Source organism: Mangifera indica, chromosome 1 (genome assembly GCF_011075055.1).
Source record: "Mangifera indica cultivar Alphonso chromosome 1, CATAS_Mindica_2.1, whole genome shotgun sequence".
Lineage (NCBI taxonomy): Eukaryota > Viridiplantae > Streptophyta > Magnoliopsida > Sapindales > Anacardiaceae > Mangifera > Mangifera indica.
Window position 1 is genome coordinate 9,567,738 of NC_058137.1, and position 72,089 is coordinate 9,639,826.

Here is a 72,089-nt window from a genome sequence, read left to right on the forward strand (position 1 = left end):
AACAGTTTCACCCTAGGGCTTCATTTTAAAATCTCCAGCGTCATCTCTGGCTCTATTATCGGTGGCCTCTCCCTCCCGAAGTTTTCTCTCCCTCTGACAATCTCTTTTCTCCTATTTGGACATCCGATTGGCATCGGAGGAGTGGTGAAAGATAAAGAACTTTCCTCCCAGACGAAGACGAAGTTAGGAAGACGATCGTCTTCCCAGAAGAAGACCTCGTCTTCCCAGACGAAGACGACAACTTCGTCTTCGTCTTCCACCGCTTATCCGAAGTTGATCAGACGTCCAAATGGGAGAAGAGAGAGCATTGGAGGGAGATAAAGCTTTGGGAGAGAGAGGCTGCCGGCAATGGAGTCAGAGATCTTGAAACGAAACTCTAGGATGAAATTGTCATTTTTTAAAACTTAGACTGGAAGAAACTTTTAGTTTTTAAAGTTTAGAAGGACAATAAGAGATTATATTTTAGTTTATTTTTAATATTATAAAAAAATAACTATTTTACCTTTATTATTATTAATTTTAACTATTTATGAGTGAATATTTGAGATTATCAAAATTAAAGGAGAGAAACTAGGAATAAAACACACCTTGGGTGGGAAATAGTCCTTTGGCGAAAAATAAATAATTTAAACACATGTAATCATGAATACATTGCATGTACAATCGCTGCACAGAAGTTTTACCCAACTTATAAGCCTAATCCAAACAAAATGTATTCTATTTAATTGATTATATCGCAGCTAGCGTGATTAAATGGTCATGGAAACCAATAAACAAGCCCTCAAAGTTTCACGCATGGCACTATTCTTAGTCACACTTCGGGGCCCGCTACTTTAATTATTTCCCACCAACCTAGTGGCAGGCATGATGGGCGGCGGGATGGAGTCACTAAATATTAATTAATTAATTTGCTTGGCCGAATGACTATTTCCATCCCAAACCTTATTTAATTTTAATATATATTATTAGTTTAATTTTATTAACAAAAATAGTCGATGGATGGATGGATAAATATATTTTTATAGTAGTGAAATTAGAAATTACCCTAAATAAAATTCGACATTTTGGTTTCTGGTTTGGTAGTTGTTAAGATGAGGAGAGTGTCATATTGCACTCTCTTATTATGTTTCATAATTTTGAATAAAATGAAATTTTTTCCTTTCACATAACTGTTTTCACCAACAAAAATAAATGAAATGTGGATAAAATAATTTTTTCAAACTTAAAAAGTAAACAATCATTATTTCATCAAAATTCCGGTGGAAAATAGTCATTTGGCCTACTTGGCTTTCTATAATGGGGCAATTGATGAAACTCTCCTTATCCTAATGAATCAATAAATTTTTGATGACCTGCAGATGGGCAGAGATAGAGACTAATTACATTCTTTAATAAGCAATATGTCGATGGCCCCTCCCTCAAATTGCCTTGTGAATGTGACATTTCCAACTTTTAATTCGTATTGCATAATGGTACGATCTACATGGTTATTCATTGAGATAGACATCCCCAAAAGTTTTATTCTGCGGTTCCCCAGGATAGGACTAAATTCTTTACTAAATGTTTAATCACCCGTGGTGTGTTTCTCTTTGAAACCCACACAATAATTGACTAAACTTTTACTGTTAAATCACATGCTCGTTTCATTCAAAAAAAAAAAACTTTTTCGTTTGAATAATAATATTTTATCACCAAAATCAATTTTTTTAATTAAAAAATAAGCAAATACCATGCACCCATATACCTTTAAGTTTCCATAGTTAAATGGATATTTGATTCACATCTCCATGAATGTTCTGAAATTAATGTTAGCAGATGGAGTCTTGTGTTTACCAAATAAGTTGCTGTATGACTTACCTCTGCCCAGAAATGGCTACACAGTTTTGCATTGGATTGCATACATACTATGAAATCCTCATTCTCTCTACAAACAATATTGAAATCCAATTTTCCGTCCGTGAGTGCGATTTTATTCAACCTGTATATTGTCGTTGTCCCACTTAAGCTAGAATAAATATCTAGAAAGTGGCTGTCACTTGGAGAACATTCATAAAGATAAGGCTTAATTCTTTAGTAACTAGTGGGGGAAGCAAAACCCAAGCCAGTCGCTTCAATTGGATATAAAACAACTCTCACTTGATAATGGACTTCACTTATCAAATTTTAAAATGATGATGCCATTAAATGAACAATTAATCAAATACCATAAGATCGATTTTTATTTATATTGGGTTTTCCAAAAATATATGATTAAATATGGCCTTTCTGGGCATACTAGTGCTCATGATGAGGAAGCTCGAATTCCATACGTTTCAAGAACAAACCACAAGTCGCCGGCGACATCCTTTCCATTGAAAATATTGTACCAGTGAACAACCGGCATTTCAAGTCTTGGCATATTATTCAAGTCATGGTTTCCGAAAAATAACGTCAAATGTCTTAAAAAAGTAACTTTTACTGGTAATTTTTTAAACAAATAAATTGTATAAATTTAATTGTATGAACTCAGATGATGACATTTAATTGAATTATTTTAGAATAATAAAAAATAAATAATCACATAATTTAATTATAAATTATTATTTTATTTTATATTAATAAATTTATATAATTTATTTATATACATAGTATTACTCTATTTCAAATTTCATATATAGATAATGACTAATAAATTTTCTCAAATATATTTCTCCATTGCAAGCAACTAAAAATTAATTTATATAAATAAATAATCCTCATTATCTTATTTTATACAAATAAGTTTGCATTAAATATATATATATATATATATATATATATATATATATATATATATATATATTTTGTATTACTCTATTTCAAATGTCATATATGGATGATGGTTACAAATTTTCTCAAATGTATTTCCCCGTGGCAAGTTTTTTTTTTTTTTTTTTTTTTTCTGAGCAATTTGGCCCTTTAATTGCTTTCAAGTTTTAGGGACTTCGTCAGTTACTATGTAACATGGATTTCCCCTATTTTAGCTAAGGCCTAAAGACTTGTACCCACCCAAAGTATAGTGAAATTCTAAAATCTCACCTTTCGAACTTTCAAAAATTTAAATACTCATTTATAGATAATTTATATTGAAAATCTTATTTAGAGTTAGAGATAAAATCGTTATTTATAAAAAAAAAATTTAAAAATTAAAGTTTTATCATAGTTTTAAAAATCTCATAATTTCTCTCCAATCCAAAGTTTGAAAAATAACCATTTTTTTCTAAGGTTTTTTCCTTTTCTTTTTTATAACGATGAGTCTTCATGATAAAAATGACAAATTTTCATATTTGTCTTAGTTGAAGACGTTCGGAAAGGGAAGGGAGAGAGACCGAGAAGGAGAGATAAGGAGGGAGAGAAGATGGTTGATGGTTAGAGATGGTGAATTGTTGCTGAAGAGAAGACGAAAAAGCCCTAGGGGGAAAATGGTCATTTTTCAAACTTTGGGTGGGAGAAATTATGAGTTTTTAAAACTAGGAAGAAAAATGTGATGGTGAATTGTTATTGAAGAGAAGACAAAAAAGCCTTAGGGGGGGAATGGTCATTTTTCAAACTTTGGGTGGGAGAAATTGTGAGTTTTTAAAACTAGGAAGAAAAATATTATAAAATTTTAGTTTTTAAAATTTTTTTAGTAAATAACTGTTTTATCTTTAATTCTTACTGAGATTTTTAACAAAAATTAACTCATAGATAGATATTTAGATTTTTGAAAATTGAAAAGTGAGAACAAGATTTCACAATCCCTTTAGGGGGCGTTTGATTTGGGTAATGTTTGATTACTAAAATAGAAAGATTACCTTGAAGATAGATTACTTATAAGATTACTAGATATAAATGATTACTATATTTGATAAAATTTGATAGATATAAATAATTATTGTGTTTGGTTAAAGGTAATAAAAGATTACTAGTAAATTATTTTATTTAAATGCCATTGAATATAATTATTTTTAAATATTTTTTATATTATTTGCCATATTAATTAAAAATAAATTTATTTTTATCTCAAAAAATTAATAAATAATAATTTTTTTATAATAAACTCAAGATTACCCTAGTAATCTTTAAATACCTAAAGTGAAGGTGGTAATCAGATTACCACCTATATTACCTGTCAAGTCAGCATTGGTAATAGAAGATTACTGTAATATTTTATTACTGACAAACCAAATAAGGGAATAAAAGATAGATTACCAAAGTAATAATAAATACCCCCAACCAAACGCACCCTTAGTGGAAACAAGTCTTTCAACCTTTTGCTAATAATGTTAGATAATTAATTTTCAAATAATGAATAATAGATTGAATGATAAGTTTGTAGCATATATCAAAGAGAAAGAAAATCCTTTTGTGGGTTACATAGTGAATAGTATAACAAAAATGTTTCTCTCAATATTGTTTATAAATTTAGGCAAACGGAGTTACTTCCCACCCAAAGTTTATTGAAATAATATGCCACCCTTTAAATTTGAAAAAGTTCAATTTTCACATGTTATCTATTTCAATTAGTTAATTATATTAAGTAAAAGAGAAAGAAAATCATTTTACATAAATTTTTCTATTTTCTTTTTCTCTTCTCTTGCTTCTCTTCTTTTCCTAACTTTTCTATTTTTTATTCCCCCCATGTTTTTTCTAATTTCCCTTTTCAAAACTTTAAAAGGCACACTATAATTTTAAAAAAATATTAGGAGATTTAATGAAATTTAGGGGGTTTGGAAATTGAAAAAAGTTCAAGGGAGTTGTTGAAAACTATAAATTCTTCTATGCCCCTCAATAATTTAAAAAATGTCATTATACCCTAAAAAATTGACTAAACTGTAACATTTTAAAGTTTGTTTGAATGTTGAAATTTTTTAGGAGTTAAAGTGATAAATTTATATATTAGTGAAAATATATTAATAATTTGCCATTTATATTAACTCTTAATAACAATTTTGTAATTTTAATAAAATGATAAAATAATTAATTTTAAAAAAATAACAAATTCACTAATAGATTTAGAGAATGGATGAAAATTTGATTTCTTAAAATTTTAAAAAATAAGTCTTTTCGTTTCTTCCAACCTTGGGTGTGAAATAGTCAGTCGGCCTTATCTTGTGCTATTTCTTGGTGCATCAACCAACTGTGATGCCGTGGGGGGCGCCATATCAGGGTAGGCCCAGCCCACCCCGATATTAGAAATTATAGAATATTTTTTGTTTAGGCCATTCTCAATTTAGGAAAATATGAGGATAAATTTACTAAACCCACTCTTAATTTTAAACCGATTTGGAAAAAAAATAAAAATATGTTAATAAGCCTACTCTCAAATTGGCCAAAATTAGAATTATTAGAAAATTTGTCTTGATATAAAATCAAACTCTAAATTTAATGTAAATTTAAATTAGGTTATCACTCAAACACTACATTTATAAAAAAAACTCAAAGCCCATGTCAATTGGAATTAGGAAAACTAATTTTAGAAACTAAATTTCTTCCTCTAGATCTATAACTTGATATTGACAACTATACTTGACGATTTTGTCTCCAAAGACATGATTTCACTCTTTTCAAAAATAGTGTTAAACTAAATAATTAATATTTAAATATATTATTCTAACTTGATTTTTTTATTAGTATCTAACGAGATATATGAATCTTTAATCTAGATGATTAAACATTGATTTAATGACTGGATTCAAAGTTATAAAATCTAAAAATTGATTACTTATCTAGTAAATTTTATCAATATTTTTGTAAACCATTATGTATTTTATTTATATTAGAATTGTGATTAGGCTCTAAATTTTGTGTAAAATATTTTTTATGGATTGTGACTGATCGTTAGATTCTGTAGTCTGTTTTTCCTTTTTGATCTGTCTTGCATTTCTTTTATATTATTTCCCTTATTCAAGAATTGGTGCTTTTTTTTAATTAAGTTTTCACTGTTTGATTAATAAAAAATAGTAGAGTTGTTAAGATAGGGTTGGATCCAAATCGAACTGGATTAGTAACGAAAGCTAGGTCAACTCGGTTTAGTCTGATTTGTATTTATTTAATTTGATTGGAGTAGAAAGATTTGATTTGTTTTTTAAATCAAGCTAAACTTAAACTGGGAGGTGTTTGACTCGATTCAATTTGAGTTTGACTCAAATCGGTGATTTGAATTTGTGGTTTGATCAAATTTGAATTTATAGCTCGAATCCGTTGTTCAAATTCGTAACTTGGTTTGTCTCGAATTCATAGCTCAAATTGGTGATTTTGTTTATTATTTTTGATAAAACGTGTTGTTTTGTCATGAGACATAAATTTGCATCATCGATTCAAATCGAATTCAAATTAAATCGAACTGAATCATTTTTTATTTGAGCCACCACTAATATTGGTTTGGAAAACTTGAGTTAAACTCAAACCGAACTATATTTTATTTAAATCAAATGCAAACTAATGGGGTGTTCAACCTTGATTTGATTCATATGCACCTTGACGTAGAGGGTCCCCCTCAACAAAAATCCTAATTCGCCATTGGATGCCACACATATATATTGATCTTAGCATGGATGATGTAGCAGCATGCGGCTAAATGAAGACATGAAAAATAAAAATTATTAAGTAAGAAAAATGATGGCATTATTTGAAAAATAGCAGAGTTTGTTTTTGTTAAGGAGAACTATATGGAAGGCGCTTGTGTAAATAGATTCAAGTTAAACGGAGAAATGTGGAAGACAAATTATGCAAAGTTGATGACACGGTGCTTATTGAAGACACGAAGATGGAAGGAAGAACAACTGTGTTTTGAGAACAAGGCATATCTGTTATTTAGTTTCTATTTTGTAATGGAATATAAATTGAAAGAGAGTTAAGGTTCTCTTCTTTCTCTAAAAGGATAATCCATTGAAACTTGATCTGAGGGTCATTATATTTTAATTGTGTGCTTGTTGAGAGAGTAATCGAACAATGAGGACTTTTTTTCACCTCGATTGCTAACTTGGAATTCAGTTTTGTATATAAACAAGGATATATTTTTAATTGATTAATGAGATTCAGTTGAAAACTTAAGCCAAAGGTTGTGTAATTTTTTGTCCTAAGTTCAAGATTTTCATAGTATCAAAGTTGTTCAACTAACATCAATAACAGATTAAACTCTTTTTTACAATAGTATGATGAATCCAGAGAATAACTACAAAGCTTGTTCATCTATCAATGCCTCAATAGTTCAACTTGGGAGCTTTTTATCTTCGAGTCTTCAAGTTGTTTTTGTTGGTATATTTTTTTAATTGCAAAAGTCATACTTTTATTCAATCATAAACTTCAATTTATACAACAAAAATATAAACTGAAATGAGCATAAAGTGGGGAATATCATGGCATAACAACTAGTCACAAACTGAAATAACAAGCTCTTGGAAACTAGGTCTTCACCATATTCTGCTAACTGAAAATTATTTGCATCACACATTTCATAAGTTGCCAACAAACCTTCAACCATGTCAACATCCTTGTCAACAACACATCAGTATCAGTAGCTATTTTGTAGCAGCAGCTCCTGAGGTATTGTATTCAACACTCTTCCTTGGCTATGAAGCTGCATACTCCAAGCCTTTGTCTCAAAAACTCATACCTAGCCTTAGGAAGTGCCTTGGTTAAGATGTCAGCATTCTGATTTTCTGTTCTGCAATAGATTAGCTATATTTCACCTTTCTTTTGTACCTTTCTGAGGAAATAGAGTTTCAACTTGAAATGTTTTGTTTTGCCATGAAACACTGGATTTTTTGCAATTGAGATTGCAGCCTGGTTATCCACAAATATTTGTGTACTTTCTCCTTGCTCCATATGCAAATCTGCCATTAATTTCCTAATCTAGAGAGCTTGATTCACAACAGTAGCTACATATTTTGCTTCTGCTGTGGATTGAGCTATGACTTCTTGCTTTTTAGAACACCATGAGAAAATACCAGAGCCAAAGCTAAAACAATAACCTGAAGTACTTCTCATGTCATTAACACAACTAGCCCAATCACTATCAGAATAACCATAGAGACAGAAATTTTTTACTTGACTGAACTTCAAACCATAATCAACTGTCCCCTTGACATATCAACAATTCTTTTTGCTGCTTGAAAATGAATCTCACTAGCACAGTGGATGTATCTTGAAAGAAGACTTACAACATTCGTAATATCTAGTCGAGTTGCAGTCAAGTACATTAAGCAACCTATGAGGCTCTTATAAAGTCCTTCATAAACCTTTTCAGCTTCATCTTCTTTACAAAACTTCTCCTTTTGATTCATTAGAGTTGTAGTTGGCTTGCATTCCATCATGTTGAACTTCTTGAGAATTTCCTTGGCATATTTCTGTTGACATATGAAGATCTCATTTTGTTTTTGTTGTACCTCCATGCCAAGAAAAAAATGTCATTCTCCCAAGATCAGTCATCTCAAAAACATCTTTCATTTTCTTTTTAAACTTTTCAATGTGCTCTACACTACTCCCTATCACAAGTAGGCCATCAACATAAAGAGACACCACAAGTATTTCATCATAAGCCTTTTGAATATACAAAAACTTTTTGTAAAGCCTAAGTCAAGCAAATGAGCATCAATCTTGCTATACTAGGCCCTTGGTCCTGTTTTAGACCATAGAAAGCCTTTTTTAGCAAGTATACCTTCTCTTCTTGTCCTTGAATAGCAAATCCTTCAGGTTGCTTTAAAAAAATTTCTTCCTCTAAGTGTCCATTCAGGAAGGCTAATTTGACATCCATTTGGTGTATAATCTAGCCCTTTTGAGCAGCTAGGGCTAAGAGTATTCGTATAGTATCTAATCTAGCAACTAGGGCAAAAGTCTTAGAGAAATCCACTCCAAACATCTATATATATCCCTTGACAACTAGCCTTGCTTTGTGTTTGTTTACAGAACCATCAGGATTGAGTTTGGTTTTATAAACCCATTTGACACCTATTGCTTTTTTGTGTGTAGGTCTATCCACTAACTCCTAAGTCTGGTTTTTCTCAATCATCATGAGCTCCTCCTTCATTACAACAGTCCATTTCAGATCTTTTGCAGCTTCTTCATATCCTGCAGGCTCCATTACAACAACATTACACCTTTGATAAATATCAAAGAGTGATCTTGTTCCCTGATTGGTTCTTCGTCAACACTATCATTTTCCTCTTGAAATTCTAGCTTCTTGTCATCTTTCCAACTCCAACTTTCTAACTCAAGGAAGTGGACATCCCTATTAACAATTACTTTGTTATTTTGTGGAAAGTAGATCTTGTAAGCTTTTGAAACTAAGCTGTAGCCTACAAAGATCCCGAGTTGTGCCTTTTTATCTAATTTGTCTCTTTTGACCTGAGGAATGTAAGAGAAACAAAGGCAACCAAATGTTTTTAAATTCAGTAGCCTAGGTTTGTAGCCATACCATACTTCAAATGGAGTCTTTTTCTGTAAACTTTTTGTTGGCAATCTGTTCAGCAAAAAAATTGATGTGTTTGCAGCCTTTACCCAGAATTTCTTTGGTAGCCTTTTATCATGTAACAAACATCTTGTCATCTCTATAAGTGTTCTGTTTTTTCTCTCTACAACTCTATTTTGCTGGGGAGTGTAAGAAGCTGTCCACTGGTGTTTAATGCCAACATCTTGACAAAATTTGCTGAATTTTTCTGAGGTGTATTCAGTTCCATTATCAAACCTAATCACTTGTATTCTACATCCACTTTTATTTTCTACCCAGGCCTTAAACTTCTAGAAGATGTCAACAACCTAAAAATTTGAATTTCATGAAATAAATCCAACACATTCTTGTGTAATCATCAATGAAAACAATATAAAACTTACTACCATGGTGTTGTTTGAGGTCCTCCTACATCTGTATGAACTAGTTGTAGTTTTTGTGTAGCCCTCTAGGCTTTGTTTTGTGGAAAAGATAGTTTGGTCTACTTTTCATACTGACAAGCAACACATGCTGGAAGCTCCTCCTCCAATTTAGGCAGTCCTTCCATCAGATTATTCTTCTTCATTAAAAGTAGGGCAACATAGTGAAAATGCCTCAATCTCTTGTGCCAAAGCATTACATTACTTTCTTGTTTATGCACTGCAACCTATTCTTCTTCCAGCAGATTCAAGGCAAAGCATTTGCTTCTCATTTGGACTTTGAACAACTCCTCGCCTTCTGCATCCTTAATTACACAACTTTTGTCTTTAAACAAAACCTTGTAGCCTTTCTCTAACAACTGACCAACACTAAAAAGGTTTTGATCAATTTCAAGAACATATAACACATCTGGGATGAGTTTCAAACTTGAGAGGCCTTCAATAGCAATCATTCCTTTGCCTTTTGCAGCAATATATGACCCATTCCTAATTTTAACTTTGGAAATAATTATTCTATCAAGCTCCCTAAAGAGCTCAAGGTCATAAGTCATATGGTGTGTACAAGCACTATCTATTAGCCAATTTTCTGTAAAGCTATTGGTGGTAAAGCATGATGTTACAAATAATTGCTCCTCATACGACTGATCAGTAGCAGTTTTGGCTTCTTTTTGTTGCTGTTGATTTTTGCAAATCCTCTCCATATGCCCTAACTGTCCACATTTGTTACATCTTGCATCAGGGCTCTACCAGCATCTTTTCTATGGATGATTAGTCTTTTTATAGTGAGGACAAGGTGGATAGGTTTGAGTGTTGTTGTTGTTATTGTTGTTACTGCCTGAGCTTATTCTAGGCTGTTTTTTGTTGTTTTTGTTTTTGTTGTTTTTGCTTCCACTGTTGTTCAATGACTTGGCTTGAAAAACACCCTCCACAAATCCTTCTTGTCTCATAAGCCTTCTTTGTTCTTGTGCTTGTAGTGTATTTAAAAGTTCTGCCAAGGTGATACTTGACAGGTCTTTAGTATTCTCTAGTGATGAAATTGTATCCTCGAACTTTTCAAGAATTGTAACTAGAATTTTCTAAACTATTCTTGAATCAGAAAATTCAGTACCAAACATCCTTACCTTGTTAACTATACTGAGAATTCTGTCAGAGTAGTCTTTGATAGTTTCTGACTCCTTTATCTTTTGCATTTTGAATTCCTTGATCAAATTCAGAACTTGCATGCCTCTGACTTTTTCGTTTCCTTCATACTCCTCTTTCAGGAAGTTCCAGATTTCATTTGCAGTCTTCAGTGTCATTATTTTGGTGAAGATTGTAGAGGAGACAACTGTATATAGATTGGCTCGAGCTTCAGATTTCCTTTGTTTCCTTTCCTTATGATTTTTTATTTGTGCCACAGTTGGATTATTTGGAAGAGGAGGTACTTCGTAATCATCCTTAACAGCTTCCCACAAATCATTTCCATCAGGATAGGCTTCCATTCTGATAGCCCACATTTGATCATTTGTTCCATCAAACATTAGAGGTGCAATTGGATTGAATAAAACTTCTGAATCCATTTTTTTTTGTATGTTATGTAAAGAAAGGGTAAGTGTTTAAACTCCCTCAACCTCACAGATCTCTCAAGATTTTGGCTCTGATACCACTTTGTTGGTATATTTTTTTAATTGTAAAAGTCATACTTTTATTCAATCATAAACTTCAATTTATACAACAAAAATATAAATTGAAATGAGTATAAAGTAGAGAATATCATGGCATAATAGCTAGTCACAAACTGAAATAACAAGCTCCTGGAAACCAGGTCTTCACTATATTGTAATACCCTCAGGTATGTTCTAGGGGTAATTATGTCTTTTGACCTTGTTTGGAGATATTTCCAAGTGTATGTGTGTGTTTTTAGTATATATAGATATATATAAAAGAAAAAAAATATATTGAAAAAGTATGGAGGAGAAAAGTCAATAAAAGGAAAATCTTTACCTTTTGCTTACCTTTTGTTTTTTTCTATCATTCTCTCATCTCTTCCAGCTTTTTCCATCATTCTCTCGTCTTTTCCAGAAGAAGGCAATCTTCTTCCTTTCTTTGCTACATTTTTAAGAATAGTGAGTGATTGTGGGAAAGTTTTGGAAGATAAATAAGGAAAGAAAATAAGAGGAAGCACTTTAGAAGCCTTGGTAACCAAAAGATCTCTTTCTTTTTCCCTTTTCCTATGTTTATATATATATTGGATGTATGTTATATGAATATATTAGTATGTTTTGGTGTTGATTTAAGGTGTGATTTTGGTGATAAAAGAAGTAAAACAAAGATAAGAAAGTCAACTTGTAAAGATTTGACTTGAAATAAGGTCAGGGGAATCATCCTTGATATATTGCATGTTTTAGGCTTTTGGTTCCTTGGATCTATGTTATAAATGAGGATTTTGAAGTTGAGGAATGTTGTTTTGCCATTTGGGATGTCTATGTGTGTTATTTTGTTCATGGCAGAAAATTGCATGATATTTACAGTTTCTACTATTGTGTTCGTCCCATGTTTTAGCTGTCTTATCTGATGAATTATAAGTGCTAATATAACTTGTTGGAAAGATCTTTAAATCTTCTTTTCAATGATATATCTTGTATGAATTAGAAACCGTTTGGGCTATTAAATTGTATGAAAAAAGAAGGCTGCCCTGCTAAATGACTGTTCTATGAATAGTACTTCGTAGTTTTAGGCAAGAAAGAAAGAAAAGAAAAGAAAAGAAAAGAAAGGAAAGGAAAGGAAAGGAAAGAAAGGAGAGAAAAAAAAAAGAAAAGAAGAAAAGAAGAAAAGAAAAAGAAAGAAAAGCAAGAAAATGAATTTGGGGCTCACGATTTAAGGGTCGTCCCAAGAGTAATGTCTAGTGAGTTATGAATAAATTTAGATGGAAACAAAATTAGTAAGATATAAGACCTGCATGCATGCTATAAACTATGAGAGGGCACTTTACACTACACCGCCTATAGTAAGGCACATCCATAGTAGGACATAGACCCACAACAGAGTCCACTCACAGTAGAACATGCTCATAGTAGAATACAATTCAGATCACAATTGGTGTAGTGAGAGAAAGGAAAAGAGCTTGAGCTTAGAAAAGTACCAAATCCCTATAGTTAGCTTCCAAAAAGTATCAAATAGATACCAGATAGGACAAAGTATGACCCTAATAGTAAATAATGAACTAGATTACCCTCTCAATCTCTTATAGAGGTTAGAATGTGAGGTAGAGTCCCGAAAGTGAGTTAGAACAGGAAAAGAGATAGTTTACTTGATTCTTTCCCCTTGTTGAGTGTTCTTATCACTAATTTCCTTTTCTTTTCGGATTGCACATACAGGTGATCAAGGTAGCTGCAAGGCAAGGTCAGGTCAGCGAAGATAGATCCGGCTGAAGCAGGTTATCTTTGGTTTGTATTACATGCATACAGTCGCATGTTCTTGGTACTTTTAGACCTTTTTGTGATGATGATACAGTTATATATAATTACTCCACATTTTCAGATGCTTTTAGATGAGTTTTCATATGAGTATATATATCTTTTGTTTGCTTCTAAACTCTCAATTTTCTTCGAATAATTTCTAAACATTTTTAGTGATGCGTTTATTTTAAAATATTTTAAACGAAAAAAATATAAACATTTTGGATATTAATTCTTAACATTTCTTCTTCGACGGGTAGTACTTCTAGGGAGAGGTGTTACACATATTCTGCTAACTGAAAATTATTTACATCACATGTTTCATAAGTTACCAACAAACCTTCAGCCATGTTAGCATCCTTGTCAACAACACTTCAGCATCAGTAGCTATTTTGTAGCAGCAGCTCTTGAGGTATTGCATTCAACAGTTTTGAAGCTTGCAAAGGAGAATTCCAAGTATTGGCGAGCTTAAGTGCTTTTTAATATTAGTGTATGAGTTAGAGGATAATCTTACAGATTTGGTTCCTTGTCCATTTTTGTTTGTAATAGTGAAACTTGAATCTGACATGCATGAATTTAATTAAACAACAAAATCCATAATATAGTATATGGAAGAAATATGTCAAAGTTGTTGAGGAGTTATTTGTTAGGGTTAATCTCATAATACATGTTTAGTTATATAGCGCACTGTGAAACTTCATAGGAAATTTGGAGTGCCTTACATAACTATTTCATTACTGAGTCAAAAGTAAGAGTAATGATCTTAAAAAATGTTGTGCAAACACAAGAGAGGGAGACTTAAGTGTACCTGATTATATGAAGAAGATGAAGGGAATTTCAGAAACTCTTATAGCCAGTGGTAAGTAATATCTGAGAAGGAAGTGATTAATTTCATAATAGATGGAATATGGCATGAATTTGATCCAATTGTTGTCTTTATTACCTCAAAATTAGATTTTGTGACAGAAAATACTGCTTTAATTGATGTTAAGTTCATACTTCAAACATATAAATAGAGGTTGTGTAGGAATGTAATTCATTTGTTTGAGTTACAAGGAGGTAATGTTAATTTTGTTAAGAAGTTTGGTAGGAGATAGGGTTGGATTCAAACCGAGTCAAGCTCAGTGAGCCAAACATATGGTTACTCTAACTCGAGCTTAATCATTGCTCACTGGAATTGTCAAACCTGATGCATAAGAGGGAAAATACAATTTCTACAAGAGTATTACAATAGTTATACGTGTGTCTATTTAAAAGAAAGAGAGATAAACTGAAAAAAAATGAAGAAGAGATAGAAGAGATGGTTGTCTTCTGCCATTATAAAAGCTTTATACTGATATAAAACAACAAAATATAAATGAATGAAAATGTATGAGAATAAACTAAAGGGAGAGAAAGATGTTATGTGATTGGAACACATTGAATTGCCAAATACCGTCATCGAGAACACGAAATGGATGCACTGAGATAGAGATAAAGATGTAGTGGATGCTGAAAGAAGAAAAAAAGGTCAGAATTAGAAGACTGAAAAAGAAGAGAAGGTCAGCAGATTGAAGAAGAAGCTAAACTGCATGCATTAATTAGAAGAAGGGAAGTCTTTTTTCCTTTAACCAATGTGCATTTATTAGAGGTAGGAAAGTCTGAATTCCTTTGGCCAATATGCGTGAAGACTGAAGAGGGAAAGGAAGACTTTTCCCTAGGGCTAGATTCGAGCCGAGCTTAGCTCAACTCGATCGAGCCCAAAATGAGTTGGGCTTGGCTCAGCTCGATCGAACTTGAGCTCGAGCTGAGCTTGAGTTGACTCAATAGATTTTTTAAAATTTTTTTTTATACAAAATGACGTCATTTTCATTAATATATATTAAAAACAATGTCGTTTTGATAATAAAAAATGAATCGAGCCGAACAGAGTCGAATTAAGCCGAACGCGAGCCCGAAACGAACCGACCTTAGCCGAGCTCGAGTCAAGCTCGAGCTGAACTTAAGCTACCCATATTTGAACCGAGCTGAACTCAAGCTGGCTGCGAGCCGAGCTCGGCTCGATTCGAATCCAACCATACTTTTCCCTTTAATTAAAAATTTTAAAGTGAAACACACTGTACAGCTTAAAATTGTTTTATGACACAAGCGACCTGGCTAGTGAGTCGCTCAGTTACGTAGCTCAAGCTTGGATTTGGGCTTGTTCATATTGACATGTAAAACTCAGGTTTAGGTTTGGACTCGTTTATGTCAAATTCGTTTTAGCCTCATTCGAGTTAAACTCGATCTTGAATAAGTTTAGTTCGAATCTAGTCTTAAGTGAGAGTGATTCAGGAAATATTCAAATAAGATAGAATAAGAAGTGTACTATATAAACTGATATGTTACTATTGGATTATAACCCCGTTTTTACAAACTCACAGTAGTTTAGTTTTTACTAATGGACAAGGAAGAGGTTAGGAAAGAATTTTATGAAACCAAAAACCGTGTGTCAATTGGGTGGGAAGAATGGACATATGGCACTTCAATACTACCATAGGTTTGATTTAACATACATTGGTAATATGCGTACTCAGTTTAGTCTAGTGTATAATAGTTCTAGTTTTGAGTAAGTTCCAATTTTGTGTATAATGAGTATTAACCAGAAAGTGGTCATAACTTTGTGTATTCAAATGAAAGAGATTAGCAAAGCAATCTGACTTCGGCTTAAGTTGCTTATATAGTTCCTGCTAGACATATGATGAGTTCTAAGTGTAATGCAAATAGCTTATGAGGATCCAACTACTGTCATTGCTCAGAGCTTTATAGTGATTCCTAATACAGTCAATGATCGTAGTTGGTACATGGATTATGAGGCAATAGACCATGTTGCTTCAAATGCAAATCAACTAAACAACAAGGTGCATTATGCCAAGAAGTAACAACTTCAAGTAGAAAATGAGGAGTATGTACATATCTCACACACAAGTTTTGTTTCTTACCCTCAACTTTTTCAGAAAAATACTTGCATTTAAAGCATATCCTGTGTATCATATAAATCACAAAAAATTCATTAAGCATCTCTATACTAACAAGTGATGACAATGTGATAGTTAAATTCAATGTTTATTGTTGCTTAGTTAGAGATAGAGATGCAAGAATTATTCTTCTCCAAGCAATATTGAAGGATGGTTTGTATATTTTCATCAATCAGTCCACTAGTTCTAATTTCAATTTACTAGTACTAGACCTCAAAATGTCAATCTACTTTACAATTGACCGATACAAATTCAAGAAAATCAAGACGATGAATCTAAGAAAGCTAAGAATAAAACAATTTTGAATACTTATAAAACAAATTTTTCTATGTGACTCAACATGCATGATCACCCTTATTTTCAAACTCTTAATTTTTTCCTTAAACAATTAGGTTCTTCTGGAAAGCTAGAAAAATTTTTGTTTTGTGATGACTTCCAGTTTAGAAAGAATCACCAAAAATTTTTCCCAAATTTATTTATAGAGTTTCAAATTTTGTAGAATTAATTCATAGTGATGTGTGAGGTCCTTCTCCTTCTCCATCAAAAGTCAAATATAAATTTTACATCCATTTCATAGTGACATGTGATTTCACTTGGAATTTTTCCTTAAAACAAAAATCAGATGCCAAAATAGTCTTTACCTTATTTCGCAAATTAGTGGAGACAAAATTTGAGAGGAAAATTAATTCTATTCAAAATGATTGGAAGGATATTATAGAAATTTTATCTCTTATCTTTAAGAGCATGGTATCAATTTTAGACACCGTTGTCTAGTTTTACTATCTCAAGCTATTATGCCTCTGTATCATTGGTGGTTAACTTTGCAAGCTACAATTTTCCCAATAATTGAATGCCTACTCATGTTTTGACTGGAAACTCACCTTTTTAGGTCCTATCAATCGTAAACCAAATTATTCCTCCTTGAAAACATTTGGTTATGCTTGTTGTACCCATCTGAGACTATATAAGCAGAATAAATTTAATTTCACACTTAAAAATGTGTTTTATAGGGTATAGTTTATCTCATAAAGGATATAAGCATTTGAATTCATTTGGAATATCATTTGCTTTCACATGACATTGATGATGCCAAGTTCAGCTTAGTCATTAGTCATCTAAGATGAATGACACTGTTCATGTTTTTAGGGTAGATGTCCTAAAGTCAATCGAATTTGACATTTGTGGATGTAATTTTATATTAATAATTAATATAAGGATTGATTGTTGTTAAGTCATGTGCTTACTATTTATATGATTGTGTGAATAATAGGCCATTAGAATTGTAGAACTATGACAAGAGGATTAGATGATTGATCATGAGAACCTTATATGCACATTTACTGGTCATTCTAAAAATGTTCGTAGTCTCGACATTACAATGAATAAAGACACATATAATGATGATGAGATTATCATAGTATTGAGTGATTTCACCAAAAATAGTGACAGTTCTCACTTGTTGAAACTGTTATAGACAACTTAGTGTAATACATGGGTACATGTTGCAGATATGTTTATTAAATTGACTCGACCAAAAGATATCCATATAGATAGTTGTTTCACTGTCTATAGAATAAATCCCTTAAACATATCGGTGCATATGAGTTTTTGAGTTGAGGTTGCTAAATCGTCTCGTGTAAGGATCAGTATGGTTTGATGCTATCTAACATGTCATTGTAATTAGGGTAACTATAAAAACAGTAATCAGCCATATTATGAGATACATAGAGACTATGGTTAATCAATAAAAAATTTGTTACTTTTGAGTACAAGAGAAGATATATTACATGAGAATACTGAAAGACATTTATGACTACTTGAATTTGCGACTACAGTGGGATGAAGTTGTAACTTAATCCATGTTAGTCATTGATGTCAGTTCATGCTAAGAAATCATTGAGATAGACACATTTCTATGTTTTAGCCTCGAGAGATATTGGTTGATGAAATGATTGAATTGCATGTAGTTATGATGTTGTATAAGCTTAAAAGATATCTGTTGACACTCTATCGTTTATATGACTATAATGCTTTACTAGAAGCTAATCTTAGTTTATGTTAGAATTCACCATAAATTTGGAGACTATCGATTCAATAAAGAGCTTATAGGTCACACACATAAAGGAATTGAATCGAACTTAAAGGAGTGGATTATTTGTTGACAATTTTGGTGTTCAAGGTTGAAAGAGAAATAGCAAATGGATCGAGTTTGCCCAATAGGTTGAGAGGACTCAATTTGATTATGCTTTGACCAAGTGCCACTTGTGCATTTGGTATGATGGTTTTAGCCATGCAAATGCATGATGCCAACTAGCACCATGAAATAAAGCTTGTCAGTTGGCATACTTAAGTGTGCCAATCATGCAAGTGTTGAAGCTTGCCTATTGACATACTTAAGTATGCTAACTGTGCATGTGAAACATGTTAGCTAGGTCTTCTACATGCCAACTGTGCATATATGTTGAGGGTGTTGCACGTGCTTGGAATTCCAACCATGCTTATACATTTGCACATATAAAATAAAAGGCATAATTTTTTTGTAAAATATACAATATACACAGAGTGAAACTCAACCGTCATTCATCTTTTTTCTCTCTTTCTTGTGAATACTGAAAGTCTAGTTAAAAGCTCTAGTAGCCTCTTAGCTTAGATTTCCTCTACTTGTGTTCGTGCTTAGCATAGATACCAAGACACCACCTTTCAAGGGTTGGACAACATTTGATCTCAAGCCACGTAAAGATTCGAAGGAGCTATAAACGTAGTTATAAATCTAAAATACCTTATGATTGTTTTACATATTCATGAATATATGTTTTAAAATGGGTATCTTGGTTAGGGTTTTTCAGGCTTATTTAATCTTTAAATTTTTAAATTCTACCACATTATTGGTTATCAGTGCCCTGAAAACCATACAGTGGTATCAGAACCACCGTTTAGCATATATTCATGAAAATGATACCTATTGATTATTTTGATTAATTTTATATGTTGATTGCATATAATTGGATTAATTAAAATTGTTAAAATTGATAAAGATGATTTGCAATTGTGTTACTAGATGATTTGTTGAGTATAATGTACAATGTAAACTATGTTAAACTGTTGAGTGATGATTGTTGAATTTTGTTCGAGTTTTGTTAATATTACAGGTTTAATTTTTGGTTGAAAGCTATAAGTTTCATATTATTGCATGAAATCACCTTCTGATCCTATTGATTGCATGATCCAAGGGTTGCCACTAGTGTCAGTATGATTTACGTGTCGTATTTCTTAACTTGGTGATAGGCTTACCAAAAAATAAGAGGATTTTTGGATTTTCTGTCCTTAAAAAACCCAAAAAGTTGAGACAAGAATTTAAAACATGATGCATGACTAAACCAAAAATTGGCCTAATCGTGACTGAAGCACCATGAATGTGGCATGGTTGGACAAAATTTTGTCTAGCCATACTTGTCTCTTGATGTTTTGGCACCATGTGATTTGCATGGCTGGACAAAGTTTTTGTCCAACCATGCCTATTTTTTAGTGCTTTGCATGGCTAAACCAATTTTTGTCCAGCCATGATCTATCTTTGGTGCTAGCCACCTTGATTTTTCTAGCCATGCCCAAGTCGTAACTCTAGCCATGTAATATTATACAATTTTAGTAAATCCCAAATACACGGCTGAATGTTATACTTGCACATGTTGAAAATTATGATGTAGTCCTGTTTTGTCTAATTTGGACTAAATTAAGATTTATTGCAATTTTTTAAAACTCTATGGACTAAAAAAAATTTGTCACTTGAGATAATAATAACTAAAATTTTAAATTTTAATTGATATGTATATGTATGGATGTATATATGCATAATGCGCAATACGCAATTAAAGAACCTTGTGAAGGTTTTATATTTTATTTTATTTTTTATTTTTGGGTTGTAATTCCAAAATAGGGTTTATGTGCCCTGCCTTTATCTACTTTCTTCTTTTAGATTAGGTTCTTTTTATTTTCTTATAATTCTGTAACTAGAAAATAAAACAATGTAATAATTGAAGATCAAAGACGAAAGGACAAGCGTGAAGTCTCAAAGATGAAAATTCACCTAGATTGACTAGTTAAGCTCATCTTCACTCGAAGGGTTTTGATATTAGTTATAGTTGTGTGCTGACACATTTTTATTTTACGTTGTAGAATGTATGTGTAGTTTTTATTTTATAAATGTCATCTAGCATGTGGCTTAAAATCTAATAAGACTAAATAATAAAACTCTTGACTTAAATATTATGTTTAAGATTTAATTGGTGTCTTCCAATATGATGTCTTAATTAAGCCCCTATTCATTGAAATCTTGTTCGTCAAAACAAAAGGTACATTTCTATTAGGTGGAAAATTAGGTGATGCTCTTGTTAGGTTCGACTTAACTAATGTACTTTGCTTGTTTATCAAAGTGAAGGTGAATTATGGTATAGACATAAGTAGAGAATGCATTTGTCGATGCGAGGAGATATGTAGGATACACCCTACTGATACTGAGAGTTATATTTGAGGTCACATGATTTGTTAGGATAACACTTAACTTGAGATCGTGAGCTTTTGGTAATTAATTTGAGATTTACCTAATCAATTAATTTGAACTTATTCACCAAAGCGAAGGGGAGAATTAATACAATGGGATTTCTATCCATTAGGAAGTTCACTAGAACTTCTTAAGTTCAATAGTGAAGGCTATTGACTTAAGGAAAATAATATGAGTATTTTAATTATTACATTTGTAATAAAATGAATGTTAATAATTAAATAAAATTATTGATTATTTTATTTGTAAATTGTAATGCGCATAATCATCATGTCAAATCTAACATATCGATTAATTCTCAAAAAAGAAAATAGACTCACTAGAAGTAATTTCACTTATTGGTATATAAATCTTTAAATTATTCTATGTTAGGAAAAGCGGTTATATATCCTTGAAGGGTCGTTACCCCCGAAACCTGGTCCCAACACCATCTAGAAGGAAAGTGATACATTTAATAAGTATCTTATTAACTTTATGAAAGTTTAGTGTCTCATGTTGACTTCTATGTGCAAATGGATGAGTAATTTATACTTGCACACCTTCAAGAGTGCGTTATTTGATTACAAACTTTCTAAGGGAAGACAAGTTAGCCTTTATGTGGCTAAGATGATTAACTATATTGAGCAATTGGTAAGCTTAAGCTTCATCATGGACAATAAGTTTACCATTGACTTGGTGTTGAAATCCTTCCTTAAATCGTGGGCTAATTTCATTATGAATTTTAATCTAAACGAAAAGGAGAAAACCTTTAAGGGGTTATTCTATATACTCATGTAAGCTGAAAAAAAAGTATAAAAGATAGCTTTGACTAATCTACTTATGGTTGAAGCCTAAGCATAAAAAGTTACGGCCAAGGCTAAGGCTAAGCTTAAGCCCAAAGATAAGAAGCAAATGATATTGCTATTCAACTTATAGGTGATGGAGGGAAGAGAAAAGTTGTCTACTTCTATTGTGGCAAAACATGTCATTGGTAGAGACATTGTAAGACTTTTTTAAAGAACAAAAAGAAGAAGACAATTGAAGCCTCTACTTCAAGTATGTTTATCATTGGGATAAACTATTCTCCTTATTCATCTTGGGTTGTAGACATATAATATGGTTCTCATATTTGTTCTAATATGCAATGAGTGCAGTAAATTAGATTGTTGCCTAAAAAAGAAGTTAACCTACATGTTGTAAATATAACATGTGTTGTTGCATTAGTCATAGTTGTTTATTATCTTAGGTTACCTATTAAGCTAGTTTTAGAATAAAAACATTATTATTATGTAACTTATGTTTCTAGAAATTTAGTTAGTATGTCTATTTTGGACAAAGAAGGATATTCATTTTTTATTATTTGCAGTATTATAACCATTAATTAATAATATTCTTTATGGAACAACTGAATTGAATAATGGTTTATATATTCTAAAATTGGATAATGAAATTCTCAATGTGCAAAATAATAAATGATTGAAATCAAATGATTTCAATAATACATATCTGTGGCATTGTAGGCTAGGTCACATAGGATTGAAATGTATATCAAGACTTCTTGAACAAAGAATCTTACAATCATTTGACTTTTACTCATATGATAAATTTGAATTATGCCTATTAGGTAAGATAGCCAAAGCACCCTTCACTAGTTATAGTGAAATGACCATCGAACTATTAAGGATTATACATAGCGATGTGTGTAGGCCTATGATAGTGCATGGTAGATATAGGAAAACCTACTTCGTCACATTTACTAATAATTTCAATAGATATGATTATATTTTTTTTATGAAACATAAATCTAAATAATTTGATAAATTCAAATAATTTAATAACGAAGGAGAAAAGTAACTTCAGAAACAAATTAAAATCCTCTAAAGTAATCGAGGGGTAAATACCCGAGTGTTGAATTCAGACAATGCCTAAAGAAAAATGAGATAATATCTCAACACACTCCTTCTAGTACTTCAAAATATAATGGTATATCTAAATAGAGGAATAGAACCTTAATGGAAATAGTTAGGTCCATGATGAGTTTTACTAGTCTATTTATGTCTTTTTGGGGGTTATGCCCTAGAAATTATTACCTTTACATTGAATTGTGTCCTATTTATGTCTATGGATAAAACTCTCTATGAATTGTGGATTAGATGAAAGCCAAATCTAGATTACTTGAGGATTTGAGACTGTGAAACTTATGTCAATAACAAGTTAAGGGCTAAGTCTGAAAAGTATGTCTTTGTAGGGTATTTGAAGATTACTAAGGGATACTATTTCTACCACATAGATGAGCAAAAGGACTTTGTTGCTCATACTAACATGTTCTTTGAAAAAAAGTTTATTCTTAATAGAAATAGTGGGAAAAGGGTGAAGCTCGATGAAGTTCTTGTACATAAAATACGATAGATGTTAGACAGGATGATATGTCATCATAAATGGTTGATTATGATGAGGAAGTTCCTCTACTTCAGGTGGAACAACCTTAATGCACACAAAAGCTATATAAGTCTACATGAGTACGTTATAAGCAAGAAAGATTTGGTTTTCTCTTGACTCAGAATGGTGATATACTGGTCATAAATAATGACGAACCTAAGAACACGATGAGGTTATTTCAAGTCCAGATTTTGATAAATAGTTGGATGCAATGAAACCTGAAACAAATTCTATGTACCAGAACTAAGTATGGATTCTGGTCGATACATTTGAAGAGGTAAAACTTGTAGGGTGCAAATAGGTTTTCAAAAAGAAAACTGACTTAAAAGGTAATGTTTATACCTATAAAGCACGGTTGGTTGCCAAAGGTTTCACTCAAAACTATGATATTGACTACGATGAAACCTTTTTGCATGTCATTATACCTAACTCTATTAGGATTATACTTACTATAATTGTACACTATAACTATGAAATCTTTCATATGAATGCCAAAACTACTTTTCTAAATGGTTACCTTAAAAAGGATGTCTCTATGGCATAACATGATGGTTTCGTTCTTACTGGATAAACAAACAAAGTATGCAAGTTAGAAAAATCCATTTATAAACTTAAGCATGCTACAAAAAGCTAGAATATTCGTTTTGTTGAAACTATTCGTGAGTTTAGATGCATACAAAATGAAGATGTGTACAAGAAAATCAGTGGGAGTGTGATTGCATTTTTGGTATTATATGTCAGTAACATTTTGACTATTGGAAATGACATATCGAACTTGCAATCGATAAAGATTTGGTTATCTAAGTGTTTCTACATGAAAGATTTAGGAGAAGTAACCTATATTCTTAAAATTAAAATTTACTGAGATAGAGAGAGTAAATTGTTGGGCCTAAGTAAAAACATGTATATAGACAAGGTTTTGACTAAATTCAATATGGAAGAATCCAAAAAAGGATTTCTACCTATGTCTCATGGTGTAGATCTTTCAAAAGAGATGTGTCTATGTATATAACTAAGAGAGATAAGATAAGTAAGATCTTATATGCTTCGACTATAGGATCAATCATGTATATCATGCTATATATGAGGATTGATGTCTTATACGCTTTGAGCGTTTATAGTATATATCAATTTAATCTAGGTGAAAATAAATGAATAGCTATCAAGAACATTTTGAACTACTTAAGAAGGACTAAAGATGTATTATTGGTTTATGGAAAGTAATCTGAACTCACTGTAAGAGGTTATAATGACACCAGTTCCCAAACTAATCGAAATGATTACAAATCCCAATCAGGGTTTGTGTTTTGTTTAAATGGTAATGCATTTAGCTAGAAAAGCTCCAAACAAAGTATAGTGATTGATTCTACAGTTGAGGCTGAGTACATTGGTTTTTCATAAATGACAAAAAAGAATGTATGGATCAAGAAATTCATGACTAAACTTAGAGTGGTTCTAAGTATCATCGAGCCAATTGAGCACTCTTGTGACAACATTGGAGCTACTACTTAGGCAAAAAAGTGGTTGTCTTATCAAAAGTATAAGCACATACCTAGACAATATCCCTTAATTTGAGATATTATACAACGAGGTGATATACAGATAACAAGAATTGATATAGATGAAAATTTAGCTGACTTTCTGACAAAGCCTTTGTCACAGTAGAAACATGATAGACATATAGTCGAATTTGACATTGGATATATAATGGATTAGTTATAGTGCAAGTAGGAGAGTTTTAAGGTAGGTGCCCTAAAGCCAATAAAATTTGGCATTTGTAGATATAATTTTATATTAATAATTAATAAAATAATTGATTGTTATTCAATTCATATGTTGACTAATTATATAATTATATGAATAACATACTCTTAGAATTGTAGAACTATGACAAGGGGATTTGACAATTGATCATAAAAACCTTATGTGCACATTTGGTAGCCATTTTAGAAATGTCCATAATCTAGACATTGCAATGAATAAGGGAACGTGTAATGATGATGAGAACATCATAGTGTTGAGTGACTCCACCAAAAGTGACGATAGTTCTCACGTGTCAAAACTATTATAGATAGGTTGTTATAACACATAGATGCATGCTATAAATGTATTCATCGGATTAACCTGACTAAAGAATATCCATATAGATGGTTGCTTTGATATCTATGGAATAAATCCTCTGAACACCATGAGCACATGTGATCCTTTGACTTAAGGTTGCCAGACTATCTTGTGTAAAGATCGACATGGTTTGACACTATCTAACATGTTAATGTAATTTGGGTTACTATAAAGGTAGTAATTGACTATATTGTAAGATACATAGAGACTAAGGTTAATTGATAAAGGATTTTGTCACTTTTGAGCACAAGAGAAGATATCACATATGAGAAAATTAAAAAAATTGTATGAGTGCTTACATATGTGGTCATAGTGGAATGAGGTTTGTAGCCTAATCTATATTAGTCATTGATGTGTGTCAATTCATATAAATGAATTACTAAGATCGATACATTTCTATGTTTCAACCTCGAGAGATATTGGTTGATGAAAAGATTGAATTGCATGAAACTATGATGTTGTAAAAGCTTAAGAAATGCCCACTAACACTTTATTGTCCAGGTGGTCTTGATACTTTGCTAGAGGCTAATCTTGGTCTATATTTGAATTCATCCTGAATTTGGACACTCTCGATTTGATAGAGAGCTTATAGGTCACACACATAAAGGAGTTGAATTGAACTTAGAGAAGTGAATTGTTTGTTGACAATCTTAGTGTTCAAAGCTAAGAGAGAGATCACGAATGGACTAGGTTTACCTAATGAGTTGAAAGGGCTTGAGTTTATTTATGCTTTAACCAAGTGCCACTTGTAAACTTGGTATTATGGTATCGGTCGTGCAAATGCATGATGCCAGTCAATACCATGAAATAAAGCTTGTCAGTTGGCATACTTAAGTGTGCCAACTATGCAAGTGTTGAAGCTTACCAGTTAGCAGAAGCAAGTGTGTCAGCCATGCAACTAAAACATGTCAGTTGGGTATTTTGCCTACCACTCATGCATTTGTGTTAAAGGTGTCATGCTAGTCATGCTCAGATACCTACACATATAAAATAAAAGGCATAAATTTTTTGTAAAATATACAATCTACAGAAAGTGAAACCTAGCCACCATTCCTATGTTTTTCTCTTTCCCATGAACACTGATAGTCCAAACAAGAGCCTTAACAACCTGTTCGCTTGGATTTCCTCTACTTGTATTCGTACTCCGCATGGATACTAAGGCATAGCCTATCAAGGGTTAGATAGCGTTAAATCTTAAGCCACGTGAAGATTTAAAAGAGCCATTAACATAGGTATAAATGTAAAACACCTTATGAATGTTTTACATATTCTTAAATATATGTTTTAAAACGGGTATCTTTGTTGCGGTTTTTCGGGCTTGTTTGATTTTTAAAATTTTAAATTTTGATGCACAATCAGTTTTTGGCACCTTGAAAACCTTACAAGTGTATGCCCTATAAACCATATAATCAGTTTCAACTGTTTCATCTTGTATATAATTATAATTTATTAATTAAGAGAAAGTGTTCGATTGTCTATATATGTAAATTTCTTCCTTTATTTGTTTGAATATAAAATATGTATGTAAACTATCCAAATAATTCATTTAAACAGTAAACAAAATTATCAAATTCTTCTTTATAGACATGATATTAGCTAGACAATAATATCATACAGTAAACATATATAATACCTCCATTGAATATCATGAGATGATATTAGTGTGGATAACAATGATGGTCATGTCATTAGAGATGATATTAGTATGGTTTAACAGTTACTGAACAATTCTCGAATGTGACTAATTACAATAAATCAAATGACATTGCAATGTAGTCAATGACTTATCATATAGTTGTACTAGAATAAGGAGTAATCGTTTGATTTAAGATATCATGGTCGTATTTGATACAGATGCATATGGTTCATGTGGTACATAAATACAAAATAGTCATGTCCCATATGGTAAAACCAAGTTGGTTATATGCTGTTTGTATATAGAGACAAATGGTGATAAAAAAAGTATCTATTGACTTGAAGTTATTGGATTTGAAGTATCTGCTAACTTAGTAATTATTTGGTTTTGAGTTTCTCAATGAATGTCAATAAATATTGAAAACAAAATCTTTAGCCAGAGTCTGATATAAGTCATACGAAGGATAATGTGTGATGACACATTTTGAATATTGATCGATGATTCAGTGAAATATCAAGCTTAGGGTTTTGATAAACCATGAATTTGTACTTGATCAGTATATAATAACAGAAGGATCTTACCTGCATAGAGCATATAATTGAAAAATAGGTTCAATAGAATGTGTCTTCATCATAGTTTAAGGACTATGTTACATTATTAAATATTTACCATAGTCATTGAGTCTCTGGACATGTTCTTGGTTCATTCGAAATTGACTCACGGCTATGCTATGATAAACCTAAACGGTCACACTAATAAATTGATTGTTTTAGAGAGACTAATAATTGATTATCCAAGATGGTTAGCACTTTCCAATGGTAATAAAGGAAATATTATATAAAATATTATATGGATGTGACAACAACATTTTAAAGGTTAAGGTGTCAATGAGATAAAACATGGGTGGTTAATCTATATGTTAGATATATAAGCATGAATATTAAGTAAACTTAGTTATTTATGGGTGCCATGAAAAATGATTGAATTACAATTTAGTCCACCATTATATAAAGCAAGTTTGAGCTTAATTTAAGTGTGTGAATTCATTTTTGCTTGAAAATCTCTCTTACCTCTCTTTCTCTCTCAAGTCTTGACAAAAGGGACTAAAAACAAAATGTGGGTGCAACTTTTAATGGTCTTACAAGTGTGTTTCTTCACTCTATCATCTTCATCAAAGAGTAGCTTAGAGAAGATAAAATCCTAACCATTCTTTCATGTGTTTAAAGAACCATTGTTTCTTCCTTTCACCATATAAATTTGGAAGCATGTTTATGAACATGCATTGACATTTCCATCCCCATCTTTATCCATATTTTTCAATTGGTATTAGAGCCATTTTATGCTCCTTGCTTGTTACTTTTAACCAAAAAAACTGTGTTTTTATACATAATGGTATGTATGGCTCACATGGTTGTTCATGCATGTGCTTAGTTTGCATAAAAATGTGTTTTTATCAAACTGTTTCATTCGACGAAGTTTGTTTGGTTGATGATTTCCATTTATTTAAATGTTCTAATGATATTGAGTTGAAGAACATAATATTTGAAGCATTTTTCGATGTTTTAAAGTCATGTACAGATGAATGGTTCATAAACTACATGAGTGGATCCTCCAATACCACATGCATGTGTTTGTTTGGCTTAAAAATTAAATTTTCAAGATGAAATGTCTCATGCATGTCTCGTCAATGATGATGTTTTGATGAAAAGTGCATGAAACATGTGATTTTGAGACATGCATGTGATATTTGTATGAATAACTTCAAGTATCTACGAATATATTGAATTAACATGCATGTAAATTTTGAATTTATTAAAGAATAATAGCATATGTTGTTATGTTGTTACTTGTTAACACGTCATGTTAATGTTTGAAATTGGAAGATTTTGATTTCATGTGGGAAATAGCCCATTTTTCCAATGTATGTATTTTGATACATTATTTTGCTTGAATCATATTTTATAGATGTATGGTTTTACTTGAAAAGGATGAGTTATGTGTGGTGACATATAGATTCAAATGCTTGTTGAAATTGATTTAAAAAAAATTGGTTAAACATGCTAACTTACTACACTTTATTGCTGATTAAAATAAATTTGGACGAAACATAAAGTATATGCAAGTAATGTAATTGCATTTGGATGGAATGTTTGGTTGTATGATGAAATGGGAGTATAAGTCATATGATGAATGGTATGACATGCATATGCGTCATGAAGTATTATGCATAGTTTTTGCTTAATTGTGATTAAATGATCAAATTATGTATGACTAAAGATGCTAATATAATATAAGTTAGAGATGTAAAATGTTACATGTACTCTTATTCAATCATAACTAAATATACGTAATTGTTACTTAAGGTAAATATTATAAATATTTAGACTATATGAATTATAATATTTATTCTTAAGTCATTGGATAAATATTGTCTACATTAGATTTTGTTGCTTATTTCAATTGCATGCCTAATGTTTATTTATATTATGAATGAATGTATAATAGTTTATAAATATTTATTTAGTTGATGGATAGATATTTGTTTAGGATGATCATAAGTGTTATTTGTGATTTTTAAAATTTAAAGTAATTGAAATGTAATATTCTTTTATTAAGTAAAATCGAGTCTGCGTGCCAAAGATCTAGTTGTAATTGCATCGACTGGAAATAGACTCGAGTGACATCTAGATGATGGTTTGTTTGAAGATATAGACCTAGGTGAATAGTTTTCCTTTAGGATGTATATGAGCAATAACTGAACATGTTCTTAGTTCATTTGAAATTGACTTAGCTACGCCATGGTAAACTTAGATGGTCACACCAAAAAATCAAGTGTTTTCAAAAGACAAATAATTGATTATCCAAGATAGTTAGCACCTTCCATGAGTAATAAAGGTAACATTATATAAAAGTGTTATATGAATGTGAAAATAACATTTTAAAAGTTAAGGTGTCAATGAGATAAAACATGGGTGGTTAATGTATATGTTAGATATACAAGCATGGCTATAAAGTAAACTTTGTTATTTATAGGGTGCTATGAAAATTGTTGAATTGCAACTTAGTCCACCATTATATAAAGCAAGTTTGAGCTCATTTTAAGTGTGTGGATTCATTTTTACTCAAAAATCTCTCTGATTTCTTTTTCTTTCTAAAATCTTGGCCAAGGGACTAAAAACGCTAGGTGAGTGCAACTTCTAGAGGTCTCACAAGTTTATTTCTCCACTCCATCATCTTCATCAAAGAATAGCTTTGATAAGGCAAAATTCTAACCATTCTTTCTTGTGTTTAAAGAACCATTGTTTCTATTAATTGTTAATAAAAGACTTATTATTATTCAATTCATGTGTATGCCAATGATATGATTCTATAAATAATATGCCCTTAGAATAATGAAACTGTGATGAGAGGTTCAGACAACTGATCATAAGAACTTTATATACACATTAAGTGATCACTTTAGAAATGTTTGTAATCTTGACATTACTATGACTAAAGACACTAGTAATGATGATAAGATTATTATAGTGTTGAATTATTCCATTGAAAGGTGGCGATGGTTCTCATGCATCGAAACTGCTTGTAATACGTTGTAGACATGTTCACCAAACTAATCCAATCAAAGGATTTTCATATGAATAGTTGTTATAATGTTTATGAAATAAATCATCTAAACACCACTGGTGCATATGATCATTTGACTTGAGGTTATTAGATTGTCTCATGTCAGGATTGATATGGTTTTACATTATCCAACATGCTATTATAACTAGGGTAATTGTAAAGATAGTGATTAGCTATATCTTGAGATACATAGAGGTTATGATTGATCAATAAAGGATTTGCCACTCTCAAGCATTGAAGAAGATATCTCATATAAAAATACTAAAGGGCATCTATAACCACTTAAATATATGGTTATAGTGGGACTAGGTCATAACTTGATTTATGTTAATCATTGATATATATCTGTTTATATCGAGGAGCCACTAAGATAGAAACACCTCTATATCTTAACCATGAGAAATATTGGTTGATGAAAAGATTAAATTGCATGTAATTGTGATGTAAAGGTTTAAAAGATATCTATTGACACTTTGTTGACTGAATGGCCATGATGCATTACTAAAGGCTAATCTTAGTCTATATTTGGAATTGATTTGAATTCAGGCACTACTAATTCAATAAAGAGCTTATAGATTACACACATACAGGAGTTAACTTAAACTCAGAGGCAAGAATTATTTGATAATAATCATGGTGTTTAAGAATAAATGTGAGATTATTAATAGATTGGACTTGTCCAATAGAATTGCAAAGTCTAGTTTGACTTTTCCTTAACCATGCACAGTCAACCGTAAGCCACCATAAGGAAAGGAATGACTGTTCCCTATGATGGAGTCAGCTATTCCAAGTGTCCAAACATTATAAATAGTTGCATGCATTTGCAAGAAAAAAATAGAACAGTTTTTATTTTAAATACCTTAGTTATCCCTTCTTACCTTAAACACAAACATTAAATAACAAAGCCCTTGCAGCCTCTTATGATTAAATTAGCCTCCTTTTGAGTTCATGCTTCATGTAGATACTAAGGCACCTCTTTCTAAAGGTTGGATCATATCGTCTCTAACCATATAAAGAACAAATGAGCTATCTAATGTAGGTATAATCTCATTAACACCCTATGTTTGTTAATGCATGTTCTTAAATCATATGTCCAAAACGGGTATCCTAGTTGACATTTTCAAGATTATTTGTTTTATAAAGTTTTAAATTTTGCTACGTTGTTGGTTATCAATACCTTGAAAACCCAATAGTTTATACCTTTCACCATATAACTTTGGAAGCATGTTTATGAACATGCATTGAAATTTCCATCACCGTCTTTATCCATATTTTTTAGACACCACTTATGGATATAGAGTACAAGGGTACCGAGTTAAAACGAATGGGTGTAAAAAGATGCCAAAAAAATATGATAATAACAACACTAAGAGATAACAATGGAACACTAGATTGTGAGATGTGTAAGGTGTCGCGAGCTATCTTACTTACTTAGTGATTTTAATCTCTTGTTCTTTTTATGGTTTTATAGGAAGACAAGGTGAGTAATCAACATGTGGGGGAGCCAACGATCCAACCCAAGACGTTGTATAAGGTAGAAAGACATTTTAGCCATTTGCTATTTATATTGAGATTATCTATTTTTTTTTATAGTTTTACACTATGTTATAGTTATGCACACTTGTTTACCTTTAAGACACTTGTGATGTTTGGATGGTATTTATTATTTACATGAATGAGGTATTTTTAAGTCAACTATTGTTTACACCTTTTTGCAAGCATTTGTATTAAGACTATTATATCATGTTATATATCTGTTGTAGTTGAGTAAAAGTTCAAGTTTCACACGTCTTTTTGGGTCCATATTTTGTTTAGAGGAATGTTACAATAGACTTGCCTTGTCAACGAGTTCATGAATCACATTCATAATATGTTCCATGTCTTATTACTTTGCAAGTATGTGGGAAACCTGAGTCATGTGCTAAGAACTAATTGAGGAACTTGTGTATAAGGAGCTACCTGTGAAAATTCTAGATAGAAAAGTAAATGTGCTTCGAAAAAAGTAAATTCTCTTAGTCAAAGTCCTTTAGAGGAATCAAAAAGTTAAGGAAGCTACTTAGGAGGTCAAACAGAAAATGAAAGATCACTACCTGAAACTATTTGAGTCAAATTTCGAGGATAAAATTCTGAATAAGGAAGAGAGAAATGTGACACCCTCAAGTACACTCTAAGGGAATTTTTGTCCTTTCCTTTGAATTAGATTCAAATTCACATTGATTAAGGTTAGATTTGGAATTTGAATTCAAATTTTTAGCCGAATGTACGATTGTACATAGGGAGGTGTACACTTTTACATTGGTCATAATGTGGCTAGCACATGCAAACTACCACATTGGAAGAATTAAGTAACGTATGCCTATACATCCTTAGATTATGGATTAATTAATGAGTTTTGATTCTTGTATTGATGCCTATGATTGTTTATGTGAATGCATGGTTTAAAATCATTAAAAATAAAAGGAAATTTGACCAATAATGCATGGAATTCTAGGATGTCATGTATAACAATGTCATGCATGGTCACAAGCGTACATAGGCTAAGATCAAATAAAATTTATAAGGGCATATGCTCATACACATTTGTGTGTATGCCCCTATACTCCTCTTCTAAAAAATATGAATTCTTTGGAAGATGAACATGCAACAACCATACGCAATCATTTGTTGCTTAGATATGATTTATGACGTCACGAAAGCCCATGCACTAATTAGATATAATCATACATGACTGATTAAGGTTACAAAAATCTTAGGATTAGATAAGAAAAAATGACCCTTCGTGCTTATAGGTATGATCATTTGTTGCCTAGATATGATTTATGACATCATGAAAGCCCATGCACTGATTAGCTATGATCATACAGTAATCAAGAGATGGATGCTCGTGCACTTGAATAATACATACCCAAACATCACCCTTCATGCTTAAATGCCTGTGAAGAGTTAGACACGAACATACATGCAAAGATAATATTGTATGTCCATGCCCTAGTTATTTACAAGCAATACACAAATTGAATATTATGGATGTTTGAATATGAATTAAGGCCTATAAAGATGTCAAGATGTGTCTTAGAGATAGATACATAAGTTAAGCATTTAGAGATGAATAATAAACCCAACTATAGATATAATGGATTAGATTGATGTCGGAGAGAGTTTAAGGTGATTAGGTGTCAATAAAGATTCAATTATCTTGAGAAGTACAAGATAAGTCGATACTAATGAGACATAGATTATGAGATTGTAGGTTGACTTGAGAGAGTACCCATGACCGTGGCACACTTGTAGATAGGGTATAGTTCATCAATTAATGTCTTTAGATAGAAAAAGATTACCAAGATCGCATATCTATCAATTGACTAGGACTTATCAAGATATAGGTTTATTTGTTGATACACTAGCATCGCAGGTATACCAATTAGCAAAGAGATAGGACAACTAGGACTAAAGAGCCTTAAAGATTGGTTACTAGAGTTAGTATAGAGATTTCCTTTATTCACTTGAGATTCAAGTAATCTTAGATTGGAATATAGACTACCCAAGTCAAAAAAGGAAAGAGATAAATTTGATTGATAGATTGTAAAATGGATTATTTCTGCTTACTGAGTGTTTTCCACTCACTCCATTCCTTTTGATTTTGTAGGTGAAATGCATAAAGGTGACAACAAAGAGATGGCTACTTAATGATAGAGCGACATGCGACTGATGGACTCATAGGAATTCATAAAGTATGACTTTATTTTGATTGTGTTTTAATTTATGAGATTTTGGATTTCATTTATTACATATTTGATTATTTAATGGATTTAATTAACCTGACAAAATTTGACATAACCCATTAATCTGACAAGACATGACATAAAAAAAATTAAGTTAGAGTTATGATTTTCGATACAAAAAATAATTCAGATCGAGTTAGGATTAACTCTTAAAAAGTTAGATTGTGTCAAAGTTGACACAAAGCTTACTTGAATTGATCAGAACTAACCAGGACATTTTAAATAAAATATTATATAACATTATAACGGTAAAAAATCTCTAATATCATTTATCTTCTTTTTTTGATAGAAAAAGTTTTAATCTACAAAATCTCTCTCTAATTTGAATTAACAAAAAAATCGATATTTTATCACTAAATACCAAATTCGCATCACCCGAGGACATTCATTTTTATTTAATAACTCTTTTTAGCAAAATTATAAAAAATTATTTGTAGTTTTTTTTTGTTAGTGTGTTATAAGCATTATTGATTTAAACTTATTAGATTTGATTTGTCATATATTTGTTAATAGTTTTAATATTTATAATAGTTATTAATTGCATTATTTTAAAGTTGAAGTTATAGAGTTATTTAGGTTCTTAATTATGATATTATATTATTTTATCTCTACTAGAAGTGTTCATAATTCGGTTTAAACCATAAAATCAGACCAAATCATTTAAGAATTATGGTTTGATTTATAAAATGGTTTGGTTTGGTTAATAAATTTTTAAAAAATAGCTTTTAATTTGTGTTATGATATAGAGGATTTTCAAAATCAAATGAAACTGTAAATTTTTTTTAATATGTATGTATAATTATATTTGTTAAAATTTTTTAATAAACAATTAGGTGTATAACTTGTTTTTGTCATATTTATTTTTTCATTTTCTTTATATGTATATTTTATATATATTTCATATTTATTTTACATGTTAATATTATGCTATAAAAATTGTAATTCAATTAATTTTATAAAATAATGTATATGTATAAGTTAATAATTTTAATAAGTTTAAATTATACTCTAGATCGGATTAAACCATATTTTTTCTAGTTTGGTTCAAAAAATTTTCAAATTGTTTTTTCAGTTTGGTTTGAAAAAGCTCTCAAACTATACTAAATCGGATTGAGCACACTTTGAATTCTATAATTCATCATATAAAATAATAATAAGTAAACTATTACTATTAACTTTAACTAAAACAATTTTGTTTTGACAAAATGTCGTTTTGTGTCAAAATATTTTTTGTGTATTTTAATTTAGTAAGTATGTGTTTTAGTGTATTGTCTTGTAACAGATTGTGTTATTTTTTTATATTTGACAAAATGTGTTACTTCACTATAAATTATATTGTTATTTGTTATGTTTTGACACGACTTTACTTCTTACATAATTTGAGTCATTTTCAGTTTAGTTAGGTCAATACAAAAATATTTTGATTTGGTTTAAGGTTGAAAATTTTTTATATAATTTTATTTCAGTGCGGGTTAGGGTTTAAGATTTTTAATCTAAAATCTGAATTGATACAATATAAATACGATTTAATGACTCGAATTTTCAAATCTAGATTTAATTATAAATGCTTGGGGCTGAACTTTTTAATTGGATATACTTTATTATTTAATAAAGTTTTGAAAATTATTTGATATTTGTACATATTGACTTTAGAAAACCTTCGGTTTATTGATAATTAATTATAAAGAATATGTTATGAATTTAATACACAAGTATAAAAAGATAATGTGATATTTGTGCTTTTCATAGCCGGCTATTGCCTCCTAACTAGGAGAGCAAGAAAGAAGAATACTTCTTTACTGGGAGATAATGGTGAATCTTTAAAAGCTATTTTATTAACAGTTCAAACAATCTTTTACTTCCCATTGTCTGTACATTAATCCTATAGTTGCAATCTTTCATTAAGATTAAATTATTTACTATCTGGCTATGCAGTTGAAAATGATGACATTTCAACTATTGAATCTTTGCAATTTGATTTGGGGACAATTGAAACAGCCACAAACAAATTCTCAACTGATAACAAATTGGGTGAAGGTGGATTTGGTGCTGTTTATAAGGTATTGCAGTACATAGTGACTTCAACCTCTAAGAGTTGTCAAGGTTCAAAAATTTGTCAGTTTAGGGATTAAAAAAGTTTCAATAAATGATATAACAGTTGATTAATGAACATTTTCAGGGCATACTTTCTAATGGGCAAGCAATAGCTGTAAAACGGCTATCAAGAAGTTCCGTGCAGGGTGCAGAAGAATTTAAGAATGAGGTTTTATTGTTAGCCAAGCTTCAACACAGAAATTTGGTTAGACTACTGGGATTTTGCTTTGGAGGGAGAAGAAAAGATTCTTATCTATGAATTTGTGACAAACAAAAGCCTCGACTATTTTCTATATGGTCTGAACTGTCTCCATGAATTTCAATTTTCATAAGTCCGATATTCTTGTTAGGCTTTAGACCAAATGGATTCTTTTATCCATCCTCTGTAGATGGTAGAGTTGCTTCATTATCAATTTGAACTCAGCTCTAGATAGTTTTATTTTAGATTTTGATTTTGACATTTGCAGACCCTGAAAGGCAAGCAAAATTGGATTGGTCAAGACGCTACAATATTATTGGAGGCATTGCTAGAGGAATGCTTTATCTTCATGAGGATTCTCGCCTGAGAATTATACATCGTGATCTTAAGACTTGCAATATACTATTAAATGAAGATCTGAAACCTAAAATTTCTGATTTTGGCATGGCAAGGATGGTTGGAGTTGATCAAACTCAAGTGAATACAAATAGGATCGTTCGGATATAGTAAGTTTTTCTACTAGTTTTAAGGAAAGCAAATAAATGAATTTTGGGTTTTCTTATATCACTAAAATGGTCTTCATTTGGTATTACCAAATCGCTATAGGCATAACATCTGGAGAACCTGTTGAGTTAACCTTAAAAAAAATTAAAGTAATAATATATATACAAATAAATTGTATAAACTTATCAATATAAATTGAAGTGGTAACATTTCTTTAAGTGATTTTGAAATGACTGAAAAAGTAAACAATCATATTAACTAATCATAAATTATCATTTTAGTTTGTATAAACAACTTTGTACAATTTGTTTCTATTCATAGTTTTATCCAAATAATTAATGTATATGTTTTTTTGATTAAATTTTTGGAGGTTCCTTGCTGTCTTTAATATCTAACATAATCTCTATTGTACAGTGGTTACATGTCTCCAGAATATGCTATGCATGGACAATTCTCAGTGAAATCCGATGTGTATAGTTTCGGTGTCCTAGTACTAGAGATCATTACTGGCAAGAAGAACAACAATTTCTATCAAACAGATGATGCTGAGGATCTCGTGAGCTATGTAAGCAAAATATGCGTTGTATTTCCCCTTTGTTTGAATTAGTATCTTTAAATGCAAAGGGAGAGCGGAGAAAAAATGATTTAGTTGAATCTCATTAATTGTGACCAACTTATTATTTCAGGTTTGGAAACATTGGGTGGATGGGACACCATTGCAACTGTTGGATTCAACTTTGACAGATTCTTACTCAAGAAATGAAGTGATTAGATGCATCCATATGGGGTTGTTATGTGTCCAGGAAGATCCGGCTGACAGACCCACAATGGCAACAATAGTTCTCATGCTTAATAGTTATTCGATTACTCTTCCAGCACCTCAACAACCAGCATTTGTTCTTGGTAATAGAAGAAACGCTAGCACAGCTGCAAAGGAGTTGGACTTTGATCAATCTAAAAGCAACTCAATCCCATGCTCTGTTTATGACTCATCAATTACTGAAGTATATCCTCGATAATAGGGTGTTTTAGAACTCACTTGTTCAACCAAAAATGACAAAAATGCATGTTTCTATGTTGTAATTTAGTGAACTGGAGGATCCTTCATTTCCTATAGTGATCGGGCAAATGTAGCTTGAAAGGGAGGAGACGTGCTCAGTATTTTCTTGATGAAGATACAAATTTCATAATGTGGTATCACCAGGTATAATAATATTACTGAGGAAAGAGTTTCAAATTGTTAATTTCTCACTTCTTTCCGTTGATTTTGTTATCTGCTGCATTTTGAGTCTTCGAAACTAAACAAATTGAAAAATGAGTACCCTTTTATTCTACTTTAATTATTCGTCAAATACTTCTTTTGAACAATAAGAATAGGGGTAAAAGTCAAAAGCCGAATTGGCCGTGCCGGAGAAAACGTTATGTATTTTGCATCACTTCTGTCGCCATCCATTAAAGATTGAGATAAAAATTCTTATCTCAATCTTTCATTTAATATCATAAGAGACACGACAAAGTCTCTTTAGATTCGATCTAGGTAGCACGGAAGTAGAAATGTAGAAACGTGAAAACGCAGAAACGAAAACGTGGAAATGAGCATGTGGAAGAGTCAACAATCCAACTCAGAAGGTTGCATGAGGTAGAAAGGCATTTTAGCCATTTGTTATTTTTGTTGAGATTATGTATTTATTTTATGGTTTGACACTATGTTGTAGTTGTGCACACTTGTTTACCTTTAAGACACTTGTGATTTTTGGATGGTATTTATTATTTGAATGGATGAGGTATTTTTAGGTCAACTATTGTTTACACCTTTTTGCAAACATTTGTGTTAAGACTATTATATCATGTTATATATCTATTGTAGTTGAGTAAAAGTTCAAGTTTCACATGTCTCTTTGGGTCCATATTTTGTTTAGGGGCATGTATCTAAAGAGAAATGTTACAATAGACCTGTCTTGTCGATGAGCTCAGGTATCACATTCATAATGTATTCCAAGTCTTATTGCTTTGCAAGTATATGGGAAACCTAAGGCATATGCTAAGAACTAACTGAGGAACTTGCGTATGAAAGCTACCTATGAAGATTCTACATGGAAAAGTAAATATGCGTTGAAAAAAGTAAATTCTCGTAGTAAAAGTCCTCTAAAGGAATCAGTAAGTCAAAGAGGCTACTTAAGAGGTCAAACTAAAAATGAAAGATCACTACCTGAAGCTGTTTGAGTCAAATTTTAAGGATAAAATTCTAAATAAGGAAGAGAGAAATGTAACACCCACAAGTACACTCTAAGGGAATTTTTGTCTTTTCCTTTTAATTAGATTCAAATTCGAATTGATTAAGGTTAGATTTGGAATTTGAATTCAAATTTTAGGCCAAATGTACAATTGTACATAGAGAGGTGTACTCTTTTACATTGGTCATCACGTGGCTAGCATATGACAACTACCACATTAGTAAGAATTAAGTAACGTACGCCTATACATCTTTAGATTATAGATTAATTGATGAGTTTTGATTCTTGTATTGATGCCTATGATTGTTTATGTGAATGCATGGTTTAAAATCATCAAAAATAAAAGGAAATTCGACCAAGAATGGATGGAATTCTGGGATGTCATGTACGACAATGTCATGCATGGTCACAAGAGTGCATGGGCTAAGATCAAATAAAATTTATAAGGGCATATGCTCGTACATGTTTATGTGCATGCCCCTATACTCCTCTTCTAAAAAATATGAATTTTATGACAAACGAACATGCGACAACCATGCACAATTATTTGTTGCTTAGATATGATTTATGATGTCATGAAAGCCTATGCATTGATTAGGTACGATCGTACATGACTAATTAAGGTTACAAAAATCTTAGGATTAGATAAGGAAGAAGATGACCAGTAATCGAGAAATGTACGCTCATACACTTGAAGAATACACACCCAAACATCACCCTTCATGCTTATATGCCCATGAAGAGTTAGACATGAACGTGCATGCAAAGATAATGGTGTATGCCCATGCCTTGGTTATTTACAAGCAATACACAGATTGAATATTATGGATGTTTGAATATGAATTAAGGCCCATAAAGATGTCAAGATGTGTCTTAGATATAGATACATGCGCTAAGCATTTGGAGATGAATAATAAACCCAAGTATAGATTGATGTCTGAGAGAGTTTAAGGTGATTAGGTATTGATAGAGATTCAACCATCTTATGAAATATAGATTATGAGATTGTAGGTTGACTTAAGAGAGTACTCATGACCTTGGCACACTTGTTGATAGGGTATAGTCCATCAATTGATGTCCTTAAATAGAAAAAGATTATCGGGATCGCATATCTTTAGATTGGCTAGGACTTACCTGGACATAGGTTTATTTGTTGATACACTAGAATCGCAGGTATGTCGATTAACAAAGAGATAGGACAATTATAATTAAAGAGCCTTAAAGTTTGGTCACTAGAGTTAGTATAGAGATTTCCTTTATTCACTTGAGATTCGAGTAATCTTGGATTGGAATAGAGATTACTTAGGTCAAAAAAGGAAAGGAATAAATTTGATTGATAAAAGGTAAAATAGATTATTTCTACTTGTTGAGTGTTTTCCACTCACTACATTCATTTTGATTTTGTCGGTAAAATGCATAAAGGTGACAACAAAGAGATGGTTGTTCAATGATAGAGAGACATGCGACTGATGGACTCATAGGAATTCAAAAAAAATGACTTTATTTCGATTGTGCTTTAAAGATTTTGGATTTCATTTAGTTCATATTTGATTATTTAATGGATTTAATTAGACCTGACAAAATTTGACACAATCCATTAACCCGACAAGACACAACATAAAAAAATCAGGTTAGAGTTATGATTTTCAATACGAAAAGTTATTCAGATCAGATCAGGATTAACTTTTAAAAAATTGGATTAGGTTAAAGTTGACATAAAGCTAACTCGAATTGACTTGAACTAACTTAAATATTTTAAACAAAATATTACATAACATCATAATAGTAAAAAAATCTTTAATATTATTTATTTTCTTTTTTTGATAGAAAGAGTTTCAATCTATAAAATCTCTATCCCTAATATGAATTAACAAAAAAATTGACAGTGTATCACTAAATATCAAATTCACATCACCTGAGGATATTCATTTTAATTTAATAACTCTTTTTGGCAAATTGTAAAAAATTATAGATAGTTTTTTTTTTTGTTGGTGTGTTATAAGTACTATTGATTTAAATTTATTATGTTTGATGTGTCATATATTTGTTAATAGTTTTAATATTTATAATAGTTATTAATTGCACTATTTTAAAGTTGAAGTTATAGACTTATTTAGGTTCTTAATTATGATATTCTATTATTTTATCCTCATTAGAAGTGTTCATAATTCTGTTCAAACCGTAAAATTAAATCAAACCATTTAAAAATTATGATTTGATTTGTAAAATTGTTTGACTTTGGTTAATAAATTTTAAAAAAATAATTTTTAGTTTGTGTTATGATATAGACGATTTTCAAAATCACACCAAACTGTAAACTATTTTTTTTAATATGTATATATAATTATATTTTTTAAAATTTTTTAATAAATAATTAGGTGTACAATTTGTTTTTTTATATTTATTTTGTGATTTTCTTTATATGTATCTTTTATATATATTTCATATTTATTTTACATGTTAATATTATGCTATAGAAAATTGTAATTCAATTAATTTTATAAAATAATATATATGTATAAATTAATAATTTTAATAAATTCAAACCGTAATCTAGACCAAACTAAACTATATTTTTTCTAGTTTGGTTTGAAAATTTTTCAAACTGTTTATTCAATTTGATTTGAAGAAACTCTTAAACTACACCAAATTGGATTGTGCACACTTTGAATTCTATAATTGATCATATAAAACAATAATAAGTAAACTATTACTATTAACTTGAAATAAAACAATTTTGTTTTGAAAAAATATCGTTTCATGTCAAAATATTTTTTGTGTATTTGAATTTAGTAAGTATGTGTTTTGATGTATTATTTTATAACAAATTATGTTATTTCTTGATATTTGATAAAATGTGTTATTTCATTATAAATTATATCGTTATCTGTTGTGTTTTGACATGACTTTACTTTTTACATAATTTAAATCATTTCGAGTTTGGTCAGGTTAATACAAAAATATTTCGGTTCAATTTAAGGTTACAATTTTTTTATATAATTTTATTTCAGTTTGGGTTTGGGTTTAAGATTTTTAATCTGAAATCTGAATTGATACAATATAAATACGATTTAATGACACGAATTTTCAAATCTAGATTTAATTATAAATGCTTGGGGCTGAACTTTTTGATTGGATATACTTTATTATTTAATAAAGTTTTGAAAAATTATTTGATATTTGTACATATTGACTTTAGAAAGCCTTCTGTATATTGATAATTAATTATATGTCTTATGAAGAATAGAATTTTTAGAGTGGCTTGTTACAATACGAATTAACCAAGAAAAGTCCTAGGGACAGGTTTGAGAGTTTAATCAACGCTTACTTTTATATGGTCAAATAAATTAATTTTCTTTTCTGACAGGTCGTCAAGCATTTTATATCCACTCACGTCACCATCGAAGACCAAAGTTTCCGGTTCTTTTCCTCCAACAGATGGAAATTAATTAGTTGGCTTGGCCTGACTTTTTTGACTTTGGATATGAAACTTTTAAAATCATTAATAAATTTTATAAATAAAATATAACTTATTATAATATTTAAAAAAAAATTAATGTATATCAATTTAAATACACATCTAAATATAAATTTAAAATATATAATCAAATAATTAAATAATTTTAAATTAAAATTAAAATTATATTTATTTATATGATAAAACTCGTGTGGTCAAAAAGTAGGTTCTGCTCAATGGCTTTTGACTAATCATTTCGAAGTTGGTGGAGATATTTAAACTGCGTTGTTCACAAAGAAAAGCATTTTCAGAGCCCAAGAACTGAGAATCAAAATGCCTTCCTCCAAAATTTTCATGTTCTTTCTTGCTGTCTATCTTGTAAGTTTTGTTATTGGTTTAACAAGTGCAGCCAATCCAAATTACCTTTCCCACGATTGCCCAAACACAACAACTTTTTCAAGAAATAGCACCTATCAATCCAACCTCAATCTTCTACTCTCTTCCCTTGTCTCTAACGCCAGTCGCAGCAATGGATTCTCCAGCGGTTTTTACAACGCCACCGCAGGCGAAGACCCTAACAAGGTCTACGCTCTCTTTCTTTGCCGTGGTGATCTCTCTTCCACAATCTGTCGAGACTGTGTCAATTTTGCTACCTCAGATATTCTTCAACGTTGTCCTGTTCAAAAAGAAGCTATAATATACTACGACGAGTGCCGTTTACGCTACTCAGACGCCTACATCTTTTCTACCGTTGCCGATAACCCATATTTAATTCTGTACAATACTAATAATGTTACAGAACCAGGTTTTAGCCAGCTAGTAGGGAGTACAATGAAGGAAGCAGTAAATCAGGCTGTTGATTCACCTAAAAAATTTTCGACCAGAAAGGCAAATTTTACAGCCTTACAAACATTGTACTGCCTTGTGCAGTGCACACCAGACCTGTCAAATGTTGACTGTAATAGTTGTCTTGAGCAATCTTTTGCTAATTTGCGGACTGCCCAGGCAGGAGCAAGAGTTTATTTTCCGAGTTGTACTAGCCACTTTGAACTCTACTCGTTTTATAATGAAAGCGTCACTGCCGCACCGCCACCGACGCCTATGCTCTCTTCACCAGCTCCTGTTTCTGTTGTGACACGTAGAGGTGAAGTTGAACTAACCCACTCTGAATTCATTCTATTATTTTTATTTAAAATTACTATTTACTAGATATAGTTGCTCTCTTTTTTTTTTTTTTTAAGTTTTTGACTCTTTTAAAATTTTATTGAATATATACAAACATGCATACATATATATTATGTTTTGTTTAAATAATAGACTGACATCATACTGATTCATTTGTTCAAAAATGGAAAAATTTTGTGGCTTTTACCATTTATTATATTAGAACATTTCTAAAGATGTTTTGAGGGCAAAAACAGAGATGGTAATTTTGTGTATTAAAACATTCAGATATTATTTCAGCTTGTATCAAATTGTGAGTTTACACCAAATCTGAGCTTATCAGAACCAAGTGAGTCTGAATACTAGTGTACAAAATGCAAATGTTACTGTTCTTGCAGGAAAAAAGGGAATTTCATCTTCAATAATCATAGCCATCGTTGCTCCAATTGTTGTCGCTGCAGTGCTTTTCGTAGCCGGCTATTGCCTCCTAACTAGGAGAGCAAGAAAGAAGAATACTTCTTTACTGGGAGATAATGGTGAATCTTTAAAAGCTATTTTATTAACAGTTCAAACAATCTTTTACTTCCCATTGTCTGTACATTAATCCTATAGTTGCAATCTTTTATTAAGATTAAATTATTTACTATCTGGCTATGCAGTTGAAAATGATGACATTTCAACTATTGAATCTTTGCAATTTGATTTGGGGGCAATTGAAACAGCCACAAACAAATTCTCAGCTGATAACAAATTGGGTGAAGGTGGATTTGGTGCTGTTTATAAGGTATTGCAGTACATAGTGACATCAACCTCTAAGAGTTGTCAAGGTTCAAAAATTTGTCAGTTTAGGGATTAAAAAAGTTTCAATAAATGATATAACAGTTGATTAATGAACATTTTCAGGGCATACTTTCTAATGGGCAAGCAATAGCTGTAAAACGGCTATCAAGAAGTTCCGTGCAGGGTGCAGAAGAATTTAAGAATGAGGTTTTATTGTTAGCCAAGCTTCAACACAGAAATTTGGTTAGACTACTGGGATTTTGCTTGGAGGGAGAAGAAAAGATTCTTATCTATGAATTTGTGACAAACAAAAGCCTCGACTATTTTCTATATGGTCTGAACTGTCTCCATGAATTTCAATTTTCATAAGTCCGATATCCTTGTTAGGCTTTAGACCGAATGGATTCTTTTATCCATCCTCTGTAGATGGTAGAGTTGCTTCATTATTCATTAAACTCAGCTCTAGATAGTTTTATGTTAGATTTTGATTTTGACATTTGCAGAACCTGAAAGGCAAGCAGAATTGGATTGGTCAAGACGCTACAAGATTATTGGAGGCATTGCTAGAGGAATGCTTTATCTTCATGAGGATTCACGATTGAGAATTATACATCGTGATCTTAAGGCTAGCAATATATTGTTAGATAGAGATCTGAAACCTAAAATTTCTGATTTTGGCATGGCAAAGATAGTTGGAGTTGATCAAACTCAAGGGAATACAAACAGAATCGTTGGGACATAGTAAGTTTTTCTACTAGTTGTAAAGAAAGCAGATAAATGAATTTTGGCTTTTTTTTATATCACTAATGCAGTCTTCATTTGGTCTTATCAAATCGCTATAGGCATAACATCTGGAGAACCTATTTAGTTAACCTTAAAAAAATTAGAGTAATAATACATATTCAAATAAATTGTATAAGTTTATCAATACAAATTGAAGTAATAATATCTCTTTAGATGATATTAAAATGAGTGAAAAAGTAAATAATCATATCAATTAATTTGTACAAACAACTTTGTATAATTTGTTTCTATGCATAGTTTTATCCAAACAATTAATGTATGTGTTTTTTTGATTAAAGTTTCCAAGGTTCCTTGCTGTCTTTAATATCTAACATAATCTCTACTGCACAGTGGTTACATGTCTCCAGAATATGCTATGCATGGACAATTCTCAGTGAAATCCGATGTGTATAGTTTCGGTGTCCTAGTACTAGAGATCATTACTGGCAAGAAGAACAACAATTTCTATCAAACAGATGATGCTGAGGATCTCGTGAGCTATGTAAGCAAAATATGCGTTTTATTTCCCCTTTGTTTGAATTAGTATCTTTAAATGCAAAGGGAGAGCGGAGAAAAAATGAGTTAGTTGAATCTCATTAATTGTGACCAACTTATTATTTCAGGTTTGGAAACATTGGGTGGATGGGACACCGTTGCAACTGTTGGATTCAACTTTGACAGATTCTTACTCTAGAAATGAAGTGATTAGATGCATCCATATGGGGTTGTTATGTGTCCAGGAAGATCCGGCTGACAGACCCACAATGGCAACAATAGTTCTCATGCTTAATAGTTATTCGATTACTCTTCCAGCACCTCAACAACCAGCATTTGTTCTTGGTAATAGAAGAAACGCTAGCACGGCTGCAAAGGATTTGGAATCTGATCAATCTAAAAGCAACTCAATCCCATGCTCTGTTTATGACTCATCAATTACTGAAGTATATCCTCGATAATAGGGTGTTTTAGAACTCACTTGTTCAACCAAAAATGACAAAAATGCATGTCTCTATGTTGTAATTTAGTGAACTGGAGGATCCTTCATTTCCTATAGTGATCGGGCAAATGTAGCTTGAAAGGGAGGAGACGTGCTCAGTATTTTCTTGATGAAGATACAAATTTCATAATGTGGTATCACCAGGTATAATAATATTACTGAGGAAAGAGTTTCAAATTGTTAATTTCTCACTTCTTTCCGTTGATTTTGTTATCTGCTGCATTTTGAGTCTTCGAAACTAAACAAATTGAAAAATGAGTACCCTTTTCTTCTACTTTAATTATTCGTCAAATACTTCTTTTAAAAAATAAGAATAGAAGTAAAAGTCAAAACCCGAATTGGCCGTGCCGGAGAAAACGTTATGCATCTTGCATCACTTCTGTCGCCATCCATTAAATATGTTTTTCGCTCATCCAACCGCGATAAAAATCATGTGTAATAAATTCTTATCTCAATCTTTCATTTAATATCATAAGAGACACGACAAAGCCTCTTTAGATTCTATGAACTGTTGACTTAAATTTTTTTGTGCAAAATTCAAAATTGTATGTATTACTGATGACGAAAAATTACATAAACAGTTTGGCACCAGGATGGGGACCTAAACCTCTACCGTTATCCTTCAACAATCTTTGCAAATTCCAACAATGACTTGTGGCAAATTGTAACACCCTCAAGTTTTCTACAAGTGTCTTTTAATCCTTTCCCTTAAGTTGTATTCATATCTCGATTGAAAATGACTAAGTATAGAATCAAATTTGGATATTGGATTGAGGTAAAATCATGCATGGTAAGTGCACGCCAATAAATAAATCTGCCAGGAGGCAGCTCACATGGATCACCATGTAGGCAGAATAAGAGGATGTACGACAGTGCGTCGTTGAAGCGCATGACCATGCATTGTGTTTTTAGCAATCCTATATAAGAACAAATTGTGAAGGATGGAAAGGGTTTTTCACGGATTTATATTGATTTCACCAGCCAAAAAACCTTAGAAATCAAATAGTCTTTGAGAGAGGACAGTCATCTGGAGTGGCTGGTAGTGAATTTTGGCTAGTGTGAGTTTCCAGCAATCAAGAATCTTGAGAGAGAAAGAGCGGTGACAATCTTCTTGCTTTGCGTCCAAGTAAGTGGGAGTCGTCTCTTCCTCTTTGAAATTGTAGAAATCTGATAATCTTGTTAGAATGATAAGGTGATGGTCAAACCTACATTTTCAATGAATTAACAAAGATTACGTTGTAATCTTGTGCATGATGTGGGGTCAGATTAACGGAAAATATAATTAGTGAATGGATATTCTTGATACGTTTGGGAATTCGCATGAGATTGGGGGATAGACGAACTAATGGATTAAACGGAAACCTTGGTTGTGATTGTTGCTTGATTCTATTTTAATTCTTGTTGATTACTTAAGTTGAGTTGGTGAAGATCCGATGTCAATAGTAGATTGGGATAGGTTAGTTATGACTTATTTTTCGTTGCTTGAATCTTGTGAATGTTTATAATTGGTTTAGAATTTAAATAGTTAGGAGAAATTCAGCTTAGAGGCTTAAAATCTTATTTACAGAACATCATGCATGATAGTGCTAAGGTTAGTCACGCTCATGCATAGGCACAAAATCTTTGATTTTTGAATGGGAATACGCTTGTGCACCATTGCATGTTTGACCATGCATTGATTTTTAGAAAATAGAATTTTCGGTAAACAAACATGTGACAAGAACAGACAACCGTCCATGACCTAAAAAAAACTTTATTGACATCATGTATGCCCATACCCAAGATTATGTATGGTCATACATAGCTTATCAAAATTACAATAATGCCCTTAGGGTTCTATTGAAAAGAGAGAAAGATATCAAAATTACAAAATTACAATATGTAACGGTCTTGTTAAATGCTTCAATTTTTGGCTATAAACGTACAATGGTGATTAGCCTCTCCAGGAATCTAAATCTTTGCATATTTCAACTGACAAAGCAAGGGATAAATAGAGGGAATAAGATTACTTCATTCACGAAACATTTTAAGTTAAAATCTTTTCATATCCTTCCAATAAACAATAGAGTCTCCACCTGTTATTACACTTACGCATGGCAAGAATTTAATAAGCTCCATCAAGCCAAGCTAACAATTGAGCTCAAGTCAGTTTAACTCAAATCCAACTCTAAATATGCTTAAACTAGGGATGGATTTAAACCAACTCAGATTGAATTGATAATCAACTCAATTCAAGCCAAATTCGAATTGGAATTTCAATTTCAAGGGTTTAGCTTGAATCCTTGTATGGAGCTAAAGTTTATCCTATCGGTGACACTATTCATTTCTCCGACTATACCTCTAGTCAATTCAAAGGAGTTCAAACTCAAACTTGAATTAACTATTTAGGATTCGAACCAAATTAGTTAACCCATATTCAGACTCAACTCTAGCCCAAGCCTAAACATAACAATAAAGAAACCACTTTTTTTTCTCATTGAGAAACCGAACAAAAGAAGACAACATCATAATAGATCTTTCAAAAACTCAAAACAGCATCGTTATTTGATGATCTAGATATAACAACTTCATATCATTTGTGATCTAAACATGTACCCATGGAAAGCTCTTCTACCAGTTATTTAATTTTTCTTTTCTTTTTTACTTTCTAATGGAAGAAGCAAATATAAACTATCCATCAAATCACACCTCATCTATTATGGATGTTTGAATATGAATTAAGGCCCACAAAGGTGCCAAGATGTCTCATAGAGATAGATATATGAGTTGGGCATTTGGAGATGATTAATAAACCCAAGTATAGACATAATGGATTAGACTAATGTCTGAGAGAGTTTAGGTGATTACGTATTGATAAGGATTCAACTATCCCAAGAAGTATGAGATAAGTCGATACCAATGATACATAGGTTATTAGATTATTGGTTGACTTGAGAGAGTACTCATAACCTTGGCACACTTATAAATATGGTATATCTATCGATTGATGTCCTTAGATAGAGAAAGATTACCAAGATCGCATGTCTATCGATTGATGGGACTTATCAAGACATAGATAGTCTAATGATTGAGGTCTATTGGTTTATACACTAGAATCGCAAGTATTTCGATTACCAATGAAATAGGACAATTAGGACTAAAAAACCTTAAAGATTAGTCACTAAGGTTAGTATAAAGATTTCCTTTATTCAGTTGAAATTTGAAACCTTAGACTAGAATAAAGATCATCTGGGTTAAAAAAAGGAAAGAGATAACTTTGATTGATATATTGTAAGATAAATTACTCATATTTACTAAGTGTTTTCCACTCACTCCATTCCTTTTGATTTTGTAGGTGAAATGCACAAAGGTGACAACGAAGAGACGGCTGCTAGTAATGGAGCAACATGCGGGTGATGGACTCATAAGGATTCATAGAGTATGACTTTATTTCGATTATGTTTTGATTTATGAGATTTTGGATTTCATTTAATACAATTTGATTATTTAATGGATTTAAATAGACTTGACAAAATTTCATACAACTCATTAACCTGATATGACACGACACAAAAACTCAGGTTAGAGTTATGATTTTTGACACGAAAAGTAGTTCAGATCAGGTTAAAGTTAACCTTTAAAAAATTGGATTGGATTAAGGTTGACATGAAACCAATTTGAATTGACCTGGACTAACTTGAACTAACCTGCACATTTTAAACAAAATATTACATAACATCATAATGGTAAAAAACCTCTAATATTTTTTATTTTCTTTATTTGATAGAAATAGTTTCAATCCACAAAATCTCTATCTCTAATTTGAATTAACAAATAAATCGATATTGTATCACCAAATACCAAATTTATGTCATCCTAAGGACATTAATTTTAATTTAATAACTTTTTTGGCAAAATTGTAAAAAATTATTTGTAATTTATCTTTTTTTTTGTGGGTATATTATAAGTACTATTGATTTAAACTTATTATATTTAATGTGTCATGTGTTTGTTAATAGTTTTAATAATTATGACAATTACATTCATTATATAGATTGGAAATTAAATTTAAATATTTAACAAATGACTATTAATCTCATTAGTTATCAATTACATTATTTTAAAATTAAAGTTATAGACTTATTTGGGTTCTTAATTATAATATTCTATTGCTTTATTCCTACTCGTAAAACCATATCGAACTATTTAAAAAATATGGTTTGGTTTGTAAAATGGTTTTGTTTGGATTAATAAATTTTTGAAAACTAGTTTTCATTTTGTGTTATGGTATAGACAATTTTCAAAATGAAACTAAATTGTAAATTGTATTTTTTTTAAATACATAAATATAGTTATATTTGATAACAATTTTTAATAAACAATTAAGTGTACAACTTGTTTTTTTATATTTATTATCATTTTCTTTATATGTACATTATATATATATTTCATATTTATTTTACATGTTAATATTATACTATAGAAAATTGTAATTTAATTAATTTTATAAAATAATATATATTTATGAATTAATTATTTTAATATGCTCAAACCGTAATCTAGATCAGACCAAACTATATTTTTTTTAGTTTGGTTTAGTTTATAAATTTTTCAAATCGTTTTTTCAGTTTGATTTGAAAAAGCTCTTAGACTACACCAAATTGGACTATGCATACCCCTAATTCTACAATTGATCATATAAAGCGGTAATAAGCAAATTATTATTATTAACTTGAAACAGAGCAATTATGTTTTGACAAAATATCATTTCGTGTCAAAATATTTTTTGTTTATTTTAATTTGGTAAGTATGTGTTTTTGTGTATTATTTTATAACAAATTGTATTATTATTTGACATTTCACAATGTGTGTTGTTTCACTTTAAATTATATTGTTATCCGTTGTATTTTGACATAACTTTACTTATTACATAGTTTGGATTATTTCATATTAGCGTAGGTCAACACAAAAATATTTTGGTTTGGTTTAAGAATGAAAATTTTTTTATATAATTTTATTTTTGGTCAGGTTAGAGTTTAAAGTTTTTAATCTAAAATCTAAATTAATACAATATAAATGTAATCTAATAATATGAATAATCATATCTAGATTTAATTATAGATGCCTGGGATTGAACTTTTTGATTGGATATACTTTATTATTTAATAAAGTTTTTAAAATTATTTGATATTTGTGCATATTGACTTTAGAAAACCTTCTGTATATTGATAATTAATTATATGTCTTATGAAGAATAGAATTTTTAGAGTGGCTTGTTACAATACGAATTAACCAAGAAAAAGTCCTTGGGACGGGCTTGAGGGTTTAATCAAAACTTACTTTTATATGGTCAAACAAACTAATATTCCTTTCGTAAGCGTGGTTACTGGGATCGACTGCCAAGCATTTTATATCCAGTCACGTCACCATCGAAGGCCCAAGTTTCCTGTTCTTTTCCTCCAACAGATGGAAATTAATTGGCTTGGCCTGACTTTATTGACTTTGGATATGAAGCTTTTAAAATCATTATTAAATTTTATAAATAAAATATAACTTATTATAATATTTTTAAATTTTTAATTAAAATAAATTTTTTATTCTGTTTATACATTTTTAACTAACATTATATATATATATATATATATATATATATATATATATATATATATATATATATATATATTATGACCTTATTTTAATCTTAATTTAATATTCATTTTACTCTTATCACTTCAAAATCGAAGAATCATTACATTAAAATTATTATTAATTCAAATAACATTTTATTAGATTATTTATTATATTATTAAATAATTTAAAATTAAAATTTTAAGATTTTATTATGTAATTAATTTACACATTGTTGTTTTTTAAATTTAGTTATATACAAATATTTATTTACATCAAATTTAAATTAAAATAAAAAACTGTTTGGATTTTGGGATAAAATTGATGAAAAACCAATCTAAGAAGACTTGTTTTATTTTTCTGGAAACAATAGTTAGGTTGGGTAGACGGGAGATAGACGAGTAGACAAGATATTTTTAAAATTAGAAATTTTAGATTTTTTTTGAAATATATAAGAATCTATGGTGATTTTACTATAACAAAAAATTTTTAATTTTTAAAAACAGTTAAAATAATATTTATAATTAAGTATGAAGGTTAATAAATATCAGAAGATTACAATATAAGAAGATACATTCGTCAATGGATAATAAAAATTATATTAATTGGCTAAAAGTATTTATATGTATCAGTTTGAATACATATCTGAATATATATTTAAAATATATAATTATATTGATTAAATAATTTTAAATTAAAAATAAAATAATATTTAATATATAATATATAATACAAATAAATGTACGTAGTCTAACTAGGTATTGCTTGATGAATTTTGATTAAACATTATGAAGTTGGTGGAGATATTTAAACCGCGTTGTTCACAAAGAACAGCAAAGAGCCCAAGAACTGAGAATCAAAATGCCTTCCTCCAAAATTTTCATGTTCCTTCTTGTAAGTTTTGTTATTGGTTTAACAAGTGCAGCCAATCCAAAATACCTTAACCACGATTGCACAAACACGACTTTTTCAAGAAATAGCACCTATCAATCCAACCTCAATCTTCTACTCTCTTCCTTTGTCTCTAACGCCAGTCGCAGCAATGGATTCTCCAACAGTTTCTACAACGCCACCGCAGGCGAAGACCCTAACAAGGTCTACGCTCTCTTTCTTTGCCGTGGTGACCTCTCTTCCACAACCTGTCGAGACTGTGTCAATTTTGCTACCTCAGATATTCTTCAAAGTTGTCCTGTTCAAAAAGAAGCTATAATATGGTACGACGAGTGCCGTTTACGCTACTCAGACGCGAACATCTTTTCTACCGTGGCCGATGAACCCAGTTTAATTCTGCACAATACTAATAATGTTACAGAACCAGGTTTTAGCCAGCTAGTAGGGAGTACAGTGAAGGAAGCAGTAAATCAGGCTGTTAATTCATCTAAAAAATTTTCTACGAGAAAGGCAAATTTTACAGCCTCACAAACATTGTACTGTCTTGTACAGTGCACACCAGACCTGTCAAATGCTGACTGTAATAGTTGTCTTGAGCAATCTTTTGCTAGTTTGCCGACTACCCAGGCAGGAGCAAGAGTTTATTTTCCGAGTTGTACTAGCCACTTTGAACTCTACTCGTTTTATAATGAAAACGTCACTGCCGCACCGCCACCGACGCCTGTGCTCTCTTTACCACCTTCTGTTTCTGTTATAACACGTACAGGTGAAGTTGAACTAACCCACTTTGAATTCATTCTATTATTTTATTTAAAATTACTATTTACTAGATATATTTGCTCTCTCTCTTTTTTTTTTTTTTTTTAAGTTTTTGACTTTTTTAAAATTTTATTGAATATATACAAACATGCGTACATATATAATATGTTTTGTTTATATAATAGATTGACATCATACGGATTCATTTTGTTCAAAATTGGAAAAATTTTGCGGCTTTTACCGTTCATTATATTATAACATTTCTAAAGATGTTTTGAGGGCAAAAACAGAGATGGTAATTTTGTGCATCAAAACATTAAGATATTATTTCAGCTTGTATCAAATTTTGAGTTTACACTAAATCTGAGCTTATGAGAACCGAGTGAGTCTGAATACCAGTGGACAAAATGAAAATGTTACTGTTCTTGCAGGAAAAAACGGAATTTCATCTTCATTTATCATAGCCATCGTTGCTCCAATTGTTGCCGCTGCAGTGCTTTTCATAGCCGGCTATTGCCTCCTAATTAGGAGAGCAAGAAAGAAGAATGCTCCTTCACCAGGAGATAATGGTAAATCTTTAAAAGCTATTTTATTAACAATTCAAACAATCTTTTACTTCCCATTGTCTGTACATTAATCCTATAGTTGCAATCTTTCATTAAGATTAAATTATTTACTATCTGACTATGCAGTTGAAAATGATGACATTTCAACTGTAGAATCTTTGCTATTTGATTTGGGGGCAATTGAAGTAGCCACAAACAAATTCTCAGCTGATAACAAATTGGGTGAAGGTGGATTTGGTGATGTTTATAAGGTATTGCAGTACATAGTCATTTCAACCTCGTAAGAGTTGTAAAAGTTCAAAAATTTGTCAGTTTAGAGATTAAAAAAGTTTCAATAAATGACCAAACAGTTGATTAATGAACATTTTCAGGGCATACTTTCTAATGGGCAAGCAATAGCTGTAAAACGGCTATCAAGAAGTTCCGTGCAGGGTGCAGAAGAATTTAAGAATGAGGTTTTATTGTTAGCCAAGCTTCAACACAGAAATTTGGTTAGACTACTGGGATTTTGCTTGGAGGGAGAAGAAAAGATTCTTATCTATGAATTTGTGACAAACAAAAGCCTCGACTATTTTCTATATGGTCTGAACTGTCTCCATGAATTTCAATTTTCATAAGTCCGATATCCTTGTTAGGCTTTAGACCGAATGGATTCTTTTATCCATCCTCTGAAGATGGTAGAGTTGCTTCATTATTCATTAAACTCAGCTCTAGATAGTTTTATTTTGGATTTTGATTTTGACATTTGCAGACCCTGAAAGGCAAGCAGAATTGGATTGGTCAAGACGCTACAAGATTATTGGAGGCATTGCTAGAGGAATGCTTTATCTTTATGAGGATTCACGATTGAGAATTATACATCGTGATCTTAAGGCTAGCAATATATTGTTAGATAGAGATCTAAAACCTAAAATTTCTGATTTTGGCATGGCAAAGATAGTTGGAGTTGATCAAACTCAAGGGAATACAAACAGAATCGTTGGGACATAGTAAGTTTTTTTACTAGTTGTAAAGAAAGTAGATAAATGAATTTTGGGTTTTTTTTATATCACTAATGCAGTCTTCATTTGGTCTTACCAAATTGCTATAGTCATAACATCTAGAGAACCTATTTAGTTAACCTTAAAAAAATTAGAGTAATAATACATATTCAAATAAATTGTATAAGTTTATCAATACAAATTGAAGTAATAGTATCTCTTTAGATGATGTTGAAATGAGTGAAAAAATAAATAATCATATCAATTAATTTGTACAAACAACTTTGTATAATTTGTTTCTATGCATAGTTTTATCCAAACAATTAATGTATGTGTTTTTTTGATTAAAGTTTCCAAGGGTCCTTGCTGTCTTTAATATCTAACATAATCTCTACTGCACAGTGGTTACATGTCTCCAGAATATGCTATGCATGGACAATTCTCAGTGAAATCCGATGTGTATAGTTTCGGTGTCCTAGTACTAGAGATCATTACTGGCAAGAAGAACAACAATTTCTATCAAACAGATGATGCTGAGGATCTCGTGAGCTATGTAAGCAAAATATGCGTTTTATTTCCCCTTTGTTTGAATTAGTATCTTTAAAAGCAATGGGAGAGCGGAGAAAAAATGAGTTAGTTGAATCTCATTAATTGTGACCAACTTATTATTTCAGGTTTGGAAACATTGGGTGGATGGGACACCGTTGCAACTGTTGGATTCAACTTTGACAGATTCTTACTCTAGAAATGAAGTGATTAGATGCATCCATATGGGGTTGTTATGTGTCCAGGAAGATCCGGCTGACAGACCCACAATGGCAACAATAGTTCTCATGCTTAATAGTTATTCGATTACTCTTCCAGCACCTCAACAACCAGCATTTGTTCTTGGTAATAGAAGAAACGCTAGCACGGCTGCAAAGGATTTGGAATCTGATCAATCTAAAGGCAACTCAATCCCATGCTCTGTTTATGACTCATCAATTAGTGAAGTATATCCTCGATAATAGGGTGTTTTAGAACTCACTTTTTCAACCAAAAATGACAAAATGCATGTTTCTATGCTGTAATTTAGTGAACTGGAGGATCCTTCATTTCCTATAGTTATCGGGCAAATGTAGCTTGAAAGGGAGGAGACGTGCTCAGTATTTTCTTGATGAAGATACAAATTTCATAATGTGGTATCACCAGGTATAATAATATTACTGAGGAAAGAATTTCAAATTGTTAATTTCTCACTTCTTTCCGTTGATTTTGTTATCTGCTGCATTTTGAGTCTTCGAAACTAAACAAATTGAAAAATGAGTACCCTTTTCTTCTACTTTAATTATTCGTCAAATACTTCTTTTGAAAAATAAGAATAGAAGTAAAAGTCAAAAGCCGAATTGGCCGTGCCGGAGAAAACGTTATGCATCTTGCATCACTTCTGTCGCCATCCATTAAATATGTTTTTCGCTCATCCAACCGCGATAAAATCACGTGTAATAAATTCTTATCTCAATCTTTCATTTAATATCATAAGAGACACGACAAAGTCTCTTTAGATTCTATTAACTGTTGACTTAAATTTTTTTGTGCAAAATTCAAATTTGTATGTATTAACTGATGACGAAAAATTACATAAACAGTTTGGCACCAGAATGAGGACCTAAACCTCTATCGTTATCCTTCAACAATCTTTGCAAATTCCAACAATGACTTGTGGCAAATTGTAACACCCTCAGGTTTGCTACAAGTGTCTTTTAATCCTTTCCCTTAAGTTGCATTCATATCTCGATTGAAAATGACTAAGTATAGAATCAAATTTGGATATTGGATTGAGATATAATCATGCATGGTAAGTGCACGCCCATAAATAAACCTGCCAGGAGGCAGCTCACATGGATCACCATGTTGGCAGAATAAGAGGATGTACGACAGTGCGTCGTTGAAGCGCGTGACCATGCATTGTGTTTTTAGCAATCCTATATAAGAACAAATTCTGAAGGATGGAAAGAGTTTTTCATGGGTTTATATTGATTTCACCCGCCAAAAAACCTTAGAAATCAAAGAGTCTTTGAGAGAGGAGAGGCATCTGGAGTAGCTGGTAGTGAATTTTGGCAAGCGTGAGTTTGCAGCAATCAAGAATCTTGAGAGAGAAAGAGCGGTGAGGGTGACAATCTTCTTGCTTTGCGTCCAAGTAAGTGGGAGTCGTCTCTTCCTCTTTGAAATTGTAGAAATTTGATAATCTTGTTAGATTGATATGGTGATGGTCAAACCTACATTTTTAATGAATTAACAAAGATTACGTTGTAATCTTGTGCATGATGTGGGGTCAGATTAACGGAAAATATAATTAGTGAATGGATATTCTTGATACGTTTGGGAATTCGCATGAGATTGGGGGATAGACGAACTAATGGATTAAACGGAAACCTTTTTCTGATTGTTGCTTGCAACTTTTTTAATTCTTGTTGATTACTTGAGTTGGTGAAGATCCGATGTCAATAGTAGATTGGGATAGGTTAGTTATGACTTATTTTTCGTTGCTTGAATCTTGTGAATGTTTATAATTGGTTTAGAATTTAAATAGCTAGGAGAATTTCAGCTTAGAGGCTTAAAATCTTATTCACAGAACATCATGCATGATAGTGCTAAGGTTAGTCACGCTCATGCATAGGCACAAAATCTTTGATGTTTGAACGGAAGTACGCTTGTGCACCATTGCGTGTTTGACCATGCATTGACTTTTAGAAATTAGAATTTCCGTAAACAAACATGTGACAAGAACTGAGGACCATCCATGACCTAACAAAAACTTTATTGACATCATGTACACTCATACCCAAGATTATGTATGGTCATACATAGCTTATCAAAATTACAATAATACCCTTAGGGTTCTATTAAAAAGAGAGAAAGATGATAAACAATAGAAGAAGTGATGCATGATCATGCACTGAACAAAGTCCCGCTTGTATATAGAGGAATATAGTGTGTAGCTCGTGAATTCATAATTTTTGCATACATGCAGTTAAATAGATACACTTATACATAGTTGAGAGCACAACTGTACATCTAATGAGTGATACTTGCAGGATATAAATTCATAAGATTATTAGTAGACACGAAAGAGTACTCGTGACTTAGGCTCACTCATAAATAGAGTAAGATGTTGTCTGTCAATTAGTATCCTTAGGTAGAGAGAATTGATAGGACCGTGAACTTGTCATTTAGCTTATGACTTATTAGGATATAGATAGTTTGTCGATTAGGTAATAGATTGAAAGGACTGCGACTCCATCGATTGACAACCAAGACTAGAGAGCCTTAAAGATCAGTCATTATAGTGGGTATCTTACCTTTCTTCGATCAAGATCTGATCAGTCTTAGAATTTTAATGGACAAAAAACCTAGGATGCTTAAAATAGAAATGAAAGAGGGAAATTATTGATTGGAATATTATGGGTAGATTATTTTTACTTACTGAACATTTTTACTCACCTATTTGTTTTGATTTTGTATGTAAAAGATGTAGATAACAAGATGGTTGGTCAATGATAGAGTGTTATGCAGCGGATAGACTCATTTAGGATTTTTATTTTTATTATTATTGTTGTTGGCATGATTTTATTATGATGATGGATTTGTTTAGCACATATAGGTGTGTTTATAATTTAGTTGAAATTATAAAATTGAATCGAACCATTTAAATATTACAGTTTGGTTTGGCTTGGTTTGTAAAATAGTTTGATTTGAGTTGAAAATTTTTCAAGCAATTTTTTTAGTTAATAATAAAATAATAATAAATAATAATTAATATATCATCATTTTAAAAAATATCATAAACGTTCTTATTATTTGAAAATTTTTTATAAACACCTATATTGTACCATCATTTTATTTAAAAAAGTACATCGATTTATATCAGTTATGATACAGTAAACGTATCTTACGATATGATACATATTACTGATATATATAGATATATTTTTTAGAGAAAATGATAGTACAATATGGGTGTTTATGATACATGATTTGACTACTATGGTAGTCAAATTGTGTATCAATGTATCAAAAATCTAATTTTTTATATTATATATCGAATTATATAATGAGCATTTTAAAAAATGAAATAACAAAATATTAATCAACTAATAAAAAATTATAATTAACATGTTATCATTTTAGAAAATAACACAAACACTTCTAAAATTTGAAAATTTTTCATAAACACCTACACTGTACTATTATTTTCTCTAAAAAAGTGTATCAATTTGTATCAGTAATATATATTATATCATAAGTTATGTTTATTGTATCGTATTAATTCAATACATCTTATAATACATATAGTTTTTCTTTTGTATCGTATTGTATTATGTATCATAGGATATTAATAACTATGGTTCAAACCACACCAAATAGTATTTTTTTTGGCTTAATTCGGTTTTAAAATTTTTTAAAACGTTTTTTTTAGTTTGGTTTAAAAAAATCTTAAAATGCACCAAAATAGACCATGCATACCCCAAGTACATGACTTAGTTATTATTTTATTAGATTGTTATTTGGATTCTTGGGGTTGAAGGAGTGTTGGATTAGTATCTTTATTATGATTAATAAAGTTTAATGTTATTCAACAATTTGTCTTGTATCATTGGTTATTGAAAATGCCTAATTAAGATTTATAGCATTTTATCTCGAAAGATAGGACTTTTGAAGTGTGATGTTAGACAAATGGAGTAGAAAAGCCTTAAACAACCAATCATTCAAAGTCCCAAATAGTAGTCCAAAGTCTCCATTCTACATAATGTAATCAACCTACCTTAAACGTCTGCACACCATAGCCTAAGAAAGACACTCATTAGCCAACCACAATCAATAATCCCAACGTTGCTTCATGAATGCATAATTCTACCTCGAAAATATACTTTGTTAAAAAAGGTATGTTTCTAAAAGGGAAATGATGACAAAAACATCTACAACTACACTTAAAGAGTTCTCGCTTTTAGCAGTGACGAGAGGAATACACCTTCCCCTACCCCACCCCCCTGCGACAAGTTAAAAAGAAGAACACTTAAAGAGTACTCATTCTTAGCACCTTAGGCTTAGAACTTGGTCACTCTAAGCAATACTCCTTCCCACCCCCCGTGTCAAGTTAAAAATAAGAACACTCTAAAGCATCCAGCACCATGTCACTACTAATACTTTTAGACCCCATGTCACACAAACCTTGAAATGTTTTGACCTTAATTGTCGATAGGATAAGCAACCAAGGTTGCCTAACCGTAAGGCCATTGGTGCACCACTACTTGAATTCCTTTGTGCCTCTCAAAAGAAAGTGATCAAATGTGCTACAACATTCATCACTCCTTGACTAATAGGACAAGCTTTTGGTCTCGCTAGTATTGCTCATCAAGTAGAATCTTAAACAAGCTTGTTGTTTGGCTACAACTTGCAACCTAAGCTAGCCAACTCAAACCACGATACACCATTTAGTGGATAACAACTACAAGCATTTGGAGCATCCCTCCCATGTAAAGGAATATGCTCACTGTTCCAAGGACAATAGTGTTATAACGAACCTTGAGTTATAGGTTGGAACAAGTCATAGGAAATGCAAGACAAACATGCAACCACTTGAATGCTCTTTGAATTTCTCAAGAACAGGTGGTCAAACATACCCTAACTCAAATCATGTTGGGAAAATTTGCTGTCTTTTAATGCCTTGATAGTGAAAACTTGCAAGCTTATAACATTCACGTGTATGTTTAGGGGTAAAATAGTCTTTTTTTTTATTTTCAAAAGTTGACTTTTGACCGAAATGAGTTGAAATTAAGTAGTAATAAATAATTTCAGCCCATGAACGACCGTCTATGAGCCTATGGGTGACCATTCTAAGAAAAATGGCATCAATCTATTAACATAACGAAGACTTTTCCTCCATTTTGATTTATCCAACTGCAGCCCCATTTGATCTTCTTGTTAATACGAAACACACCGATTTGTTGACTTCCTAACAGTTTTCATATTAACGTCGTCTCCTCACCTTGCATTTCCTTATTCTTTACAAACTTAGACAATTATGTTAACCCAAAAGGCAGCACTTCATTATGTTTACAAAATAGCAATCTTTTGATTAGAAAGAACAAAAACACTTTAAGCTTTTTCTCATTTAGGTAAGATTGCTTACCTTTCTAATAATAGATATTTACCTACCATTTAAATCGTCAATAAATTGAATTATAAAATTATTATATATTCTAATAATAGATATTTTACTTACCATTTAAATCATCAATAAATTGGATTATAAAATTATTATATATTTACATACGTTAGTTAATAAAGAACACTGGTATCTGTTTTTTTCGTAATTAGAGACCAAGATGTATATATAATTCAGTTGATTAATACCATTGATGACTTGCTTAAAGACACAAAAGCAAAAAGTACAAAAAAATGATCCAAACAAGAAAACTATAAAACATCATTTCTCTAAGGAATTTACACCCACAGTCACTCTTTGTAAAGACCTTCTTTTTTTGTCCCTGGTGACAAACCAAACTACAAAACATTCATTAACTTAATCAAAATGTACAAAATTTTCACATAAAAACAAACAAACAAGCCGAACAAAAGCATCATTTTTCAAGAATATGCATCAAATTACAACCAAATGTAACAATATCTTACAACTAAGTTCTCCACATTAATTACTTGATCAAACCCTTAAATTCTCCTTGAGATCTTTTAACAGATTTTTCAGGACTAAAATTCCCTGGATGAACCTTATTTTTAGCAATCGTTGATTCATTTGAAGAATTAGCTTCTTGATCACCTGATGAACTTTTGGCGGCTCTTTCCTCTTCCATTCTGTTCATCTTCTCTACCTGTTTCTTCTTCATAACATAAACTGTTGCATAGCTTGCTCCAATGGAGGTTGACATTAATTGCTAAACAAACCCTTAATTGTGTACAGAAATTGTGTACGGTAGGAGAGATTAGTCGACGAGAGAATTTATAGGAGCTAAAAGGAGCTACTGGTGAGGTAGGAGTCACCAACTTTAAATTATTGTGTAAAACAGCTTACTAATTTCAGTGTTTAATATGTTAATTAATTAATTAATGTAACAACAAGAACACAAAACAATTTTAAAAGGAAGGTGGGTAGGTATATCATCACTTTTTGGTGAGTTAGGTATCACTTTCGGGATTTTTTTTTTTTGGAAACTAATTGAAAAAGTATACAAATTTTAACATACGTTGAAAACCCAAAAAGAAAAACTCTGAGTTACGTTAAACTTTTGAACTTTCTAGGCTTTCAAAATCTGTTTAACGATGAATATCAGGGTTTCATTATATTTTTAAAAAATTCGTTATTGCTTATAAATTATGCAACCCTATATGTTTTTGACATAAATTCATGTTTAATTAAATTGATGAATTTATTCATAAATAACCAATTTGATATATAACATTGAAAGACTTGGCCTAGTGGATATGTCAATGATTTAGATTATAATCAATAGTGGTCTTGCTTTTGTAGTGGCTTTCTCGTGTAATTAATAGAACCCACAAAGCATCCATGTCAGTGTTTGGTTATGAAGATTGAAGGTGAGTTTCAAGTTAGACATTAAATTGAAGATAGAGAAGTGCTTGGTTTGTCAAAAAAATTTCATATCGTAGGTTTACATTAACTCGAAGTTTTGTTTTAAATTAAAAAGGGTTCATATAAATTGGTCTATTATGATATATCCACTAGCTCGTGAGTTTTGTTTTAAATTAATACAGGTTGATATAAATTGGTCTGTTATGATATATCCACTAGCTCATAAAAAAGTTTATCAAAATAAATTAGGTTGATATTCTAAATTCTATATTGTGGATCAAATTATTAATGTAGGTCACGAAAGCCTATCAGGTTATAATGGAAAGACTAATTGAAACTATATAAAAGTGGTTAAATCTTTTCTTATATCTCAATTTGGCAAGAGTTGTCATTATTTTACCCGTTGAAACTCACACAAAAAAGAAAAAATTCCCAAAGCAAATAAATTATTGTCGCTATTATTATGTTCATAAGACAAATTTGTCTATAAAGTTAAATAATTTGATGTTGTAAGTAAATTATAAATGTGATTCTATTCAATTTGTATTATATTAATGTTATTTTAGAACCTTACAATAATTTCATATGTATGTAATTTATCTTTTGAGTGAATCAAATTTTGATTCAAATGATTTGTTTTATTTTGTCATGATTTTTATGTTTGAATTAAACAAATGATTTAATAAATTATATGACTTGTCGTGCAGAAGGTCTCTTTGCCTGAAGTACTAAATTATTGTGGTTGTGCTACCAACCATATTTGTGAATTTGTGTACCCCTTTAATTTACCATTGAATTATAATGGTGATTAGATCTAAACTTTAAATCTTAAACTTTGGTATCCACACTATGCGCAAATGAAAAGAGGCTAAGAACACACACCAACGTCTACTAAAATGTGATGTATAAGGAAGAGGCGTTTGGTGAACAGGCATTATTAATATGTTTTTAGGCAAAAGATCATGAAATTGTGAAATTGAGTACATTTATATAGGCACCATGTATAGTTGTGCATCGAGAAGTATGATTGTACATCATCCTTATCCATATCCTATACAATTTGCGATATGTCCAAATTTCAAGCTGAATGACGGTCATGGATTATTCTTATCTAAGGGTCTTACACGTGTACATAATGCATGCATGGTTATGCATAGGCCAAAATTATCCATTTGGGTTTTATCCTAATCCAATTGGGTAAACTTAACTTCTACAATTTTAATTACATTCCAACACTTTGGGATCGTTACACTTTGGTCCTTAGATGCAATAAACTGCATTTTGAAACCAAATATCTCTTAAGACTCAAAACCATCTATCCAAATTATAGGCTGGATTCATCTAGAATAATCTTATACCTCTTAAGTTTGATCAACTCTTGTTGTGTGTGATTCATAAACTCTTCGTTATATCAGTAGTGGACAAATTCATATGAAGCTCTTAACCCAATAGTCATTCAAACATAGATCAAAATTAGCCTCTAGCAAGGCATGATGGTCACCTAACTAACAAAGTGTCAACGATTGACTTTGAACTTGCCAACGATAAGTTTATTCATACAATTTAATCTTTTATTTATACGATATCTCTTCGAGATTGAGATATAGGTTTAGTCTCTACCCCATAGAACTCTCGATTTGCAAAGATTAATGTCTATCAATAATCAAACAATATTAGATTGAGCACTAGATTAACCCCATTGTGGCTACAAATTTAAGTAGTCATTGTCATCCATTAATGAGTCTATATGAGATATTGGCTCCTGTGCTTGAAAATAACAAACCCTATGTTGATCCATTATAAGCTTTCTACATTTCTCAATGTGGCCAATCACCACATTTTTGGTAACCTTTTATAAGAACTACATTAGGTTGATATTAAACCATACTGATCATTGTACAAAATAGTCTAGTGATCTCAAAATATCAAATGCACCATTGTTTACTAAGATGATTTATTATATGGCCAAAGAACTATTTCCTATCTAACTTTTAGTGCAACGACAAGTACACACACAAAAGGTTTCAAAAACCTAAAGTCTCACTTATGAGCTAAAATCTATTAAAATTTTCACTTGGGGTTAAGGGTAAAATTATCATTTTAATAATATTATTAAAAAATATATAATTCATTAAATTTTGCCCCTAAGTTTTAAAAAATAACAACTTCACCCCTGCTTACAACAACTTCATATGGAATCCTCTCGAAGAGAAGATAAGGCTGACATCAACTCGATCTTAGACAAAGAATGACGTAAGAGAGAAAGAGAGAGAGGTCACTGGATTTTTGAGTAATTTGAAGTTGAAGAAAGGGGTTAAAATGATGTTTTCAAAAGTTTAGGGGTAGTTGAATTGGGAAAAAGATGAAAACCCTACTTTTCAAAATTAGAAAACTTTAAACAAAGGTGAAGTTGTTAGTTTTTAAAATCTAAAGGGGACATATAATGAATTATATTCTTTCAATATTTTATTAAAATAATGATTTTACCTTTAACCTTAATTGAAAATTTTAACAAATTTTTGTTCATGGGTAGGACTTTAGATTTTTGAAACCCTGTAGGTGTGTATTTGTCTTTGTATTAAACCTTGAGTGGGAATAGTCCTTTGGCCTTTATTATATAGATTTTAGAGCAATCATTCATATAGAATCTTCTCAATGAGTTTGTCTAGTGGATATGTTTATAACATGCACTCATATACTGCACCAAGTTATCAACTAATAACTTTGACATATGAAGTATGTCACCACTTTTTAATGTGGTCATTTAACACTATGATTGTTCTACTCCATTACATGTGTCATTAGTCAAGATAATATCAAAACTATAGACATTTTGTGACACTTCCCTTATAAACGCACTGTCTTCTAGTGGAAGATGTCATTAATTAGGTCATTTGACCGTTTATTTCAAAAATTCATAAATAAATCTCATAAATTCTTTGAATAAAACCTCATTTATAAAACCATGGAATTTATGAAAATCCTTTTTACAACAAAAACTGTTGTAAACGTATAAAAGATGTCCCATAAAAACATACTTATAATAAAGTCATAGAATGTGTACCTACACATGAAAGTATAAAAGTAAGTGATAAAATACTTAGTAAGTAGAAGACTCTAATATTAACTTTTGCATAATCCTTAATATTTCTTTGTCTTGACTTATACTATCTTTATCATCTAAGTCGGTCATTAAACTCCCATTGAAATGATGGTGGTTATACATCTCATCCTTATATTCATACTAAACTCTAGAGAACTAGCATGACTATAATATCTCTTGATGAAAGTCTCATCATCTAGAAGTTATCTCTATAGTTGTATACTAGGTTGATTGGATTAGATCAAATACAGAGATTTGACACCTTAGTCATGTGAGTTTTCTCTCTGTTTCACTACACTAAGACATAATCCCAACTGGGTTCTATTACTAGCAAGTACCCTACGATAGGTATGATATCTTATTGTGAGTGATGTAAGGAATATGTACTCATAATGTCCTTTTATAACGATCTTATGACATCTAGCATGTATACATCTCGAGCCTCAGATTACCGTGGGCTTGTCATAGCTTTCAACTAAATCATATTTATACCTCCTTAAAATCTCATATCTTAGGCACATAGGATACTACTATGTACCTTACCCAGGAACTTTATACTAACTCTCACGATGACCCCTCAATCTTTAGCCTAGTTCCCTTTCTCTTTATTTATTCTGCCCATCATACACAGACGTGTTCTCTAGAATACAAGAATGTGTATCTTCCTTGTGTATGAGACACAATTATCCTCTCAAGGGTGTGTCTCTATTGTTCATTATACATGGGCGTGTTACTTATGGAACAAGGTCGTGTAAACTCTCTAAACTATACACAACCTTTTTTCATCATAGCCTTTCCCTATGTGAATATTTTCTTCTATGCATAAGGGTGTGTGTCTCTAAACCGCTCCACTTCTCAAAGGTAGTTTAGTCACTTAACCCAATACACAGTAATGTAAAAGTCATACACGACCAATCTTCATGGCCTAATTAACCACACGATAGTCAACGATGCTTAATGGTTGTTAGATCATCAAAAAAGCTTATTTGATTTCTAGGCATCATGCACATGAACGTGTATCCTATACCACATGGTCATGTTTCACACTTAGAAAATGGTAAAACAGACTTAAATTGCACTCTATATGGTCTCAATTGCAATTTCAATCCATCCAAACCGTGTCTAAGAGTTTCTAGCATTAATATGGTTTCCCTAAACATAGCTTTTGTTCCTAGGCATGATCTCTACCACATCAATATCATACTTAAATACGAAAGGCTTTCTCATTCTAATATTACCAACATTCGCAATATCAGACCATTAGTTACGTTAAAGATCAATACTCAAGATTAATTTACATCAAGTTTACTAATAACAGTAATAAAGTCATTCTAAAAATTACAACAAATGTTTATATCTTTTTTTTTCTTTTTTGGAGAAATTAAAAGATTTATATAAAAAAAGAAACATAGTACAAAATACGAAGGGCATACTCCATGCAATATCAGAGTAATTTGTCATTTCATCTAAAACCTTGGGTGTAACAACCTCCTTGGACTTGAACCTAAGACCAAACAATGTAATCTTATAAAAGCATAAACCACCAAGTCCACAGAGGGTTGATGCAAATGTTTATATCACATCCATAAAACATCATTTCTTCTGAAATCTAAAAATAACATGTGAAACCATACACAAGTTTGCTTATTGATAGGATCAAATCATTAAATTAACAATCTTGTCAAAGGAAAGCTCCTTAATCCACCATAATTCATGCACAAACAGAAGTAGATCAAACCTTACTTACCTTTAATCAAGATTGCAGGATAATAGCTGAGCATCAAGCCTTCTTCCCTCTATAATTGTCACCTCTTCCTTTGTTGGAAAGCATCATTGAAGCTATCATAGAAACATTGAATGATCAATTCTCAAGGTTCTCTCGTTCTTCTTAGAAAATGCTTGCATTTGATTAGGGATAAAAATTCCCAAAATGTAGAAAACATGTCTTTTAAAACTGAATCCATGTAATGTTTTACACAGGTGTGTACTCCGCCACACGTGGCCATGTATCATTTAATTCTAAGAATTACGCGACGCTCACCTAACCCAACTGACGTGGTAGCAACACATAGACACGGGCATCTCATACACAACCATGTGTCACCCAAATTACATAAAAATACATTCATAATGATTGGCTTTAGGGCACTATCTTTGTATAGTATATGTACATATTGTTAATTTATAAAATTTTATAAAATTTGAGAAAGTCATAACTAAGTTAGTAACAATAATAGAGATAATAATGTCAATATGCTTTGACAAATTTTATTTTGTCACATTACCATTTTACAATGCAATCTAATGGCATGACGAGAGAATTATAATTAGAGGTATTTCCCCTCATAAAATTTCTTGTCACAAAGAAATGTGTTTATTTTTCAAGCATTAAAGCCCCTTATTTATAAGGTTAATACACTATAAATAAATTTTTAGTTCAAGGATAATATAAAGGTGTATCCCAATATGAAAAAGTTTTGTAATTTTGGTTGGATAATTTCCACCAAAGTGATTAATCTACTTAATTTATAAATTTTCATTTTCACATGTTTTAGGAATGTCTCTAATTAAATATAAAACTATTCTACCCAAAGGAGTTTACTGTATATTTAATTAAAAGATTGCACAAAAGGCATATGTTTGTGAGTTGACTTATCCAAGTGGTCTATTCACCCAGAGGTGGTAGATTTGTTTCAATTGGAATAAATTCTATGAATCATTTTATATGGAGTCTAAATTGTATGTCATGCATTTTGCCCAAACGTGTTTATATAAAGATATGCCTAAATTATCATTGCTGATACTCACTTATGGCAATAAGTAATACGATTTCCCTATCATGTGTTAATGATATTGCATTGTTTAATATTGTTTAGTTACCTATTCTATCAACAACAATATGGTTACAACTAAGGTTTTAACTAGCTCAAACATTAAGAATCGGAAAAAAGATGTGGAGTTTGCTATTAACATGGTTAATATGGATTCAGTTATGACTACACCTAAGCTTGTAGATATCACAACTACCAAATTGATATAGAAAAACAAGCTCTTGTAGTATGGATGAAATCTTATCATACATGTTATCTAATGATTAAAATGATCAATTCTTGAACATTTTTCCAATGGTTTACCTTAAAATACCACAACAAAAGACCTACTGGATGTTGTAGCACAAAAATGTACAAATTTTTCACTAAGGGTAAAATAGGTAAGCCTCTTAAAAGACTTTATTTCACGAGGTATGATGGTGTAGGATGTGTTAGGGAGTACATTCTTAAAATGGTCAACAACCAAACTCAAATGAAAGCCTTTGATATCATTCTTCCTATGCCTGTATTGTTGAGCAAGCCTTAACACACTCCCACTAGAATTTGATATGATTTTGTCCATTTATAAGTCCTAGGATGAAGTTTGGAAGGTTAATGACCTTGTCACATTTGTGTTGTTGAGGAAGAGAAACTTAAGAATTAAAAATTCTAAAATTGTTCTCTTTGGTTCTAAACTCAAAAATAAAAGGAAAGAAACCAAACCAAAAAATCATTCAACAAAACCCAAAGAGAAAGGATTGATCACACCAAATCCTTTTCTCATGTGTTCATCTAAGGATGCATCTAGGGTGATTATGACATTAGTAGGTCATTATGATTTGGAGTTACACCAAATGGATGTTAAGATCACATTCCTAAATGAAAAATTAAATGGAAAGGTCTTTATGTTGCAACTTGATAGTTTTCATGAATACGAGAAAGATTATCTTGTATGTGTTGTTTCTATGGTTGACAAGGGTTTTGAAAAAGAGATGCATGAACTTATTCAAGCATGATAAATCATATAGATAAACATAAACATAATATAAAGAAAAAGTCTAGTTTTTGTACCTTCTTTTTCGTAAAAAAAAATACATGGTTTGATGAATTAGACCTGAACACACAAATGTCTCCAAAAGTACCCACCCACCCTAGAGAGATGTGAGAGCTTTTGCCTTCAAAGGTTTAGAAAGAGAGCATTTTTGTTTCAAATGGCAAAAAATTGCTAAAATGTGGTGTGTATAGTTATGGGCTAAAGTATTATTAATTTTGCATGGCACCACACTGAATAATCTTATTATTTAGTTGTCATATCAATGTATTCATAATACGCATTAATCACTCAAATTATGTCACATGACACCTTAACCTTTTAAAATGTCAAAAATAGATTCATTAACTCTTTACATGATTTTACTAGATTATCCTTCAGAAGGTACTAGTCATCCCCAAATAATTAGTTCTATCTTATATCTCTCAAACGTTTCGAGCTTTTAGGTGTGATCTTCTAGGTTCACTATAACCTAGTTAAAAGGCAATTTCAGATAACCAAAAAAAAAAATTTGGAGACGTTTTGTCCATGGTGGTTATCTAGCAATGGTCTATAGCCCTAAACCATAATAAAAACATACTTCATTGAATTTATTTATGATCGTATATATCATGTAGTCAAATCTCTCTATTTGTTGAATCTCGATTGAGGAAGGATTCATAGTATGTCAAAACCCTAAATAAACGTCGATCAATTCATCTAGAACACATTAACATGAATAACTTATGTATGATTATTTTACACTTTGGCCAAAGATTTTAGTTTTCGATATTTATCAACATTTTTTTAAGACCTCAAATTTAAACAAATCCATGTTAATAGATCTCATCTTGACTATCACCATTTTCACATTCAAACAACGTTTGACCAAACTGACTTATTGCACATGACATGATTAGTTTTGTACTTATAACCATATGAAAAATACACATTCGTATCGGATTTAGTCATGACATCTTAATTCCAAGGATTAAAAATACGTTAGTATGATCCTACAATGAACCATTAATCACATATTAAATGTCAATGTGATTCATTGTAATTGGTCATGTCTAAAAAATAGTTCTCTAACCGTTAATTCATACTAATACTCTAATGATATGACTTTCATATCACTCACACTAATAGCATTTCATGATATTCAACGGAAATATTCAAGTCTATTATACATAAATATTATTACAAAATTAAATACCCTGAGCTGACAACATAATTGTTTCCTAAGGCATATGCTAATAGTATGTAGGCTCAAAAGGTCTATTTATTGACTCAAACAACTTTCTTATCAGTGGTATCTAAAATTTGACAACATAATTAGCTATCTTGGTTTTGGGGAAAACGAAGTGTATTGTTGTATATACCTCAAGGTTAGTAAGAGCAACTTTATTTTCCTTATTTTCTATGTGGATGATATTTTGTTTGCAACTAATGATTTAGGTATATTTCATGAGACAAAGCAATTATTATCTAAACAATTTGATATGAAAGATTTGAGAGAAGCTTCCTTGTTTGTAAGAAGATCTTGAAGCTTATTAGGTTTCTCTTAAAAGGCATACATTAAAATTATATTGAATAGATTAAGTATGTAAGACTATAAATCTTGGGATGTGTAAATCACTAAAAGTAATAAATTAAGCTTTACACAATGTTCTAGGAATGAAGTTGATAAGGATTCAATTAAGATAATACATAGGCTAGTGTAGTAGATAACCTAATGTATATTCTAGTTTGCATTGGACCTAACATTGTATTTGTAAAAGATTTCTTAGGGTGACATCTATTTAATATTAGAAAAGAACACTTGTTTGTAGTTAAGATAGTTTTAAGATATTTGAAATGGATAGAAGATTGCACGTTGACTTATCAAAAGGTTAACAATCTTGAGCTAGGGGGTTATAGGGATTTAAACTTTATCAGTTATATTGATAATCAAAAATCCACATCAGGTTACATCTCTACATTAGCAAGTGATATGTTAACTTAGAGAAGTATAAAGCAAATGTTGGTAATTTCTTAAAAAATGCGAGTTGGGTTTCTAGTGTGCTTTGGAGTTGTTACACAAGTTGCATGGTTGAAAAGC

At 31.1% G+C, this 72,089-nt stretch overlaps 3 protein-coding genes and 1 pseudogene across 4 annotated transcripts; 3 read left to right on the forward strand and 1 right to left on the reverse strand.

Annotated features, from left to right (window-relative positions):
* Nucleotides 1-7,854: 7,854 nt before the first annotated feature.
* Nucleotides 7,855-8,393, reverse strand: LOC123213014 (uncharacterized mitochondrial protein AtMg00810-like). The gene is made up of 2 exons (XM_044632367.1): nt 8,163-8,393; nt 7,855-8,058 (listed from the first exon to the last, which is right to left on the reverse strand). Exons 1-2 carry the CDS (start codon nt 8,391-8,393, stop codon nt 7,855-7,857), a joined length of 435 nt encoding a protein of 144 aa, XP_044488302.1.
* A 7,646-nt stretch (nt 8,394-16,039) lies between these two features.
* LOC123213091 lies at nt 16,040-38,480 on the forward strand (annotated as a pseudogene).
* Nucleotides 38,481-43,222: 4,742 nt separating this feature from the next.
* Nucleotides 43,223-46,835, forward strand: LOC123224844 (cysteine-rich receptor-like protein kinase 10). Its single transcript, XM_044648574.1, has 7 exons — nt 43,223-44,071; nt 44,490-44,627; nt 44,751-44,875; nt 44,995-45,205; nt 45,375-45,612; nt 46,006-46,156; nt 46,278-46,835. Exons 1-7 carry the CDS (start codon nt 43,261-43,263, stop codon nt 46,608-46,610), a joined length of 2,007 nt encoding a protein of 668 aa, XP_044504509.1. The 5' UTR covers nt 43,223-43,260; the 3' UTR covers nt 46,611-46,835.
* Nucleotides 46,836-53,092: 6,257 nt separating this feature from the next.
* Nucleotides 53,093-56,685, forward strand: LOC123224851 (cysteine-rich receptor-like protein kinase 10). Of its 2 annotated transcripts, none has more exons than XM_044648585.1 (7): nt 53,093-53,915; nt 54,340-54,477; nt 54,601-54,725; nt 54,846-55,056; nt 55,226-55,463; nt 55,857-56,007; nt 56,129-56,685. In XM_044648585.1, exons 1-7 carry the CDS (start codon nt 53,120-53,122, stop codon nt 56,459-56,461), a joined length of 1,992 nt encoding a protein of 663 aa, XP_044504520.1. In that variant the 5' UTR covers nt 53,093-53,119; the 3' UTR covers nt 56,462-56,685. The 2 variants fall into 2 exon arrangements, with proteins under 2 accessions (XP_044504520.1, XP_044504530.1); XM_044648595.1 differs by having other exon boundaries at nt 54,628-54,725.
* Nucleotides 56,686-72,089: the final 15,404 nt, after the last annotated feature.

Bases quoted from the DNA above. Each gene is read 5' to 3' on its own strand.
- LOC123224844 (XM_044648574.1), top strand. From the start codon at position 43,261: ATGCCTTCCTCCAAAATTTTCATGTTCTTTCTTGCTGTCTATCTTGTA. The intron at 44,876-44,994 runs GTATTGCAGTAC...GAACATTTTCAG, and splicing joins GATTTGGTGCTGTTTATAAG to GGCATACTTTCTAATGGGCA. The intron at 45,613-46,005 runs GTAAGTTTTTCT...TCTACTGCACAG, and splicing joins AACAGAATCGTTGGGACATA to TGGTTACATGTCTCCAGAAT.
- LOC123213014 (XM_044632367.1), bottom strand. From the start codon at position 8,393: ATGGAGGTACAACAAAAACAAAATGAGATCTTCATATGTCAACAGAAA. The intron at 8,059-8,162 runs GTAAGTCTTCTT...TATGGTTTGAAG, and splicing joins GACTAGATATTACGAATGTT to TTCAGTCAAGTAAAAAATTT.
- LOC123224851 (XM_044648585.1), top strand. From the start codon at position 53,120: ATGCCTTCCTCCAAAATTTTCATGTTCCTTCTTGTAAGTTTTGTTATT. The intron at 53,916-54,339 runs GTGAAGTTGAAC...CTGTTCTTGCAG, and splicing joins TTCTGTTATAACACGTACAG to GAAAAAACGGAATTTCATCT. The intron at 54,478-54,600 runs GTAAATCTTTAA...CTGACTATGCAG, and splicing joins TCCTTCACCAGGAGATAATG to TTGAAAATGATGACATTTCA.